Source organism: Mus musculus, chromosome 14, assembly GCF_000001635.26.
Source record: "Mus musculus strain C57BL/6J chromosome 14, GRCm38.p6 C57BL/6J".
In the NCBI taxonomy this organism is placed as follows: domain Eukaryota; kingdom Metazoa; phylum Chordata; class Mammalia; order Rodentia; family Muridae; genus Mus; species Mus musculus.
In genome coordinates, this window is record NC_000080.6 from 58,061,613 (window position 1) to 58,133,701 (window position 72,089).

Here is a 72,089-nt window from a genome sequence, read left to right on the forward strand (position 1 = left end):
GATATTTGATCGTATTGTCCCAGTTTGTAGTGCTGTTTGGCGAGGCTTAGGTGGCATGGCCTTGCTGGAGGAGTTATGTCACTGGGAGTGGGCTTTGAGAGTTTAAACCTAGGGACAAACTTTCAGTTCTTTCTGCTTGCCATCCCTGGTTGAGATGTGAGATGCAAGCTCTTGGCTTCCTGCTCTCATTGCTATGCCTCCTGCCTGATTCTGTGCTTTCTTTCCACGATGGACTCTGAGCCCTCTGGAGCCTTGAGAATAAATTCCTTTTTCTATAACTCCTTGGTTAGTAGTTGTCTTGGTCTTGGCATTTTGTTACAGGAAGAGAAAGCTAACAAATTCAACTTCCATAACCTGCATAGTGTCACTGGCTGAGGGGCAGGCCTCCAATTTATAAATTGTTGGAGGGGTATTCTGTATGCAAATGGTAAAAAAAAGGCTTTACAAAGAGAATGAGTTTTTCTGAGGAAGGAGAAATTCCTCTGTGGATGGCAGGATGGACCTCTGTCTCCAGTTGCCAATCTGCATGCTGACCCTATGGATGCCAGGTTTACCCAGCCAGGACTTAAGCAAATCTCTCTCACTTGTCCTTCCCTTGTCCTCTACCCCTGTTACCCCAGTAGAAGCCCTGGTACAGTCACCCTGAATATTCACAGGGACTTACAATGGGAGTGCCTCTGCCATTGTTATTGTCAGAGGCCATAATGAGGGCAGGACCCTTCTCCTTTATTTTGTTTCCTTCAGGCTGGCACATGGCTCTCCATAAATGATGAGTTGAATAAAATCATTGTTTGTGATCACTGCAAACAGCTCTGCAGGATATGAAACTGTCTTTCTGCTAGGAAGGGGGAGAGTTATTAAGATAAAGGATAACACTTAGCTCCAGAAAAATCATCATCACCTAGAAGAGAGGGGGCAAAACTATCAATAAATTCAGGACCCCGACGTCAGCATTTTGATGTCTCTCCTGGGTTTGTATCCTGAGCTGCATCCCACACTTCAGTGAGATGTCTATGGTTCTGCTTGTGCTGCATTTAAATTACTTCTCCATTTCCTTTCCTGTCATTATTTCGTCATCATAAATATCATTCCCTCTTTTTCTATCGAAAGTAGTTTACTGTTTTGATAAAATCAATATTTGCTTATGATAAGCTGTTTTTCACAAAGCTTTTTTTTTTTTTAAATTGGAACTATACATTTATTTTATATTTATCTTTTTTTTTTAATCCTGGAAACAACCCATTGTACAGGAGGGGGAAGTAGTTTGGGGACTGTTTCCATTTATTTAAACTTTTTGCACAGCTGGGGGAGGAGCGCAGGCTCTGAACAGATCTCCACCCCAGCTCTGCCTGCCACAGGAGCTGGCTCAGTCTGCTTGGTAGGAGGCTTTCTGAGAAATACAATCCAGCTTGCTAACCTCTTTTTACTTATGTCCCCCCATTATCTTTCTCTCCCTCCTTTTCCTCATCCTCTTTTCCTCTCTCTCTCTCTCTCTCTCTCTCTCTCTCTCTCTCTCTCTCTCTCTCTTTCTCTCTTTAGACAAATTTTCACCATGAAGCCCAGGCTGGTCTCAAACTCTGTCTTGTCCCTGCCTCCCAAATGTTGGAATGACAGGTGTGCACCAGCAAGACTGGCTACAAGATCTTTGCTTTCTTGGTGAGAAAAAAAATCTATGGACTATGGAAACCCATTCCATTCCATCTTGTTTTACAGAAAAAAAAAAAAAAAGAAAAAAAAAAAGAAAAAAAAGAAAAAAGAAAAAACAAAAAATAGGAGCAAAGATTTCACTGGAGCTCCAATGCTTTGCTGTCATGTTTTTCTTGAACTCAGCCTGGCAACCTGTGCCTTTTTGTCCCTCCTCAGTCGATCCCAACTGACTCTGTAGTCCTGTATATGTCTTTACATTTGATTCAGATGGCAATAATTTTTGTTGAGAAAAAGGTCACAGATTTGGGGGGCTTTAGTTTGTCCACTGGCTACTGTAGTATTTGAAATCCACATAGGAAAGCATTTGAAATAAGCAGAAAAGTGACCCAGGTCCTTTAATCTAAGAGCAAGGTGTAAGGTGAAATGTATGAGCAAACACATACCAGCATGTGGCTGAGTTATCATTAGGAAATAGTCATGGATTAATAATGGACATCGCCTCTTGGATTGCCTAACTTGTGAGGTGAGAAATGTCTCAAAATGTACACTCCTCTTCCCATGTGGACAGACTCAGAAGCACCAAGAATGTCTCGTCTCTTTGTGATGTAGTCAACATATTGAAGCAAACAATATCACACTAGTGTAAATAAAACGGGTGGCCCATTTAAATCCTGCATGAGCAGACTTCAGCTCTGTGGAGAACAGTGGAGAAGGAAGGGTCATCACTGTTGGCATTCTAAAACCTATTCCACTTCCTTAGCCTTCAAGTGGTTTCTGTGCACTGCAAATAGCAATATCCCCGGGTTACCTATGTATAGTATAATGGGCATGGCCACATATTCTTATTTGTCTTTGAGACCATGCTATTCAATAACTCCTAACTGAATGCCTATAAAGGATTGATATACACCTCTTGGGTCTGGCTAGCTCATGAAGAGACTCTCTCTCTCGACCTTCTCCTCCTCCTCCTCCTCCTCCTCCTCCTCCTTCCATTGTAGTCAAGCTCTCTAGATCTTTTTTCATGGCTACACCACATATATTTTTTGCTGACTGCTGTAATAAAGACCAAGTGGGCCAAATATCAACTACCTTTCTCTAGCCAAAAGGGATTTGTTTAGCATTCTTAGTGGGGTGTGGTGCATGCGTGAAATCCATACCTCCCAGTAATCAGGATGCAGAGGCAGATTTCCAGATGACTCTGAGCTGCATAGGAAGACCCTGTGTCAAAAAACCCCAACTCAACCTAGACAACAAACAAAAAACTGTTGTAAAGTCTCTTCTTTGAAAGGGCACCTTGGTAAAGCTGTGTAAGAGTTCTGCAACACTGAGAAGCTGGGGTAGTTGTTGAATTGGGTTTCCATGATAGCATAATTCATAGAATTAATGTGTTCTTTTTTGTTGCAATATATAGCCTAGGAAAATTTGAAATGCTAATGCTGATTACTTATTTTCTCTAAGCAGCCATTCAGTACAAAATGGTGCCAGAGGTATTGTAAATTTATCTTTATCAAAATCTAAGGTGGGGATCCCCACCCTGACTTTAAATCTCACTGTGGGTCCACATCCATGCATTTCTGTAAGCCAAGTGCACGTGCGCTGTATTAACTCGCCTGATGAGAAAATTTCTGTTCGTTTTTATGTCTTTAAATTAGAGGGTGTGTAGAGCTATACCAGGCCCTGGGAGAACTTGGGAGGGCCCCCTCCCACCTCTCTGCTGCACACATGCTTAAATGACTTGGTGTCAGGGATTCTCTGCGATTTAGGTGCCTCAGTTTACCCCAGCCACAGGCAGAGCATGGAACAAATTAATAGAGAACAAAGTACAAGACTTTAAACACCATAACCATAATAACACTGTGAAACGCATAGTAAGCTGACTATGGAGAACAAGAATACACAGGACATTTGGAAAAGCCAGAAGAAAGATTCTTTTTGTCATTCTGCGGATGGAACTGTGGATGGGACATTTTGAGGGCACTGTGCATGCTAGGCAAGCAATCTATCATAAAGTTGTACCTCCTAGTCTCAAGATTAGTATACAGAAAGGCCAGGGGTGACACTGGTTTGTGGCTATGCATATGTTCACAGGCCAGGGATCAGAAAGCCAAGACCTACACAGAAATCTCCTGCTAGCCTACCTCTCTCACCCAGGTCCCGCCTCCTCAAAGTTTCATGGCCTCCCATGGAAGCAGCACTTCCTTCCTTCTGGTAAGCAAGTCCCTGTTTATGAGGACATTTCACATCTAGACAGAAGTGTTGTTAAGCTTTTGGACCTCATTAACAGCGCTAATATAACACACAGAGTTGGAGACAAATGAAGCAGATACCAATAAGATATTCCAGTGGAGCCTGAGTGGAGATTAAGCTTAAGTTGGGGAAAACTGAGAATGGAGGAAACAAGGATGAAGACTTTTCTTTGAGGTTAACTACTGGAAGGATGTACTGGGAAGGGCAAAACTGCTAGTCTAACCAGCTCCAGACTCCACGGTCGTTATTGAACACTGCTTAGCATTTGCTGGGGTTGAGAAGTGATGTAACTGCATCATGCAGACGGTGGGCTGCCTTTTTTATGTTTTAAACATTATTAATATGCCTCAGCTAGAAATCATTTAATATAAGACCTAAATCTTGCCGTCCTTTCCTCTCCAGTACTTTTCAGTGTTTTTACCCCTGCAGAAAAGCAGGGCCTTAGTTTTGTTTCTGTTGCTGTGATTAAATACTCTGACAAAAGCAACTTAGCAGAGAAAGGGTTTATTTAGTTCACAATTCCAGGTCACAGTCCATCATAGCAAAGAAGCCAGGGCAGCAGGAACATAAAGCAACTACACACACATGCACACACACACACACACACACACACACACACACACACACACACACACAAAGAAAGAGAGAGAGAGAGAGAGAGAGAGAGAGAGAGAGAGAGAGAGAGTATCTAGTGTAGAGAGGATGCAAACACGTCCATGCTCAGTTGATAGTCTCTCTTTTGTGCAGTTTGGGACCCAAACACGGGGAACAGTGTCTCCCTCTTTTAGTCTGGGCTTTCCCACAAGAATTAACCTAATCAGGACAACCCCACATGCTAATTGAATGTAGATAATCCTTCATCAAGACTCCTTCACAGGTGATTCTGGATTGTGTCAAATTGATAATGACAACCATGGCAGGTATGGAGGAGGGATGCGCTAAGCATTACTATGGTTAGGTTGGTCTGTTAATCAGTGGCATTTTGAAGGCAGGAGATGTTGGAGTTGGGTATCTCTCCTCCCACTTAGACAGGCTGGGGGTAAAAACAGTTTCCTTGGGATCAGGAAAATGGAGCTCTGAGTGTATTCCAAAACGGTACTCTCTCTTCCAAAGCAAGTAGGAGGGATTCTTTTTCAGGTCTTCACAGTGGGAACCTGAGAAAACTTCTGGAAATAAACTTGGGGAAGGGGGGAGGGTCATCTGAGTTACAGGAAAGGGGGGAGGGTCCTCTGAGAGTGTGCCCCTGGGATTTTTTTTAAACTCTCACACTTACGCACACCGAACCTTCAGAAATTATAACTTGAAGTAACGGTACTCACTGGGCTCCAGGTGTGGCTGCTGCCGCTCTCCTCTGCTTTGGAAGCAGTGACTTGATGTCTGCCTGGCTCTCCAGCAATTTGCCTCATGACCTCAATTCTCTAAGTATTCAAGATGAGTTCTTGATTTTTCAGTCTGTTCAGCTTTTTTTCTTTGTGGACAGGAGTGATGATGTCCAGGCTCACATATCAGACTAGACATCAGACCATTATTGTTGTTATTATTATTTTAATCACTATCAGCAGCATCACCATCATCATCATCATCACTATCATCATCATCGCCATTTCTATTATAATTTAGGTTTTTGAAAAAGGGTCTCTTGGGGCTGGAGAGATGGCTCAGTGGTTAAGAACACGCTCTTCTGAACGTCCTGAGTTCAAATCCCAGCAACCACATGGTGGCTCACAACTATCTGTAATGAGATCTGATGCCCTCTTCTGGTGCATCTGAGGACAGCTACAGTATACTTACATATAATAATAAATAAAGCTTTAAAAAGAGAAAAAGAAAAAGAAAAAGAAAAAGGAAAAGAAAAAGAAAAAGAAAAAGGGTCTCCTCTAGCCAGCTGGTCTTGAACTGGCTATGTTTGGCCTTGAACTCCTGACCCCCTGCCTCCACTTCCCCAGTGCTGGGATTCCAGTCATGTGCCACCATGTCCAGCAGAGGCTGTGTGTTCCCTAATCAATTACAGGCTGCTCATAGACAGGAAAATTAGTCTTCAACTTGATATACAAAGTTTATTTTATTTTACCTTTCATTCTTTTGAATTTTGTTTCCTCCTCTGCAGCTACTTGTGTGTGTGTGTGTGTGTGTGTGTGTGTGTGTGTGTGTGTGGTTGCATTTTTCAACATTCTTTTTTTCAGGCATTTGAACTCTGGATTGCAATTAGAAAGGCTTTTACCATTCAGAGTGTAAAGGAAGGTCTCCATTGTTTCCTTTAGCACTTGTGACAATTTAAATTTACACTTGAGCGCCACTTGAGCTCTGACCTCATTTCAAGTGTGAAGGAAAACTCACGTCTTCCCCCTTCCCTTCCCTCAGAACTCACTAGTTTATTTTCCTTATTAGTTATCTTATATTAAATTCAACTATGTACTCAGATTAAAAAATGTGTAGACTATTGTTGTCCTATCTGGTTATTTATATTATAATTCTGTTTTATCTACTGGAATTTAAAGATATTTGAAATTATTGTAGGGTACTTATAGTTATAGTCAGTTAATCTCTCAATTTTTCTTGGTAAAAAATGTGTAAAGTGAATTTTCTTTTAGATTATCTTTAGCATCAATGTAGCTAATAAGAGAATTTGATACTACTCTTACCGTAATCATGCTAAGCTTTTAAATTACTCTAGGAAGGATTATATATTTTCAAAATTGAGATTGTTTCTATTTAGAAATATTATTTATATCTTTTAATTTGTTCAAAAATGTTTTGTGTCTATAGGGAGATTTAAAAACCTTTCTTCATATGCTTCTTGTGCTCTTTTATTTTTTTGTCCTTTCCCTACCTGGGGTCTATAGAATGTATCTAACTGTGTTACATACTCAGAACCACAGGCTGTTAAGTACATGTGCTAATTATTTACTCATGAATATTTATTTGGTAAAAACACACTTGCCAGATTACTTTTGGTTGTTTTTGAGGTAGGTTTTGCTGTATAGGACAGGGTGGCTTTGAACTTTCAATGCCCAGCCTCAGCTTCCTGAGGGCTGGAGTATAGGTATGTGCCATCAAATGTTCTGCAAGAGTGTGTCTCTTATAATACATGGCATTGTTGTGCCATGTAGCTCTGAGGTGTACGAACTTGACTTCACCATTTGTTAGCAATGGGGTGATGGGTGTGTTACTTAGTCTTCACAAACCACAATCTTCTCATTGGAAAAATGCAACAAAATAGCATTCACATCATGAAATCAGTTTTGAGAGTAACCACGAAGTCAGTTTTGAGAATAAAATGGCTAAAGCACAAAAGTATTTGGAATGTCTGCAGCTCTGGAAGCAAGCCAGGCCTCCCTGCAATGGTTCCATGCCTACCAAGTTGAAACTTTTCCATGAGGTCAGCCTGGGAACCCAAACCATTCCCCTTTCACCCAGTGCCATTAGTAGCTTGAAGGGTATGGGTGGGGTTGGGAGAATGGAGGGAATAGAAAATGGAGGGCTGTGACCTGGTTACACAGCCATTGTTACTGGAAGGGAATGGAAGGATTCTGTGCTGATTGGTTGTGTGTGTGTGTGTGTGTGTGTGTGTGCGCGCGCGCCCGCGCGCGCGCTCGAGTGTACATATGTACAAAGGACACACCAATTAATGGACAAAAGAAGGGCAGGTGAAGAGAACTAATGGCTGCTTCAAATGTGTGGAAGACTTATGGTCATGTTTATATATGTGTATCTAAGCCAGGGTGCACAGCAACTCATGGGGACCCACGAAGTGGGGGGAACATTGTTTACCACAGTGAGCATAGGTAGAATGTTGGATGCCATGATGCAGATCTGTGGATGCTTGGGGCATTTATTCCTTGTTATAGGCTCCCTGACATCCCATTGTTTATCCCAGACTGGGTCCATGCACTAACGTGATAGCAGAAAAGACAAATGATATCCTGATAGAAAACACAGGTAAAGGGGGAAAATGAGAAACGAGAGGATTAAGGCATTGGAGGAGAGACAGCATTAGAGAATTTGGGGATTGGGATCCACTAGAATCTACTGAATACCCCAATGTGCAGAAATGCACTAAGGGCTATACAAAGAGGAAGGATATGGCGAGGGCAGCTGGCTTGAGCGTCTATTGTCTATGCCTGCTTCATGTGCATTTTTTTTTTTCTCTTAAAGTCAGTCATCCAGGCAGGTGTAATGAAGCCAGTTAGTTAGTTGTACCATGTGTGTCTAGAAAGCAAAGCCACCATCTTGTTGTAAGTCATTGAAGAGTATTGGTAAAAACATCCTACAAGCTGAATGTGGGGAGTCTGTAGTTATGGTATAGCTCTGAAGTAATCCTGAAACCTTTTGCCATGGGAGCCCGTTGACTGCTTGGAAAGAAACGTTATAAGGTCAGGGAAACAGCAAGGTCATCGTTTCTATCACTGTGTAGGGAAAGGACCAAATGTAAGTAGCAAAGAAACCTGATGGGCAAGCAAAGAGGCAGGGAGTCAGGAAAGCAGCTTGCAGGCAGAGTTAGGGATGCAGATGAAAGGAGCTAAACTAACTGTAGTGGGAATGAGATGCGAAGGGCTGCTTGCAGTTTCTACCAACAAAAGTGCTGGGTCAGCTACTTTACTCTCTCCTACTGCTGCATCACTTTTAAAGGGACAGGATGCTTCAAGACTCAAAGGCGGAAATGATCTCTGCTCATAGGCTAAGAGGCTAAATTCAGACCGAAAAGACTTGGTTGGAGACAGTTGGTGGAAAAACTGCCTTGGAGGAAATGTCTGCGCCCTGTTCTCCATCCTTTTACAAAGTGCCTTCCTGTCTGCATTTCATTCTCTCGATCGCTTCTACCATTAAAAAAAAAAAAAAAAAAAAATCAACCTGGCACTTTGTACCCAAAGGGTACAAAGGCAGCGCCCCTGCTTAATCCACGGCCCTTGGCGACTTGGGGTGATTAATGCGAGCTACTCTAATGGTTTATGAGAAGTGTCACTTCCTCCCAGTTTCTTGTATCTGCCACTAGGCAGTTAGCGTTACAGCCTGCTCTCTAACACCGTGGATGAGACTGCTGTAAATACCACACAGCAGGGTTCTTCTGCAGTGGAAACTTGTAAGCCAGACTCAAGAAGCCAGTGCCCGGACTCCCGATGACCCCAGACTGCGGCAAAGAGGTGTGGGAGTGGACAGAGGGGAGGGTCACCTGGCCCCACTCTTTTCCCTTGGGGCCTTGCGGGAGCACGCTTTCTAATCCCGGGGGCAGGGGAAGGTCGCTCCAGGGATGGGCACCTCCAACGCCAGCGAAATCTGCAAATTCATTGCTTCCTCCGTCTTTGGGGCGAAACCCTCTGGTCGGAGTAGGGCCAGCCCCAGGGCTTCGCCGCCATAGGCTGACTTCTCCCCCAGAAAAAAGCCTTTTATTTGCTTCTCTACTGCAGGGCTCTGGTCTTTGGACTTTGCTTCCCTCTCGCACGCCGTCGGGAGCTGCGCTCAAGTCTTAGCAACTTTCACCATCTTGACCCGAGAGTCTAAGACAATGTGAACAAAGAGGAGCGTGGGGGGGGGGGGGCGGGGGGGGGCGACGACCAGGCCTTCGGGCGGGCTGCGGAGACAGTGCTTGTGTTGGGGACGCCGCGCTCAGCGGATCGGGGTGCTGGCTGGTGGCTGGGCGCGTACAGCGCCACCGGCGGCCCCTGCCCCTGGCTGCCCTGGGCAGTGCGTTTCTTTGTCCCTGCATGGGGCTGGGCTCAAAGGCTGCTGGCCTCGAGCAAAAGCCCTGGCCCGGGACCAGAGCTCCGGCTTCCAAGTCACCCGCGGCAGCGAGCGAGCCCTGAGCAGCGAACAGCGCCCGTGCCCAGCCGGCGGCTCCTGTCTGGCTCTTAGGCTATGCAGAGAGCTTCGGGCCATGGAGCAACCCTGGAACTCGAGCCTTTCACTTCCAGGCAAAGTAGAGCTCAAGGTGGCAAAGCCCGTCCTGAGTAGCTTTGTTTGGGGGCGAGAGAGAACTCATTGGAACCTTCTCCCTGAAGACGCACACTCAGATCTGGGGCGTGAGTCGAACTCAAGGACAGGGGCTGTTTTCAGGCGCCCTGGGTGCCCTTTGCTCCTAGCCGCGGGAACCTGGGGGGAGGCAGGACCCGAACAACTCAAAGATGCGAACCAGAATTCCCTTAACAAACCCGAGTGTGGGCCCACCAGTGTGTGTGTTTTGTGTGTGTGTGTGTGTGTGTGTGTGTGTGTGTGTGTGTGTGTGTGTGAGGGAGAGAGAGAGAGAGAGAGTGAGAGAGAGGGAGAGAGAGAGAGAAGAATCTGACTCACACCCAACTGTCTTACCTGCAATATTGTTTGCGCGTCTGTAAGTCTGGCTGTAGAATGAAAGAGAAACTGCCCTGTCCAACCAAGCTCCCTACACCAACCCTTCCCTCCCAGTCTATTTTATAATGCGACGCAAGGTTACAGAGTCCGCGCGAAAACTGCTTTCTCAGTTCCCCTCTGACCCTGCGTCTCTAGCAAGCTAGATTTCTTGTGGCCGAATGTCTTCGGGCTGCTGCTTCCCGTCTCTGGCACCGCGTCTCCGGCGTCTCTAAAGCCGGGTTTCCTAGGTCGTCCTCCCGGAGAAGTCCCGCGCTCTGCCCGCCTGTGCCCGGCCTGCGGCAGAGCGGCTCGAGCGTCAGGGCGGGCGCTAGGACCGGGCGGAGCGGGGCGGCCGCCGCGCTACCTTAAACCCGGCCCAATGCCGCCGCCTGCGCCACTCTGCGCGCCGGCGGGGGCTGCGCAGGAGGAGCGCTCCGCGGCCACGGCGCTGCGCGGCCCGCGCGGCGACACCTGTTCGCGGCAGCCCGGGCAGCACGCGAGCTCCGGGACGCGGTCCTCGCCCGCCGCTTGCCGCTCGCCTCACTGCAAGCCGCTGGACCTCCGCAGAGCCTCTGCAGCGTTCTGGATACTAGCTTTGGACGCCGAAAGTTTTTTCCCCCTTCTTTTTGTTATATTATCTTTATTTTTTGGAGGAGGGACTGGGAGGAGAGATTTGTCGCCGCCGCCAACGTGAGATTTTTTTTTTCCCCTTGAAGGATTCATGCTGATGTCTGCAGAGTCGGTTAGAGAGTAAAAACAGCGCATGCCTTTCTGGAGTCAGGATCCGTAAATTCTGACGTAGCCCGAGCATCTTAAAAATCCCTGTAATATCGCCCAGGCACTTACGTTGCTATGGTCATTCTGATCTCTAAGCAAATGGAGAAACTACGGATTTTTTTCCCTTATTACGGTCGGATGGGATGAAGACCTTTCTGCCTGCTGAGAGTCGAGGCTCCATATGTAGCGATGCATAGCTGTGTTGATCAATGTCAGTGTGTGAGTATAAAGTGGTGGCTTCTTAGACTATCAGTGGTTTGACCTTGAACCTGTGCCAGAGAAACAGCCGATTACTTTTATTTATGCATCGGATGGATTGAAGAAAAGAACCCTTTTTCCCTCTCTGTCTGCAACTGCGGCAAGGGAGGGGAGTTGGATATACCTCGCCTAGTGTCTCCTGGTTGATACCATCATTATTGTTTATTCTTGTGCTTAAAAGCCGAGTCCTCTGATGGCTCCCTTAGGTGAAGTTGGGAGCTATTTCGGTGTGCAGGACGCGGTACCGTTCGGGAACGTACCGGTGTTGCCGGTGGACAGTCCGGTGTTGCTAAGTGACCACCTGGGTCAGTCCGAAGCAGGGGGGCTGCCCCGGGGCCCCGCAGTCACGGACTTGGATCATTTAAAGGGGATTCTCAGGCGGAGGCAGCTGTACTGCAGGACTGGATTTCATTTAGAGATCTTCCCCAACGGTACTATCCAGGGAACCAGGAAAGACCACAGCCGCTTCGGTAGGTATGCCTTTAACCCCTCACTGTCCACGCGCTGACACGGTCAGATTATTAACTACCAGAAAGGTGGTGGTTAGGCGGGGATGCTCGAAGGGCTATATTCTCATATTCATAACCCCTGCCCCCCACATCTTTGAGTATCTTGCCAGCCCAGGGAGGGGAAAAAGCCTCCGGAATTGCAGATCTGCGTCTGGCATTGGTGCAACTTCACCCTCAGAAGGCCCTTCTTTTCTTTTTCTTCTTCTTTATTTTTCTTAAAGGAGGGTGTGTGAGTGTGAGTATGAATATAACCCAAAGCCCAAGTTTTTTCATTTGATATGTGAGACGATAAGGTTTAAGAAGTTTCTTTTTAAACGGACCCATTTCCATTAGTTTAAAGCTTTAACCACTAAGAACTTTAAACTGCATCCAGTTTCCTGTAGGTAGCTGGTATCTTGCTCAAATTAAGTTTTTTTTTCTCCCTTCCCTTTTCCTCTAATAAGCATTCTGCCTGAATTGTAAATTAAGCGTGTCGTTTATTCCCGGTGGCTGGTCTGAAATCTCTCAGGCAAAGATTGCTGGGTGATCTGGGGGAAGCACTGAAGTCGTGTTTTAGATCCGAAACATCCGGGGCAGAAGCCCCTGGGGAAACTGACCCGAGTGGGGGCGGAAATCCCACTAGGGGTGCCGGCTCTTCCATCCGTTGGTTCCCAACCTCCGCTTTTTAATTTCCACAGCGTGTAGCCTTGTGTGGGTTTCCTGAGTGGCTTTCTGGTGTGAGTGTTTGCGTGCGCTTGCAAAAGCTGCAGGCTCATTTTAAAGGGCATTCCGAAGATTTCACGTTCCGAGCAGGGTACTTGTGACTCAGCACCGAAGGCTGCAGACTCAGGTGGGGACTCTGCCCACTTTCGTGCCTCCACACACGTGCCTGGCGGGGCACCTTCAGTGGTGCAGTGCTAAGTCAGCGAACACAGTTCTGCCTGGCGTTGGGGCGGGGGCGGGGTGTGTGGAATCTAGGTTTTTCCCCTTATTTAAAAAAAAGAAAAAATAAATCCACAGTTTGGGCAACCAGACTGTTGGAAGGAGTTAACTCCTGAGTGAACCCACCTGACAACACTTAGACTAGGTCGTAAAACCAAGTCCTGTGGTGATTTTTCTTCCTCATGCCTTAATGCCAGATGTTGAACGAAATCTAAACTAGGTGTTTAGCTTCATGGTCTGTGGATGTTGCCGGGAGGTGAGGAGGGTCCAGGCCTGGATGAAGATAGTCTAGATTCTTGAGGCCCAGGGTTTCCCCCTTGGCTCACTACTGAGGCTGGGCTCAAAAGTGAACCCAGTCAATTTTCCCCACTTGACTTGTGTCCCCCTCGCTGCTTAAAAACAGAAAGTGTAGCTCATTGCTGCGATTATTCCTTCGAATGCTAACCTGATTAACCTAACTATCTTCCCACCACCCCGTAAGTAAACGCCGCTGCTGCCTGCCTGTCGCTAGGGAAGACTAAACTTTACTGGAGTGCTTGTCTAGTTGGCCACCTTAAGGACTGCTACGGAGCCGGGTTTCTGGAGCAAGCCAAGCAGCGGGAGGCCGGTGGCGGCGGGGATCGAGTGTCCTAGGGTTCAGGGCAGCCAGCTTGATGCCCGGGCAGCCCGCTTGATGCCCGGGGCAGCTGGAGCCCGGTCCTCCCGCGCTCCGGGCCGGCAGGTGCGGGCTCAGCCCCCGGCCCCGCGTCGCTCTCGTTCCGCGCGGTCCTAAGAGCGCTCGGGTTCTAACTCCCTTTCCACGGTGCTCCTGTGCGCCCCTCCGTACTGCGGGGACCGCTGGGGTTCAGGGGAGGGAGGACAGGGACCGACACCTTTCTGGTCGCGTGTCGGGTGTCCGACTTTTCTTTTTTGCCCCTGTCCAGTCCCCTTGCTTTCTCTTTGTGTGTGAGTGCGGGTCTGGTGGCGCTGACAGCCGCCGCCCGAGGAAGCGCGGTGGTGGTGTGCGGTGTGGGAACCGCTGGAGGTGCGCACCGCAGCCGGAGAGTTGGTGGCGGGGACGAGGACAGACTGGAGGTTGGAACTGAGCTTTGCGGTCTCACGCAGGGTCACCCCCTTCTTTCTGAAGCGCGCAGCAGGGTTTGGGAGAGTCCTAGGGCTCCGCTGGGTCTGGGAGGTGGGTCGGGGGCCCCTGGCCAGGCGAGGCCACAGTAGCAGGGGTGGGGGTGGGGGTGACAAAGGGCCTCGCAGGCGGTGCAGGGGGTGGCATGCTATTGTTAACCACTAGCCTAGGGAAGGCATCCGGATCTAGTCTCACAGGAGCAGAAGGCCGGCTGCACTCGGAGCGCAGGGCTGCAGGGGCGCTGCGGCCAGCCAAAGCCACCTTTATTGTGTGCATTTCCCGGTCCCAACCCGGGGTGCTTCAGAACTGGGCCCAGGTCACTGGATAGCCCTCACACTTCGGACCCCTCCACGTACCTTCGCCCCCACCTCCCAGCTTTTCTTTCTTTCTTTTTAAAAATGCAGTAGTCACCTTTAAGATAGGACGTTTGCCACGCGCACTTGATACATCAGATACTGAGTATCTGTGCTAGGATGCAAGGGCGGGGAGCGCGCGCGTTCAGGGGTCAGCGAAGAAGGACTGCAGGTACCGCCCGCCGCAGAACCCAGACTATCAAACAAAAAGCCCCAACCTCCTCACCCCGCCCCGATCCTAGAGGTTGGAGAATGTGTCGCCAAGGAAGTGACATCTCTACTTTCTGGTTCCGCACAGTGTGTGTGTGTGTGTGTGTGGGGGGGGGGGGTGTTGGTAGGAGGGAAGCGGAAGCCCCGGCCCATGCTGGGGACCCCCCAGTGCAAGTATAGCAGGTCGGCCCGGTGTCTGCCGCGGGGGGAAGGGCGCGCCTGGTTCTTGGCGGTGCCACTCACCCTCGTTCGGATGGAGCTGAGTGGGCGGCTGTGCGCAGTGGGGGTGGGGAAGGAGGGTTATTTAAGTCTTTCATCCGGTTGCAGTGAGAAGCGGGCCCCCGGGGTGACAGCAGTGCCGCGGTCTCCCGCTGCTGCTTCTGCGGCAGGTCCCAATATTAGCAACCTCTGCAGCGCCGTGCGTGTGCCGGGAGCCTCCGCGCCCTGCCTCCTCAGCCCCGCCCGCAGGGAGTTACGGCGGCGCTAGGACCTGGCGGCCCGGAGCCAGGCGGGGCGGAGGGGCTGCGGGGCGCACCTGGCGCCCGCGCCACTGCCGCTTCACCTTCCACCCCCTCCCCGCAGCCATGGCCTCCGCGCCTCCTTGGCTCCTCCCGGGGGACTTCGACTTCTCCCTGGGTTTTAGAGTAGCTGTAGGTGGGGTGGGTTTACACCTCGATTAAAATAGAAGGTGCGTTTTCTACCTGAAAAGGAAAGGCAGAAGGAAACGTGCTGGGCCAATGCTTTCTGCCGCCCCTGAGCCGCCGCAGGTGACTGCCGCTGCTGGCAAGCTCGGCGGGGCAAGGCTGCGGCCCGGGCCGGGGATGTGGGGGTGCGGGAATCTCAGCGCTGTTGGGGCTGCAGCCGGGCCGGGGAGTTGAAGGTGGGACCTTGAGGAGCCCTTTGTTTTTCCTTGGGGGTGATGGGAGCTGGGAGGAAGGGACCATGGGGTCCTGTCTCTGAGTGATGATCTGGGAAGCAAGTGTGAGTTTTTCACTTGGAAGGGCTTTCTGGCCTTGATAGCTGTTAAGACAATGAACAAAAATAAAGTAGGCAGTGCAGAGTAATGAAAAAAAGTGAACGCTGGGCCTGTGGAAGCTGAAGCAGGCCTACCTGCTGGCCTCAGGGGTGGTGACTCAAGAGGCATTAGAACCCTAGATTGACACTACTGCTGGTAAGCCATTTGAGGGGCAGGACCTGGCCTGTTAAAGGAGTAGGGTTTCAGATGCTGGTGGTACTAGGTGGGAGAAAGATACTGGCGTGATTAAAATAATAATAATAAAACAAAGTTAAACCTTATTTTCAGGGTTTTGCAGAAAAAGACAAAATTCAACTCTTTGTGCCTTGGCTTTTCAGTACTGTACAGAGAAAAGCCTTCATAATTCAGAGCGGCCTTTGAACTTACTGCAGAAAGCTTGGATATCCATTCAACTGCTACTTCCTAAGGGAACCTAGTTTTGTTCAAGCTGGTTCAGGTATTCCTAGACCCCCTGGAGCCCCAGGTGGCTAGTGTGCATAATCAGGAAGCTGTGGAAGAGAGGGGCTCAATCACCCCTTCCACCCTCTTTTGAAACAGGGTCTTAAGTAGCACAGGCTAGCCCCGAACTACTAGTCCACCTTTCCACAGCCCCCAGATGCTGGGATTACAGGCCAATATCACCATGTTCAGTTTCACCTTTGTCTTTTGACAGCCTCATGCGGTATTTCTCTGTAGAATCTGGACCGTTTCTTTTCTTCGCCCCATTTCTTCTCACTTCCTCCTAAGTCTCTTCACTTTCCTGTTTCTTCTTCAACATAGTCACCGGAGTAACCCTGATGCCCAGGCTAGCCTGGAACTGTTGAGCTAAGCTCCTTCTGCCTTAGTTTGTGGAGTTGCTGGACCACTGGCTACTCCACTGTGCTGTTGCATATTAATCTTTGATAACTGCATATATTTATACAATGAATTTTGATCATATCTACCTCTTATTTCCCTCTTCCGACTTGCCCCGGAAGCTTTCCACAGGTCCCATAACTTCATGGTGGGGGCTGTGGCTGCTGCCTCCTTTTTCTCTTTCTGAGTCTAGTTAGTCACACACACACTCTTGGAGATGGGGCTATCTAATGAAACCTGGGCAACCTATCAGCAGCCACACCCTCAAAGAAAAATGGCTCTTGCTCCATTAGCACTGTCAACTGGCCAAGTCCCCACAGGTGTGGGAGGTTACAAAGCCTTTCTCTCATCCATGCTGGGGCATTGACTGGCTTGATCCTGTGCAAGTCTTGGGCATGTAACCTTAGTTGTTACTAGTTCTTGAGTGTGACAGCCATGTTTTGTCTCACAGTGCACCTCGTAGTCTTCTGCTCTGATATTTTTTTCTACCCTCTTTTTCCAGGTGTTCTCTGAACTTTGGAGAAGGTGGCGGTGATATAGATGTCCCTCCCCTTTAGGGATGAGCATCCATAGTCACTTATTCTAAGCAATTTAATTAGGAGTCTCCCAGTTTCAGTTAACAGTTTCCCATTGCAAAAAAGAAGCCTTGGTTAGAAACCAAAGTGAGAGGAAGTACAGACATGACTATTTAAAAGGCAACTTGACAACAGGATAGTTTAGCAAAATCACCACAGCAGATTCTACCCCAGGGCCTGTGAAAGTGCCAGTCACAGGCTTTTGACTAGGTTTACAGTATCAGGTGTGAATTCTCTCCTGTGAATCATGCCTTAAGTCCAAGCAGAGAGAAGTTGGTTATTCCTATAATGGTTATACCACTATTGTGCTCGTGGGATCATCTTACCTGGCAGGTCTGTAGTAGTGTAGCATAGAGGGCGATACCATTGATAATTCTTCTCCAGTGGTCTGTATGACCCCTTTTATCATCATGAAAACTAGCCAGTAGAATAGAAGTTTCCTGGTTGGTTTGAGGTTGAATTCTCTATGTCCTGTAGCCAAATTGTAAGATTCTATGATCTCGTTATGGTGGTCAACGAAGCCGACAATACTGGCTTTGTATGTTTTTGTTGTTTGATCTGAAGAGGGCACGGGTTAGAGCTTCTGTCTGTCAGCTCTCCTATTTCCTATGGCTGGCTTTAGAGGTGAGGCACAGCATAAGTGGATTCTAGGAGGGTGGACTAACATGTGGTTAATGACACAGGGGTTAATGAGACTGGGAGGAGGGAGACCTAATCTGGGACTGTTCCAGAAGAAGTGTGTGACCATTTGCCTTATCAGCCTCTACGAGACCCTGAGTGGTCCTTATAGAAATGGTTCTTTATGGAGGAAGTGAAAGGATCTGCAACCCAATTACTATTCCTTACTGTGGCCTTTCTGAGCCTATGCCATCTAGGTTGTGTGTGCTAGGAGAGAGAGGCCAAAATGTTGGTTTTAGGCTAACCCATTATTCTCCTTTTCCTCTTTCCTTCTTTTTATTCTTCTTTTTCTTCTCTCCTTGATCTTGAAACATCCCATCTCTATAGAAGAGTCTCGCAGGTTGTCATTGATCTAGTATTGTCCATATTGGTTACTCAGCTTCACACAGGTCAACAGATTAGTGTAAGGAGTGCTCTGACCTCACGGCAGTTGGAGGCACTTGCTTGGCACCAGCTGAGGACTTGACCTGCTGGAGCACAGAACTGTAGATTTCACTGTGGACAAGGTGGTACCAGGAATGATAACGATTCCAGTCTGGATGGGGTGGGGTCTGGTTACCCTGTTGCCAGGTCTCCCTGACCTTACCACACTGGTGTTTTCTGGGTGTGGGAGAAAGACCATGACTCACACATTTTGGTGTTCTGCTTGCCCTTGAGTTATGGGGGTGACCTCATAAAAATTTGGATTTTTTTTCCTACTCTAAAGGAACTTCAGGGATATGGATAATGGTTTGAGGTGACAAAATATTTCCCCCTGGGGTCACTGGGTCCTGCTTCTTGCTGGGACACCGCCCCAGACCCATTTCAGATTTTTTTTTTAAATGATACTCCCCTGGCTTGCTCGTCTGTACCTGAACAAACCACTGAACTTGTGCCCTCTTGTTCCCTGCACATCTGCCTCCCACTGTGTGAGCTACACTGGCACCATAGCTCTGTCCATTGTTCTTCCCATTACAGCAGCCCCTTCCCCTGTTAGCTTTGTGTCTGAAAATGTTAAGTGGAATATTGCAGAAATAATTCAAAAGTTTAAACACCTTTTACTACACTATCTGATACTGGTTCTATTTTTTATTAGTTATTATTAACCCCCTACGGGGGCTAGTTTTAAATTTTGTCATGAGTGTATATGTACAGGATAAAACAGTATAAATAGGGTTTGGGGTGCTTTGGCCTCAGGCATGCAAGGAATGTCTCTCCACAGATAGTGAATGACTACCACTGAGCAGGAGGCAGGGCCTCCACTACATATCTCTTTCATATTTTTATATTTAATAGGCAGCATGATGGTTGGTTAATATAGTCCCTCAGTAATAGGTCACTGTCTAAAGAAGTGAAAGCATATGTAGTTTAACCATTTTATCAATAACTAGGAAAAGTGATAAAATATTAATATTTTCATCCCCATATTTTATAACAATAGTCTCAGAAGTTAAGTGTATAAAAATAGCAAGAAATTACAGATACAACCCCCCAAAAGTTAGAGCCAACTGCAGCAGTGTACATAATATCCAAGGAAACAGGCCTTACAGTCTGATTGACTTGAGGAAATCTCAATTGTCCTTTTGTACTATGGGGCTGAAGACATTGCAGTGCCCAGGACTGTCCTAAAGACTGAAGAAGACAGGACTTCTCATGCTTAAGTATTCTGGCTGTTACGTGACACTTACTGTAGTCATTACTACTATTCTTGCTATTCTTCAGACCAGCCAGTGAGGTAGTTTTTGTGAAATCATATTCTCTGTTGGATCTGGCTGAGCTGTTGATGGGATATTAGTTCTGAGTTGCCCTGTGTGTAGAGGAGACAGATCATCGTGTGGCCTCTCAAAGGACAGGAATGGCTTTTAGTTTTATGCCTTTCCTCATTGACCTGGTAAATTAAATTGCACAGACCTCAGAGTGGGTGAAATGTTTCCTGTATTTCATTTTATAGTGAAAGCATGAAGTAAGTCCTTATGCTAATCTCAGGATTTGTATGACCTTGGTTAGGGTGTACTTTTGTGGGGCAGGGGGGTAGCAAGAAGAGAGTCTTGTATAAGTAGTCCTTAATAACAATAAACTGTTCCAATTTTGATTATTTTGAGCCATAAGGATTAGAAATGATATGATGAAATAAAATGACTGCATCATAATTAAAGTATATCTTCTGTTCAATAAAGCTCTAGGAGATGTTGCCTCTTCAGTCTTCCCATTTGCCTTGTGAAGGAGAGAAGGCTAGTCACACTCTTGACTTGTGTCTGGTGGGTGGATGGTCTGTAAAAGGTATAGGTTAGGACTTGATGTGTAAGGGGTGACATTGCTGTTATCACAATCTCATGTTCTGTTAGAATAAGTTTCTGCATGTGAGCAGTGTAACATAAGGATCTTGTAACATCTTGTGCATCTATAAGAACGAATGATACTATGTGTACAAGAGTGAGTGATTACCTTTCAACTGAGTCTCCTTCTAACTAAACTTTTTACTTGATTACATTTATGGAGTCAGAGTTTTCATTTGACAGCAGACCAGTCTAATCCATGAGAGTTGGAAAATTAATTGTTTTTTTTTGTCCATCTAAATGCTTTTTTCATTAGTCACAGGAGACTTACTTTAGCACACACATAATATATATTATATATCATATGTAATATGTATACATTAATATATTACATTACATAGCTCATTACATAGCTCATATATACATTGGTTTCACCAGACTTAACATTTAGAATATTTATATAATTATTCTAAAAATGTAAACATATATTAACATATGTATTAATTATATGTTAAATATAAATATATATGTATATAATTTATACTGTTACCATAGCCATTTTTCCTCCTTTTTCTATACTCTTAGAAGTAAGTAGACTTTCTCAATGACTGAAGATATTTTCAAAATAAATGGTATAAAATATTTGCTATGCACGGACACAAGAGCTACACAAAGTGTAGTACTTTAATTTATAACCAGAGTGGGATCATGGCCAAGCACAGAGATGATTAGCAGCATCTGTGTATCCTGTGGGGTGATTATCTTAAAGCAACAGTAGACTCAGGGAGACTGGAGCTGCTGTTGTGTGGCCATAACATTCTGGATTGATGCCCAGCTTAGGTGTTGCTATTTTTAGTAAGGTAAGAAAGGCAAAAGAAGGAAGTGAAAGGGAGCATTATATTGATTTGCTTTGGGGATAGAGTATTCTGTACCTATTTTAATCAGAGCATCTTTCTTTCTTTCTTTCTTTCTTTCTTTCTTTCTTTCTTTCTTTCTTTCTTTCTTTCTCTCTCTCTCTCCCTCCCTGTCTGTCTGTCTGTCTGTCTTTCTTTCTTTCTTTCTTTCTTTCTCTCTTTCTTCTGTGAACCAGCATTTTTCCCTCCATAATATTAGGGTGTTTTAATTGTTTAACTGTTCCTTGAAGTTTAGACAAGAACCGAAAAAGAATCACTACCCTGTTTAAGCAGAGACATTTGAGGTGTGTGTTTGGTACTTTATAATTTTCAAATGTAGCTTGTAAGGTTATTCAGTTGAGGGCTAGATCATTTTCCACATAAGCTGGGGAAGGCTTTAATTAGCACCTCACACTATTATTTTTAGACACATAAAATTATTCTCTGAATAGAATTTTTAAAAATTATTTGTGCATATGTACATATACATGTACATGCTCACATACACACTTATATATACAATATATAGATTGTGAATGTGTTTATTTCTCACAGGCCCAGAGAACAGTAACTACATACTCAAAGTATCCATATATAAATACTTAATTTTACATATATAAAATGGAAATATGTCATTTCCCGTTCAAGTATTCTCTTAGCTCATTAGGATATATGCATTGGTTTCACCAGGCTTGTCCTTTAGAATGTTTATATAGTTATTCTAAGAAATTTAAACTGTGTTAGTTACTATGTAAAATACGTCCCACGATAATAATTTAGTGTCTGACTATGATAAGATAGAGTTTAGTGGAACCTCAGTGTTTTAAGGCAGAAGTCGTGCGTGAGGTGCTCCAGGTCGGAAGCTGGGCCGTTTCCTGACTGAAGCCCCTGGGAATGCTGCGGCTCTAGGGAGACACTGGGCTCTAACTCTTCTGTCTGCTGTTTATCTTACAGGCATTCTGGAATTTATCAGTATAGCAGTGGGCCTGGTCAGCATTCGCGGTGTGGACAGTGGACTCTACCTCGGCATGAACGAGAAGGGGGAGCTGTATGGATCAGTAAGTAGCCACAGCCACTTCCATAACTCCCATGCCCCGCCTTGGATTTGAGCTGCTGTTTTGCTAGGTTGAATGAGAGTCAGAAGGGAAACTGAGTCTGGAAGGCCAATGAGAGTTTTAGCTTCCTGCAGCTTGCTGTTTCATTACAAAATTCTGTATCTTCACTAGATCAAATTTGCCAGGAAAATGCTTTATTTATGTGCCAGGCCATCTTCATTATCAAGTAAATAAAAATTCACAAGTGTGAAAAAATCCGTCTTCTTGTATTGAATGGGAGTTATTTTTGAAATGAATTGAAATGATCCCCAAGCTTTGCCAAGCATTGTAATTAAAACTAGAAATAGGCCGTGCAGTGAGAGTCTAAACCATTTCTCTGAACAACACAAGATTTTCATTATGCAGGAGAGATGGAGGTGGAAATTATTGTCAGAGAGTCTTGTGTGTGAATAAGGGTCCAGCAGCACTGTAATTACTTGCCAGCATTGTGAGTTGCCATTTCTCCATTCTCACTTTCTATCTGTATGAGCTTGGTAGGTCCTTATGGTGATGTAGGATTTGTTGCAACCTGCCTGTGGTTGGGAATTGGGCCTGATCCTGGGGAGAGGCTGTGAGTGACACCAAGTCCCTGGTTCTGCTCTGCTAAACGGTTGTTGATTTAATTTTGTGCATCTCCCTAGTTCTCATAACTAGGAGCATATCACATGCATGCATGGAACACAGTAGGGGTTCAGTATTTTTGCTGAACATATGAGTGTGGTGACTGGGTCATTAGTTACTGTTCGGAACACTGCTCATCAGTAAAGTTTGAACAAAAAACCTTTAAGGTTTACATTATTGTGCACATTAAGGTGTACTTATTGGTGGTCAGGTGATCATTTAATCCAAGTTACTTAAACTATAAAAACTTGGATTAGTGCTTACAAAAGTTGGAATTTAGAGGATGCTCAGACGAGGAAACATTCTGAAGTTCTCAGCTAATAGTTTGAAAGACAGTGTGGTCCTAGACAGACCTCTTTATTAGCCACACCCTAGTTTTGTTTTTAGATTTTTTTAAAGAAACTTTTTGGTATAAATGTTTTGTCTGCATGTGTGCATGCGTGCCATGTGCGTGCAGTGACTTCAGAGGCCAGAAGAGGGCATCAGCATTCCCCTGGAGCTGGAGTCACAGATGGTTGTGAACCCCCTTGTGGGTTCTGAGAACAGAACCAGCATGAGCCATCTCTCCAGCCCCATATCCTGTTTTAAAAATATGTACACACACATAGTGCAAACTCTTACCCCAACATTCAAATGGCAAAATTATATCCTATATAACTTGAATATATTACACATTTAAAAGTTTTTAAAATTAATTTTTCAGTATACAGAAGAATGCACTATTATTATATTTTTATACATGTGTTACACTTTGCTTGTATTCCCCCCTTCCTTACTCCTCCTTGTTTCTCCTTTTCCTTCCCATTCCCTCTCTTTCCTCATGGAGTTCTTCTGCTTTCATGTCATGCACATGCATGTGTAAAATAAATACTGTTGCATGCGATATTTTCTGTGTCTCTATCCTTTTAGACTTCTTCCATTTCTCTCTCTCTCTCTCTCTCTCTCTCTCTCTCTCTCTCCCTCTCTCTCTCTCTCTCTCTCTCTCTCACACACACACACACACACACACATGCACATGTACAAAATATATACATACTTACTCTATGTCCTGTGACCTTTGTCTAAGTTTGGCTTATTTAGTTTAACATGATTTCCAAGCCCATCTATATTCCTATAAGTTTGTTTAGATATAAATTCTTCTTTATAGCTAAATAAAACTCCACTAGGAACATGTGCCACGTTTGCTTTGTCCATGCACGTGTTGATGAAGCTGGTTTCATATTTTGGATGCTGAGAACGTACACTATTCTCAGTGTCATAGAATGTAATTTTTCTACTTTGGAAGAATTTTCCACTATAGGTTACTTGGTTTAGATATTTGAATACTTTTTAGAAGTGCTTCTTGAAAAAGAGAATAAATGTTTGTTAGGTATAGAATTTAATTTAGCTTTATAAATCCAGGTCTTGGCATATGTAAAACTACTTATTTTCTAAATGAGTTTGCTGGTACTTTTTAAGCTCAAAGATAGATATGTAAGAGGTAGATATAAAGTATTCTAAAACAAAAATTTATAGAACAGTGTTGTCTATTTGACATGGTCTTATCTTTTTCCATTTTGGATATGTAAGTGGATTTAATTAATTCAATCCCAGTTGAATTCAATACAAGGCTTTTTTTTTTTTTTTTTTTTTTTTTTTTTTTTTTTTTTTTTGTAGGTAGAACAGAAATACTGCCCTTTAGTGAATTGAATGGTCAATAGGATTTTTATTTTTTATTGTTATTTACTTTTTAGAGACATGGTCTCATTCTGTAGCTCATGGTAGCCTTGGACTCATGACAATCCTTCTACATCATCTTCCCTAGCACTGAGATTATAGGCATGTAGTACAACCCCTGGCAGGGACCGTGTTATCACAACGGTCCCCAAGCTTTCCTAAGTATACATTCCTACCTGAAAAAGGTGGTTTTTCTAAGGAGTATCATATCAGGATATGAATGTTAAGTTGTCTTAGGTTATATGTAGAAAATATAGTTCATATATATGCTAACATAAAATATGCGTAAGAGTCCGTGTTTCCGCAGATGTTGACTGCATCCGTGTTTCCACAGATGTAGTGACTGCATGAACTCACGCCTAGGCTGTTTCATTTGCTCCCTGCTCTAAGGGTTGCCTTGGATGCCCCTCTGGAATGTTCTCCCCAGCTGACCAACGACTAGACTGTCAAATGTCGTGGCCAGCATGGTTCACACTCTGAGGCTTGCTGGCTGACAAGGAGAGCACACCTAACTCCATGTCCAGCAGTGTCATCTGCAGGATTTTGCTCTGGCTTGATTTTTTCCTCTCAAGTGGATGCTTTCACTGGCTCCTGGCACTTTGGGAAGTGGAGCCTAAACTGTTTCAGCTGTCAGTCCTCTAGGGCCTTTGGGCACAAACAACATGGGATAAGAAGCAGATTTGTAGGATGCACGGTAGCACATGCCTATAATCCCGACACTGAGAAGGGTGAGGCAGGAGGATTGCTGCAAGCTGGAGGTCAATCTGGGCCACATAGACAGGTCATGTTGCTTGAGTTGTGAGCTCTCAGATGTTCCTGCCAGATACCTTGGGTCCAGCATCATGGACTGTAATCCTTCAGAGCCATAAGCCCAATTAAATACTTTCTTTTATTTAAAACAAACAAACGAACAAACAAACCCGCCAAACATATAACCAAAACCAAACCAAATCAAACCAATCCCAAGCACTAGCTGGGTGCAATGGCACAGGCCTTTAATTTGAGTACTAGGGTTATAAGTTTGAGACAACCTGGTCTACTCTTCCAGGCTAGCCAGTGCTACACAGTGAGACCCTGTGTCAAAAACAACAAGAACCCCAACCCAAAACTAAACAAATAAAATAGTAGACTCTGCCCATCTTCCCCATGGCCACAGTCAGTTGACAGTCCCAGTTATAAACTCTAGTGAGGGAGAGCAAGGGACGTGCAGCATCTGTTTCCTGGATCAAGTGTCTTTGGGATGGAGATCCCTGTTAGGACAGAGTGCTATCAGAGGCACACGTGTACGTTGTGATCTCTCTGTGGAAGCATGGTTTCAGATATTCCCCTGCCCCAGAGCCTCCAAGCACCAATGCCTTCTCCACAGTGATGTCAGAATTGCCTTCTGCACCTTCATCCTAGGGTCACTTCGCTGAGTTCTCTTCAGCACTTGCCTGGAAGCACGCGCTGCCCTCCCTTTCTGTACTCCAGCCAGCACTTCTCACTGAGCTCGTTGCCTGGGTCTGCATCGCTGCTGTTATGTTTTGCATTTGTTTCTGCATGTCATTTGAATCTATTTATTCGCTGTTCCCCAAATGTCATGAAGTCTGACTTGTGTATACGGGCAAGGTAGTGCCTGTCTGAAATACCTTTGTCTTGCCTTCTCTATTTGATGAAATAGCACTCTTTAATTAAGGTGCAATGGAAGTATTACTTGTTCTGCAGAGCCTCCCTCAATCCCAGCTGGGGTTCTGCTTATTCTGGTTAGCATGTTTTATTTGTCCTGGGAGCTGCTTTTTTACAACTCCATTGTTATGCAGGCAACAGTATAATTTGTAGGACAGTTCAGCGCGTTTCCCACAGTGGATCCAAAGGGCGTGGCCACCCTGCAGTTTACTTCCTACTGTTACCTAATGTGTAGCAGTGACCCTTGAGGTGGGAGGAGCTCAGTAAATGCTTCTCTGGGTGAAATGAATAGCATGGTGATTGATTTCCATCTCTTCTACAAGCTGTGCAGATCAAGACCTTGATGCATCTCCGCCTGTATGGTGAGAGTGTACTCAGGATTCTAGTTGTCGGAGGAACCTCTCCTCTCCCTCATTCCCATGCCTAATTGGGCCTTGCCCAGGTTGTCCCTGGGGTGTAGAGCCCAAAGGGGATTACAGCTGTGGCTGGAGCAGAGATAGCGGCAGAGGCAGGGCCAAGCTCCCATTCTGCCTCTGCTCCTGCAGGCACCTGCTCTCCTTTGCCTCTTCTAAGATGAAGCACAGGAGGCTGACACCTCGGCTGAGGTCTGCACTCTAGATGGACCTCCAGAACCCAGAGGCTGTATTTCCCAGGCCTTCTCTGATATCTTGCCTCTGATCTCTTTCCCCAACCTGACACAAAATGGTTGTGCAAGATCTTTTCTCCTCCACTGGGCAGAGCTGGGAGGAGAGCTCCCGGGGCAGCAGGCTTTCCCCTTTGCTGTGTACCTTATGTGGGAGATTTGGAGAGTAGGGTGGAGAACTCTGCTCCCTTTGGGCCCTTTCATGGTTTCCATTATGTTTTGTGGTTATCCTGACCCCTGTGGCCATAGGAAGTGACCAAAATAGCTTATTCAGAGTGCCATGAGATTGCAGGAAGAAGAGAAACAGGTGACGATGTTGTTACTAAGCACCCTTACCTGTATGAGGTGACACACAGGTCAGTTACTAAAATGAAGATTTGTTAGAAAGCTTCAGAAAGATGGGTATCATCATGAAAGAAATAGTTTTGGGGAAACAGGAGTCACTTTTGTTAAACAGATTACTGTGACATGTAGTGATGTACTTTTGTATTTGGAAGTTAACTGCTCGTTCTCTCTCTCTCTCTCTCTCTCTCTCTCTCTCTCTCTCTCTCTCTCTCTCTCTCTTTCTCTCTCCCCCACCCCCGCCCTGGTTTTGAGTACATCCTAGGGCTAGATTAAAGGAGACAGAAGTGAATGGGTGAAGCTTCTTAGACAAATAGAGAAGATGCTATTGTGACAACATAGAAGCCAGAAAAACTGTGTTGCTAATGAGTCACACTTTAATTAAAAGGAGAATTTGAATAATTCTTACTCTGGATATGGTCTGGATATTGTACTCAAGTCCCAATTTCTGTGTGCCCTTTTCATTCATGTCTTTCATAGACATCCATATCGACTTGGTGTCTGACCCTCTGATACAGTGCACGACTATGGGGCGGCTCTCAAAACTCTGGCAGGAGAAACATCTTTGTGAATAGTTGGGTGTGATGTAAGATTTGCTGTAACTGAAGAATGCTTAAATGTCTTGGAGCCACAGAGGAGTGTTTAAAGAAGTACTTGGGAAATGTGTATTGTAGCATTTAAAGTGGATTTTGAGGGATAGCTAGAAGTCTCAACAAAGCGTGGAAAGACAGGTTAGGGCGTATAACACTTAAGCTTTCTAAAGATCCGAAAATCTTGTCTGGTTGAAATTTAGAGAGAACATTAGATTACATGCATGTGCACGCATGTGTCTCACATGACTCCACATGACTCGACAAGTGCTAGTTTGCATTTGTCACCTTTATTCATTTCAAAGAGACTAGAGCTATGGCGCAGATTGTTACTGTTAGAGGTTTAATCTAAGTTATCCGATTATTATCAAGGCGCTTTAAAACATCAAGAATAACTGATTATAACAAGCAACTATTAAAAAGAATGCTTTGAAAAAAATGAGTCTGCTTCAAGAAGGCTGGTAGCATCTGATCCTGCTGTTTAGAAAAAGGTAGCACTCACTAAATTAACCTGGAGTGTGTCGTGTGCAGCTGTGAGCCAGGGGACAGCACCAGACTGAGAAATGGTGGCAATTCTGGTTTATATCTGGCCTCACATTTCATTCTTATTGGTCTTTTACTAGATAAAGATTTTGAAGCCAGAGTCTCTCTATAAGTATTCTGTTTCCCAGAGGCTCAGCCACACACAGTGTGTGCAGTTGGCATGTGGTGAATGTTCACTGACCCAATTTCTCAGCCTGCTTCAGCCTCATACACAGAGCCCAGTGTGCTGGGGCGTCAGGCTGTGGGGCTGTGCACTTATAATATCCAGTCTTTCCATGGCTGCCATCTCGTTCAAGTACCAAATAAAAACAATACAGAACCTACATGATTGGCTCTGAGGTGCAGAGCTCAGCAGGTGCCGGAAGGACTCATGCCAGCGTCTTGAGGCCTCCTTCAGCATCCTCACTCAGGTGCTCGGTCAGATAGGTGATTGGTACTGTGTTGGTTGTATTTCCAGGGATACAGTTGGACCCTGGATTCTTTGAATCTATATAATCTGTAGCCAAGGTACAATGGGTTCCAATTGTTGTTCCAATGAGCATAAATGTCCTTTTAATTGAATACAGTCGTGGGACAGGGGGCTTGTTGATTTTGAGTAGAGACATATGGGCCAGATGATTTTTGCATGATGTCTCCATGTTGTAGGGTCAATGTAGGTAACCCCACAGCCACATTTTCCCCCCAGAACCAAGGAATAGATCAATTGCTTTAAAAAGGAACAACGAGAAGAAAACACACACACATAAAAAAAAAAAACCAAAAAAACCCCACGAAGCCCATTGTTATGTGTCGGGGATTTGTTTCCAGGGCATCCACAGAGAGTGGTATCTGTAGATGCTTAGTTCTGCTTATGTAACGTAGTGTGGTGCTTGCAGCGAGCCTGTGCACACGCTCCTGTAGGCTTTCAGTCATTTTCAGATAGCTTATTTTACTTGATACAATGTATACAACTACAATTGTCCATAATATTTAGTACAGCACAAAATTCTATGGAGATGATATTTGTGTTGTGGTTAGTGAAGAATGACAAGAAAAAAATATTTGTACAGATACAGGCTTAACAAAATCGATCTGTGGTTGCTTGACCATAGGTGTGGACTCAGGAGTACTGAGGAATGACTCTATCTCAGATCCCGAGAAACCCATCTTGACTTTATTTTTACTATGTGCACATACAACCATGAAACTAGGGTACGATTCCCTTACACTACACTTCTTTGACAGTGGAAATCCAAGGCATCTTTATGTTAATTCTTATGTTAATAAGAACAACAGGCCACAAATTGATGTGGTGGTGTAGTATCTGGATGATGTCACTTCAGCGGTGTCTTCTCACTATGATGATGTAGGTCCTTGTCAGCCCTGGTTCAGCTTTGCTTACGGTCAGCTGGCCTGCTCGTTCACTTGAGGTTCTGGAGGTGGAGTTATCTTGATCCTCCCCATTTGAGTTATTGTGAGACCCAGTGACCTTCTCTAGGGTTCACTTGTTAGAAATCTATATAGTGGACCAAGGACTAAGTAGGTCTTTCTCTTTTCCTATTTATCCTGTCATGGGAAGCAGCACCGTTTAGTACTGAAGGTCATTTCGGACCCAAATACATTTTCTATCCCTTTCATGGGGGATTGGTTACAGGACCCTCCTTGGATGCCAGAATCTTTGGATGTTCAGGCCTTTTATATAAAATGGCATAGTGTTTGCACAGGAACTTTAAGCCATTTCTAGATGATCTGTAACAAATACTACAATGTAAACACTGTGGGGATAGTTGTACTGTTATTGTTTTAGGAAAATGTCTGTACATGGTCAGTACACAGAAGGTTTTTTCCCCTGCATGTTTTTGTCCTGCGGTTGGTTGAACATACAGAAGCAGGACCCACCGGCATGGAAGGAGGACTGTCTGTGTCCGTGAGTGCTGTGAGGTTAGCACAGGATCCTGAGATGTTTGTTCCCTTTATCTTTTGCTCCTTCATTTTCACTGAATTCCTTCTAGAGCTTGCTTCTTGAGGTCTTCCCGTTCCTACGTGGCTGCAGATATGAAAGGCTGGCCAGAGGAAAGGGGCGTGGCATGCTGGACTGTCTCTCTACCTTGACCCTTGCTCTACGGGGCAGCTTGTGAACAAGCAGGACAGCATTGTGCATTCGTGGAGCGGTATAGCTTAGCAAATGGCAGGGTGCCGCTCATTGAATTTACCAATTCGTTTTTCTGGTGGCTCACTTCAGATTCCTTTGATGGGAGATGTTTAGACATGTCCCATTCAGAACCTTGAAAAAATACAGTTCACAGGAAGGAAATGGAGAGGTGCATTTGTTGAATGATCAACAAATATCAGACATGCTCTGGGAATGGGTGGTTTTTCAGCCGATGGTTTGAGTGATAAAGCCTTATCTTATGGTTCATAAACACGTGGTCAGTTTTCAGGAAATTTAGTAATAATTCTGATTAAGGGCATTTCTTTGGAAGATCATCTTAGTTCTCAGTGTTCTTATGTCAAAGACAAGGAGTAAGATTTTAATGAATTGCTAACTTAAGACCAGAGAGCAAGTGACAGGTAGAGTAAGTCAGGGAATCTCATTTCACACATATATACGTGCTAGGAGTTCATGGGGATGTACCTCAGTTGGTATGATTATTGCTAGATATGTATAATAAAGGCTAGATATGTACAAGATTCAACCCTAGCACTCCAAATAGGAGGTGTGGTAGTACCTGCCTGTAATCCCAGCATATAGAAGGAGGCTAAACAGAGTTAATGGTTGGCTTGGGTTAAGTGATACACCCTGTAAAAAATATGGCCATTTTGTGTGTGTGTGTGTGTGAATAAATACTATTGTATTTAGAGTTAGCCACATGGCAGAGAGTGTAGTAGCTCTTCCACAGATGGGATTTTGAAGGAATGTTTTTCTACTATCTGTCGTGACTCATGTGTTTCTTTTGTGGCAAGACTCCTGGTCTTTAGGTACTAGGAAATCATCTTTGGCTCTTGTGTACTAGGGTTTAGTTCTAGTTAGGTTGACACCATTGAGCAGGGTAGAGTAGCCACTTTGACTGAGGCTCACTCAGGACATGACCTGGAGGTTTCTCATGTGTTGTGAGGGTTTTGGTTTGTTTGTTAATTCCTGTCTGTGGTGCTGGAGGTGGAATGCAGGCTTCACCCACACTGGGTACATGCTCTGCCACCAAGTCACATCCCAGAGGGGAGAGATTTAATCTCAAGCTGCTTCTGAAAGGCTGGATCCAGGGAATATAGTAGGGAAAGGTTTGTCTTCCTCAGGTCAGGAGCCCTCCCAGGGGCAGGAGCCCTTCCCTACCTGCCCTGCCTCCTGCCTCCACCTACCTTCTATTTCACTGCCGTTTCCTGTTCTATATTGATCCTGTCCTCAGAGTTCCTCTGCTCCATCTCCTGTCAGGTGCTGGTTAGGGAAGGCTCGAGAGAATGGTTTTGGGAAGTGGTTTTGATAAACCTGTCACTGCCTAAACCCAAGGTCTGGGAAGTCAATTGCTTGGTTAATTTAGTGTCCCAAGTTACTCCTGATATTTAAAACAAAGGCTTAAATGTAGTTGGCACCTAATAAGTATTACGTGAATGTATTTCCAGTGAGATTCCAAATCTCTTTCCCTTTTTCTTTTTCTTTATAGAAGTTTTATTTGTAATTTTCTATACTTAGGAACAACTAAGGTATACTTTAGCAGATAAATGTATAAATAAGCTTTGGTATGACCTAAGAATATTCTGGTACATCTAGATAATGCAATATTATTCAGCAATGAAAATAGATAAACTTTTAAGCTGTGAAAAGATATGCAGGAAACTTAGACTGAATAAATTCTTTCTCTTTCCCATCCCTTCCCTCTCCCTACCTGTCTGCACTTCCTCCCTTTCTTCCTAGAATTTAATTTCTGAGTAACCATTTGGAACTAAAAGAGTTGATGTTTTGGGGTTCCTGACTATTTATTTGAATGCAAGATTTTTTTTCTAGGTAGAGAGTGCTAGGGAACTTTATAGTGATTGCATTTGTAAGTGAGTTTTGATTAAAAGAATGCATTTGACGACAACCCCTAGGATCCAAAATGAACTGGTTTCTGAGTAGTTCCTGTACACAGTTGAAACACACAGTAGGTCTACATCCTGGCTGTTTCATTCCTGTGTTTTGCTGTCTAACTCCTGTTTCCCCCAGTCTTGGTGTATACAGGGGAAGTACAGTTTGTGTGTGAGTTGGGGTGCATGGCCAGATGACAGTGGTAGAGACACAAGCCTATGTCCATGTTCTCTTGCTTCTCCCACCCCCGTGTTCCTTCTATATCCAGACACTGCTTGTCAGTGCCATCTCAGTACTGCTCTTCGTCAGAAACAAACTACCCTTCAGGTGGAGCCTGCTTATATCGCTCTTGAATCACAGAACATCCTTCTTAGTTTTAGATGCAGTGGGATAGCGTGGTTCTAAATAAGGGCTCAGTCTTAACTCTCTTGCACAGTTAATCATCAGTACCCATTTCCCACTGTGTTTGCAGTTCACCTGTTCCTTCTCCTATTCACGGACTCACTAACTAACTCACTTGCTCACTCGCTCTTTTGCCCGCTCTTCCATTCACACACTTCTGTTTCCTTACACACCTTCACTCTTACGTGAAGCTCGGCCACACTCATCTGGATCCACTTTCTCACGCTCACTTCTGGTTTTCTTTCAAATCTCAGTGAACATTGATCACCCATCACAGCTGATTTGAGCCAGGCACTTCAGTGGAATTTGCATAATTGCTAAATTTTGCTTATAACCCTCAAATCTATATTTGTCTCATTTTCATGCTTATTTACAGACATGTGCTGAGAAGAGGGGAAAGCAGTGGCTCTTCTCCACACTTATTCCCAGCTGAGGTCAAAGGTCAAGCCTGGCTTTCTTGTCTGGGCCTCTCCCCAGGGCATCTGTTTAGTGTTGTGAATTTTTTATTCTGTGCCATTTGTTGATAATTTTGCCTCATAAAATGTCCTTAGCAAGTGCTGAGGGGCTGCCTAGTGCTAATAAAAGCTCCAAAGGGTGCGTATGATATGTTCTGTGAAGCAAACTTGTTTTTAGAGATGCTTCCTTGATGTTTGATTTTGGTGTGGGTCAGATGGTCATGAATCTGCAATATATGTTAAGTAAGTGCCTTTAAACAGAAGCACACATAGAATGTATTGACAGATTAACAAAAATGCTGTTGCTGGAAGCTTGTGGGAACCTCACCCTGTGTTTTCCCCAGAAGCACCAGTTCAAGGCTGCAGTAGACCTTACTGATGTAAACTCCGATGGGTAGTGAGCATTGGACAGATGTACAATTGTGGCCATGTCTGCACTTCATTGTGTGGGTCATAGGAAGAACCTATAGCTTTGTTCAGGACTCAGACACGGAAAGCAAGAGTTACATGGGTGGCAAGAAGGCTCAGCTGGTAAAGGCACTTGTAGCCAAGCCTTGCAGACTGAATTTGATCCCTGGAGCCCCATGGTAGAAGGAGAGAACCGATTCCCATGAGTTGTCCTCTGACCGCCACATCTATGCGGTGGCACATGTGTGCCCTCAGGCTCACAAAATAACTAAACAAAACTGCAATAAAAACAAAAAGAATCATGAATCGGTATAATAAATGTTCTCATACAATTAAAGAGCAAAGCTCTTGAGATTTTGCAGGAGAAGCTTGAGGCAGAGGAGTGTGAGGAGACAGGCAGGTGTTCCTGGCAGAGGCTGCAGTGCTTGGAATCACTGGCTGCTGGCTGGGCCCTTTCTGCTTACCTCAGCTGATGCCAGAGGCATCCATGTTGACATTTGGAGGGTCTACCTGCCAGCATCATAGCTACTTGAAGGAGGTTACCTCTCTATGACCTTGGGGTCCATCTAGGAGATGCCTTAAAGCCTCAGGAAAAACTGGCTCCACTAGAGTCAAGTCAGAGCCATTGCCCTGGGGTGGCCTCTGAAGTGCTGGGCTATGTGTCCCTGCTGTGCCTCTTTTGTCAGCTTGTTGGCCTGGTGTGCCTCAGAGGCACTGAGACACTAACTGAGAAAAAAGAGCCTGCCTTCTGGACACCCCTGCTGCAGAGGACTTCCCCAGCTTCGCAAGGCTATGGCTTTAAGTGGGAGGGACAACTCAAAGCTGTCATCTTTTTTCTTTCTATAAATGCTTAAAATCCAGACAGCAGTTGACTTTCTCTTAATCTGTTTTCTAAAAATTACTCATTAAAATATCCATTGACATTTGTGTCTCCTTTAGAAGAAATTCTGGAAACCCAATTCAAAGAACAGACTGGCCAAGGTCACTGGAAGGCTATCTCTTTCCTGGTGGTGCATAATGTGATTGGTTTACACAGTGACTGTAGCCTGCCTGGCTGCCTAGTGGCACTGGCCACTGGAAGGAAGCTCCGTTTCTTTCCATACTCTCCTTCTCCTCTCCCACTCTCTTCCTTGCTTCCTGTGCCCTCAGTTCTTTCATTTTCCACACAAGTTACAGTGTTTCAGATCCTGTTCCCACTATTGTTTCCTTTCCCCACACAAGTTACAATGTTTCAGGTACTGTGTTCTGGTTATGTTAAGTTGCGTTGTATCCCCTTTTCTTTCTACCTTTCAAACTGGTTTCCATTTGCTGTGCTTTATGGGAGGTTCTGGTCTGTGTTTTCATTATGAGCATTTAGAACATGGACAGTAAGCATGGAGGAGTGGAAGCCTTAGGCTTGGAGTCTTAGTCCTGCTCTTCACCAGTTTTGCAAATATAGGTCGTGTTCTGTCATTCATTCATTCATTCATTCATTCACTCACTCACATACTCTGATAGTTTCATGCAAGCATATAACATATTTGATCATATTTACCCCAGCATCCTCTCTCAATCCCCTTTCACTCTGCTAAACCCTTTCTTCTTCCTAACAAATCTCCTTCTTATTCCCATATTTAATGTGACCCCCTGAATTTAATAGGGTTACCTGTATGAGCATGAATGGGGGTTATTTACTGGAGCATAACTGTTGGTCAGTGTTCTTAACTTCCTGAGCTGAGGCTATAGCAAGGGCTGATGACAGTCGCTATAGCAATGCTATGACCATGGGAGGAGACAGTGCCTGTGATGTGACCAGCTTAGCACTGGCCACGCTACTGCTCAGCTTACCCTTGTTCCCTAGTGTTCCTCAAGAACCCATGTGACAGAGCTGTGTCTGTGCCCTCTGTGGCATCTTACTGCACGAGAGACATGATACCTTGTGTTTCTCGCAAGTTGAATTCTAAGGTAAGACTCATGACTTAATAAAATTATTCTTAATATCAGCCATAACACCAGTGTTTAAAGATCTTTAAAAAAAAAAAGCAATGTTTAAAGAGTAATGTTAAATAGTTTATTAATGTGTGTGTATGTACACACACAAACACATACACCAGGGTTTGGCATCTGGTGTCTTCTTTTATTTCCATCTTAGGTTTTTAGACAGGATCTCTTATTGAGTTTGGATCTCACTGATACAGCAAGCCTCAGGGCTTTCCAGGGCGTGGCTTACAGGCATGTGTCAGGCCTGGCTCTTCCCTGGGTGCTGGGGAGTCACTCAGGTCCTCATGCTTGCATGGCTAGTATGCTTATCAACTGAATCATTTCCTCTGCCAATAGTTTATTCTCAGATGTAGGTAGTATTATTTTACCTACTTAAATGAATTCCTTTCATTAGGTATTTCATTTACTTTGTTATTTTCTTTGCCATGATTATTACTATTTACACATTGGTGAATTCACTGGGTTCTCACAGTACCCAGAATAATTACCAAAATCAAATACTTTCTAAAATTTATTTTAAAATGATTTATTTATTTACTTGAGACTGGTTGGCTTCAATTGCATGACAATCTTCTTGACTCTCAAGTGCTGGAATGGTAGGTATGAACTACCTTGCTCAGCACAGTACATTTTTAAAAAGCCTCTGCAGAATCTTAGCAGTGGGAGTGGGGGTACCTCTGACTCTTTTGCCTGCTCTTGGGACCCTCTTCTTCCTATTGGGTTGCCCCACCCATCCTTGATATGAGAGTTTGTGCCTAGTCTTACTACAGCTTGTTATGCCATGTTCAATTGATTTCCCTGGAGACATGCTCTTTACTGAATGGGTAAGGAAGAGAAGTGGATGGGGGGAGGGGAGGTGGTGGTGAACTAGGAAAGATGGAGAGAGGGGAAACTGCAATTGGGAATGTATTGTATGAGAGAGGAAGAAAGAAAGAGGAGGAAGAGGAGAAGGAGGAGGAAGAGGAGAAAGAAGAAGAAAGTAGGCTGAGCAAGCCATGAGGAACAAGCCAGTGAGCAGCATTCCTTTATGGCCTCTGCATCAGTTCCTGTCTCTGGGTTCCAGTCTTGCCTGACTCCAGTGCTGAACTGTAATATGAAAGTGTAAGAGAATAATTTCCTCACCCCCACAGTATGTGTTTGGGGTCTTAGAATAATAGGGTGACTAGTTAGTCATGATAGCCCCAGTTAGGTCTGGAAGTAAGTTCAATTATACAGTAGAAGGCAGAGGGGTCCCATGAGAATTTGACACAGTCCTGCAAGTGTGGAGAAAAGGACGGTCATTCATATGCTGCAAAATGAGGCTGGGTAGAAGGAGTTGGTTCTAGAGGAGTCTGGACTAAGTGTCTGTGGAAACCAGGAGTTGGGCATCCTAGGAGCAGGAAGAGTGCCAAGGACAGACTCCCTTCCCTTCCAGTCTGAAGAGGACTGTTTGTGGGTATGGGTGGGATGGGGTGCCAGATGCAGCCAAGCTCCAGTTAGAGGTGTTTCAAAAATCCAGGAGTACCATGGAGCTACCACGGAATGGCCAGGGTCCCTGGCATCATCAGCTCTCATTGATGGTGTCCTTTCTTTGCCTTGTGCCCACACCACGTGTCTACATATTGCTAACCATTTATTCTCTCCTGGGTTTAAGTTCTCTTAGGCAAGTGTTCACTGGTCAGGGAAACAGTTCCCTAGGACCTCTGTTCTTTGAAGCCAGTGTAGGGAAGAAGACAGACAATGGAAGGGGAGTCTGAGGGAGAACCTCAGAACAAAGTGGCTGCCCCCTTCTCTGCCTTTGGCTCATCTCTGGAAGTATCAGCCCTGTCCTCCAGACAGCTTGCAGCCTGTACTTCCGGGCTGCTGCCCCTCCCCTCAAACAGGCACTGAGGCAGCCACCACATTCTATTTGGTTTCTTTGTCTATTTTCCAGCCCCTTGGAAGTTTCTCTTCGTTTCCTATTCAATATGTCCCCGCAGAGTTACCATGAATAGCATTCTGATGTTCCTAAGACTCAATCATAGAGTCTTGGGTCTCTCAGGGCTGGGTGCAGTGCAGTGGGTATGGAACTTAACATCTACCATTCTGAGAAGCACTGGTTTCTATCCCTAATACTGGGGTTGGGGGTCCTGATAGAAAAAGGACTTTTGAAATCTCTTTGTACAATGTCCCTGTTTTACAGAGAAATAAATCATAGCCTTGTTGGTCAGCTTCAGGAGTGTATGTTTCTGGGAAGTGCATGCCTCTCCTGGGGAAATTCTGTGTATTTTTTTAGGTCTTCAGAATTTATCTTTGGGCTTACATTGTCATCGGCTCCACTGATCTTTCAAGCCATTTTCTTTATTTCTGCTAACCGTATGCTGGATTCAAACTGCTTTGTTTATCTTGGAAAGCCTCATCATTTTTCATGTTTGGATTCCACCTCCCAGCAAACTATCTGATGATTATCACAGACACTAAGTAGTCGGTGGATTCATCTGTCTTTGTCTGGTGTCCTCCTTGAATCCCTCTTTCCCTCACTTACCTCTCAGCTGCTTAGCTTTGTTTTTCTTCATTGTCCCTCAGCCTGGCCCTCCAAGGGCATCTTGTCCTCAGTTCCCACCAAAGAACATTTCATTGATGTATTTATAGCATTTACATATCTTTTGTGTGTATTTTAAATGGTCATTGGATGATACATTGGACAATACATTGGATTGACTCATAACAAGTGTAGTCTGCATTGAAAAATGTGTTTTATGATTTGTTTTCCATCTTAGATCTTAAAGGAAATTGGATCAACTTTTTCTATGGGTGTGTTTGTAGGAGAATTGGATTCACATCAGCTGTGCATTAGCACTTGTCCAAATGCCTCTGAAAGCAAAAGGCAAACTTTGTAAATTCATATTCTGTTCTGTGTGGAGCAAGGATTTCTCTGTGGGAATACCTCTTTGAAAATATGCAGGAAGTTTATGAGTTGTGTGATTGGCTAAAACAAAGATTTACTTCTGTAAGCAGCTCCTGAGGAAGGCCCCCCAAACAGTCTTGCTCGTCCTACTTGGCAGAGCAGATCTGTCCTTGGCAGCTTAGTTATTACCACATGGCGAGCAAGCGCGACACATGGAAGATGTGCGTATGTGTGTGTGTTTGTGTGTGTATGCGCATTCAGTCTCTCTGCATACATGTTTCTGTGTGTGCTTTTATCCAGGTTCAGACGAGGTCCTTGATCGCTTCCTAAATCCTGAAGTAACTTGATTCTGAGGAGGTGATTTTTGTTTTAGTTTCTTAAAATTATACTTTTAATTTTTTTCATAAAATATATTTTGATGATATTCTTTCCCTTCCCCCAGATCCTTCAGACATCCTTACCTCTTTCTCTCTTAACTCCTCCTAGAAAAACAAAGGAAGCAAAGCAAAACAAAGCTCTCCAAGATAAAACAAACAAGCCCACCAAACCGTAGCAAAGGAAAAAGAGAATAAAAACCTCAAAAATCATGGAGTCTGTTTTGTGTTGAAAAACTACTCATGGACACGGAGCCTGTCCTGGGGTGTGGGGCCTGCCCTGGGGTGTGGTTTCTATACCCAGTGTCAACTCCATTGGAGGAAAGGGTTGCCCTCTTCCAGCAGGTACCAGTGGCAGAGAGTTTCTTGGTTAGGGTGGGACTTTGTGCCTGATTCTCTGGAAAGTTTTAATCTGGAAAGGACAAACTTTTGTTTCCTTTTTCTGTCTTTTTTTCTTTTAGGTATGGGAAGAATGCAGAGGTTATAGTCATTATTAATTCCATATATATTTTATAGAATTAAAAATACATGAAGATATTTAAAGTTATATTTAAATTTATTACTTAATTAAACATTAACTAGTTAAATGTGTTGAGATGAGAATCTCACTGTATTGTCTAAGCAGACCTAGAATCACTGGGCATAAGCTATACCTTCACCTTGGTTTCTCAAGTAACTGTCATAGATGTAAAACCACCAGATCAAAATTTATTCTGGGCTTAAATTTATGTGTTAATCAATGCGTAAGAATATAAAAAGTGTACATATTTAGAGGGTATGTGAATACATTGTGTACTAATTTATTTCATTTTCATGTTATTGATGTTAAACCAGGGCTTTGTGCATGCTAATAAGTATGCATCCCCCAGACCGGTGTGTGATATTTAAATCAGGTTGAACACATTTATCTCAAACATGTACCATTTCTTCTGGTGAAGTACCAAGATCTTTCCCCTTTGCTTTTTGAAGTATACAGTGTACTCTTACTACCTCCTGACCGCATGCAGCTTTCCTCTTGCATATCTGTGACTTTTACTGATTGGTCAGCAATCTCCCCACTCCTCCCCTTCCCCATATATTCCTGATATATTTTGATAAGGCAAAAAGAAAACTTGCCTGTTCATATTGACCTGGATGCAACCAACTCCATTGTTCCCATAATTCCAGAGGTAATGAAGATGGTCAAGACTATGAAATGCAGGCAGATCTGTGCAGAATGGTGGGGAATTTACAGAGGTTTTGAGAAACAGGATTTAAGGTGAGGTATGCTGTGGGCACATGAGGGTTGGATCTGAATCAGAGCATCTGACAATATCAGAGAAGGTGCCCTCCCACTCTGTTTCTATCTAGTTGGGGACTTCTCCCAGGAGAGAGCAGTTAAAAGACCTGGCTTCTTATTAATGGTCCTTTAGTCATTATATTTAATCGCCCTGGTCCTGGCAACAGCTCCCATTAAGGCTTTACTGCTGTATTATTAATGAGAAAGAGTCATTGTGGTTAAGGGAGGTTTAAATACCTCGACTGTAACAAACATTAGATATGAGAATGAATGACTACAGCAGAGTCATTAGCTCCGGAAACGTTCAGGAGCTTTGCAATTAAGTCATTGTCATGCAGTCTCCCTGCTCCAGCGGTTTCTAGCCTAGCAGCCGGCTGTTTAAGTGACCCAGGAGTGGAATGGAGTAATTTACATAGTGTGGTTAAGGCCCTGCCATACATTCATGTGGAAATCATGTTTTAAAATAGCATAAGTCTCTATATTTGCAACAAGAACCATCGTTCAGTTTTAAATGTTGTAACATCTTTAATTTCTTTTTTTCATTTTTAAAAAGGGCATAGACTCAAATTGAGCATAATAATGCCTGTGTGAGTTACCTATTTCCACGCTGTCTTAACATTTTAAGTTAGTGTCTAGATGAGTCTGTGTCCTAAAGTGTGCTTGGGCGTCCTCTGGGCTATACTGAAATTTCACGATATTATCTCATACTCTGCTTTTGACAGGAATGGTAAAGGTTTTGAAGTTTTAATTTCAGTTTTCCCCATTGCTCAGAATTTGATGACATGAAATGAAAAGAGGTTTCCATAGCTGCTAACATTCACCAGATTTTGTTCCAAAGCATGGACTTTAGTAGACTTTTGAATTAAATCCACATTCTCCACCCAAGTCTAGTGATAAAATCCAATAGTTCAAAGATAGGTATGCCATAAACAGCTATAGTTAAATAATCTAAAAAAATTTAAAACATGGAAATACAATAAAACAAGAATTGATCACTTTATAGTGGAATACTCTATAAACTGTCTGCATTGGAAACATGTGGTGAGTTCTAAAACATCTGTGTTCTATAATTCTAAAAAGTGTAGAGTTTGAAGGCTCACACTCCCCTTCTGCACACATGTAAAATGACAGGTCAAGACATTTTCCCCTAGTTTTCCAATTTGCATTTATCTATTTTTAATTAAAGATACTTTTTTGGAATAAAAATACATAACTTAAAACATTTGTCTCAGCTAAGTAGTTATGAAGACATGACCTGTCAATCTTGTCATGACCTGTCAATCTTGTCATGACCTGTCAATCTTGTCAGTCTGCCTAAGCCAGCGATCGCACATCGGCCTGATCCCCAGGGGAAGGGAGAGATCATCTGTGATATGTACGTGGTGTAGGGAAGCTGTTTGATTCTTCCATGAAAGTCTTAATTTTGATTGAAAGCTGCTTCTCAGAGTGCTTTAGCAGGTGCACGGTTGGTTTAACAGTTCAGTGTCTGTGGAACCTCCCTTACTTACCTGAAGTTGCTGAATCCTCTGCTGTATGACCACTGAGCTGGCCACCAGGAAAATGTCTGAGGGGTTAGACTGTTTTAAAAGTTGAATAAACACCGTGTTTTCTGGGTTCCCCAGGAAGTTATATGTAATATGAACAGTGCTAAATGCCTGGGAGAGAGAAAGCCATACAATTGAACTGTGCAAATATTAGTTCTACTTCTTTGCTTTCCATATTTTTAAAGGAATTTTTCATAGTTTTAAAATGTGTGATGAGAATCTTCTGGCCATGTAGAAATTTGTTCATGCTGCTCTCTGCTTCATTTTGCTCTCCTCCTCTTTCACCTGCAAAACTAACAGTATGTGTGTTTAACATTATACATTATGGGAGAGACAGAAGGAAATGCAGGGGACTCCGTTCTTGAACACAGCTGCAGCAGCTAGCTCTTACCTCAGGTGACAGCCCTAGTGGTTGGTGGCCCTTGGGAAATGGCACCCCATGAACAAAGTTCTAGGAACTCCAAGATCATCAGTGTGAGATGAGAAGCAGAAACAGCCAGGTCCCAAGGGAGGGTGGCTTCAAGTGGGGCTTCTGGAAATGTCCTGCACCCTTGCCTTCGCCATCGCAAGGCAGGAGGCCATGGTCCTGATGACGATGCATCAGCTCATCTTCGGGCTTACTGCCTACACAGGGAACTGGAAATGACACGTGCCCCATTTAATTCCACTTGCTTCATTTCTGAGAGGTTCTGAAGTTCACAGAACATCAAGGACCCCATTGCCACTGAGGGCTTCCTAGAACTTAGCCCTATTCTCTGATGGTATCTTTGTTATCATACTCTCTCAGGGTCCTTACTATAGGCAGAGCATTCACAATAAGTGTTGGGCTAGAAGTTTCTGGAGTATGTGTAGAGTTGCAGAGTTGAACATTTCTAATGAAATAACCGGAAACACTCTGACATAGGAGACTTCATGAAGGACGACACCGTGTCCCTAAAATTCAGACACTAGACGCATTTTGGATTTTCTGTTTAGAGTTACCTTACCAGGCCTGACCTTTTAAAGATAAGGCTGTTGAGACTTGGGGAGGGACATAAATGGTTGTCAGAGTCTCCTCAGTGAGTAAGTGAAGGGTAAAGTTGAGGAGACTCTCCCAGAGTGTGACCCAGCTCTCCCAGGCTCTTCCAGTTGATGTTCCTGTGACCTGTCTCTGATGTAAGAAAGGCCTCCATGCAGATGTGTCCCTAGGGACAGATCGAGCAGGAACTGCTCCTAAAACCTAAAATGTGGCTCCCAACAAGGAGAAATCATTCTGTATTTTCTAAAAAAGACTTACTTTGCAGTATTTGTTGGTCCATTTCCAGTGGAGAGATAAAACCCCTAATCTGAATCCATACTTCCCGCCTCCCCGCCCCATTTTTCCTACCCCTGAAGTCTTAGCATCTAATTCTATTTTTCATTCCATTTCGTCAATGAAAAAAATTGTTTAGAACATTCCCTGAATTTGCTTTTAGCCAGGAATTAACTTGCTTGGGAGGGGACGGCTGTACAGATGGAAGTAAACCATGAAATACCGATTGCTTGCTTGAAAGCACTCCTCTGTCGTTTGTCTCAAGGACTCTGATGAAGGAAGATGTGTGGGGGATAGTCAGGCTCAGGCCGGCTTCTCAGCGCAGAGGTGGCTGCACTTGTCCTGAAGCCCCTTCTAGATTTACAGGCGACGGGAGTGGAACACTGCTCTTTGCTGTGCATCCCAGGCCCCTGCAAGGCTGAGCTTCCTCAAGTTGCATCAGTAGGAGCAGCCCATGTGTGTGGGAGGTGCTATGGATGAGGCTTACTTCCTCCCAGCCACTTTGTCCCTGTGAACCCGCTATGAACAGGCTGACCCTTTTCTTTTACTTTCCCTTGTTTCAACATATAGAATACAATTTTGTCTGATGAAGTGATACTTGGTTAAAAATCTCCGGGGTGGGTGGGGGAGGTAGGGGAGGAAGGGGACGGGTGGGGGGTGCTTAGCAGTAGAATACTTGCCTGGAATGTACAAGGCGGGGATTTGATTCCAAACACCACAAAACCCAAATAACCAAGCCAAAATAACTCCAAAAACCTCGCTGATGCTTTTCGGCCACTTGGAAGAATACTTATGAGGAAGCCGGTAAGAGCTATCGGAGGATGTCTTAGGCCTTTGGGTTAAGAAAGAGACCAGGCACCAGTAAGATGGCTCAGTGGGCCACTTGCTACCAAGACTGGCCACCTGAGTTGAGTCTCCAGGCCCTTGAACACACATGGTGGAAGGTGAGAATGCAGGTTGTTTTCTTATCTGTGACACACGGACCACAGTGTGAGCTCCCTGCCCCCAAGAAATGTAAATGAAGAACCACAAAGAGAGGAGGCACAGCAGGCCTTATGCGGAACTGTTGGCTGATTCTGTAAAATTCTGTCCTTTTCCATTCTGCCCTCTTGACTTTCTAACAATGGGAGAAGAAGATGGGTCTCTCCATTTGGTTTTTCCAAACTTAGTCTATTAAGTCATATGCTTAATATATGGATATAAAAGGGCATCAGTATTTTGGTGATATGTAAAATGTGCTGTATGCCCTCAAGTTCTGAATGACAGGGACAGAAGAATATTAAATGACGCTATCTGTTTTCTTCGATGACGGTTGTCCCTCAGAACCTGTAGGGAATCAGTTCTAGGATACCCTTGACATACCCAAATATGCTCACGCTCAGGTCTTCTACGTAAAACGCCATAGCATTGCGCACATACTACACATTCCTTCCTGCAGATCATCTTTGCATAATGCTCTAGGAACATCTATAGTAATACGTTTGGTCCTCATGTAAATGATACTCCAAATAACTTCAGTCTGCCGTTAGTTGGATGTGTGTCCACAGAGCCTGTGGGTCTGATTTGTTTATTTATTTTTTTACTTATTCTTGCCAAGCGGACAAGAGCGAAGCCATAATTTTAAAAGTCACCTTTGCCTGTTTTTAATGCTGGAAACAAAAACCACTGCTCATCTCGTGCCTCTGCTCAGCATTGACCTTGGCCTCCTGTCTGGCCTTGTTTGTGTTTCAGAGCTGGTTCTGAAGACATTCTTGTGATGACAGTTTTGACCAAGAGGATATTCACAGTATACTTTGAGGGCATGAGGCGATTGTAGCTACACTCTTTCATGAATGCTTCTTCTTTGGCCTCTTGGTGATTTTCTTCTTGCCTATATCTGTCAATTTGGTGAGCTTGACAGTCAGGTCCAACTACCAGAGCATGACTATCAGGAGAGTCTGAGGTGTCACCATCATTGTTCGCCACAGTAGTGTTGCGTCTGGAACAGAGTCTAGCCAGCATCATGTTCCCTGATTTCATGAACTTTCCCATCTGGACAGCAACCGGCATGTGCCCAGCAGAAAGGATTCAAGAGCTCTCTTAGTGTTTCGTTTTAAAATAGCTATCTAGAAAGATATTGATTTTAAAGGTTTCAACTGAGCAGTAATAAAACCAGAGGTAGAAAGTTGTCTTTCTTCCCTTCACCAGGAGTAGCCTCAGTCGCACACCTCTGCCCAGAGTGTATTTGTGGAGTGGCACGTACTGGGTATGTCATTTCTCGCCGTGGCAGTGTGATCTCCACACTGTGAGGGTGGAAGGGACTGCACTTTTCATGGAGCTCAGGGAGAGGAAGGGAGGACATTTAAGAAGACAGAGATTTTCTTGCAGTGGGAATGTATAATTGAGACTCATTTTCCCCTTGCCATCTCTGAAATAAGGGGGTGCTTCTATTTAATTCAGGAATCAGTCAGTGGGCTAGAAGATTTGTTTTTATTTTACTGTGTTTGGAAATACTCCCTCAGTCAAGACAGAAAGCATTATGGCTCTCTCTTCTGACTCACAGGATGAACGTGTGCAGATCCAACTCTCTGTGGACTGAAAACCCTCAGCACACACATTTACTGTTGTCATTATTCCCTAAACCAGGGCTTTAAACCTTTCCCACTCATGAATGCTTGTGTGTGTGTGTATGTGTGTGCACATTACGTACACAAATCAAACACTTGCTAATAATACATCACAAAGAAAATTTAAAATAGTTCTCTCGCCTTTATGTAAAGATGAAATCAGTTGGCATGCTAGTGAAGTGGGTATGCTCATTTACGTTTACACCGACTTAAACCTTGGTGGAATATTTGATGCACACATCTAGACCACTTTCAGTGCTTTCCAGAGGTGATCAAGATTCTGATTTTATAAGCATCAGTGCTAAGGACATTGCTTAACATAAATACAGTACAAAATGTCAGAAGAATGTTTAGATCATTTTAGAAATTTTTGGAAATTCTATTCTAATCTCAACCCAAAATATATTTTTTAATAAAACATATGTCAACAACTCAGGTTTTATGAAACTCAAATAAATAATTTTTAAAATTGAACGTTCTAACATAATACGTTCTGAAGGTGTTCTAATTTGAAAAACTTACATGTTAAAGTGGAAAACATTAAAGTTTTTGTTTCTCATAATTAAATGGTTTTGTTTTTACAAGAGTAGAAAAGGTTTTTATGCATGGTGAAACCATTACAGTTCATTGGATTTAAGAGTCTCCAGTCTGAGGCAAGGCGCTTTAGGCGATGCTGGTTGGCCCTGTGTGGCTGACAGCATGATGTGTTGTTCAGAGCAAGGCTGTAGTGAGGTCCTGTGACATGGTGTGGGAACATGTTACCAGAAGCACCTCATGTTCACTTTGAATTTGAGTTTGAATTAGTTTTGGTTGTTGCCCATTTGGAGACCTTTACAGTTATTAATTCTCTTTGTGACCTGCACATTCAGTTGCATGATCCCATATGGGACCACATGGCACGGTTTAGGAAGCTATGTCCTCAATGCCACTACACAGTTACTCATGTTGTATTTATCTGTATTAGGTATCATTAGTTATCTAGAGATAGTTTAGAGCCTGTGGGAGGATGTGATAGGTTCTATGTAAGCACACTACTTTTATGTAAGGGGACTTGAACATCCACAGATTTTGTGGGATGTCTGGAAGCCAATCCTTTGGGTATACCAAGGTGCAATGGACATCTTAAAACGTGCACTGAGAGTGGTCTGCTTTAGAATTCTCCCAGGAATTGGATTTTGCTTGTTTGTTCGTTTGTTTGATTGATTTCCAAGACAGGGTTTCTCTGTGTATCCCTGGTTGTCCTTGAACTTACTCTGTAAAGCAGGCTGGATTTGAACTCAGAGATCCTTTGGCCTATGCTCACCGAGTGCTAGCATTATAGGTGTGCCCTGCCACTACTGGGTCTCCCAGGGATTTAAGAAAATCTCTATTTTGTAAAATTTGAGGTCAAAATTTTAAAGGGAAGAGGTTAAAGACATGCCTCAGGCAAGTGGCTGCATCCTGAAGCTGGAGTTGAAGGCTTTAGAATGTAATCCATGCCACGGAATGCTCCAAGGCGTCACTCGTTGTTAACACTACAGATGTCATTGATGTTGCAAGCACGGTATAAAAATCTGTTAACAATGAGATGCTTCTTAGAGCGTCCACTTGGGCAAATGCCTCCCAGAGGGGGTCACCATCCAAATGCGCTGGCAAAAATGAGAATGGTGGGTGGACTAGTTGTCCTTTGGGTATAGTGACTAGCATGTGGAAGACACTCAGTAAAAAGTATTTAGACCTTGCCAGCAAATTGTTTTTTAATGTTAAATTTTGTATTCATCAAGGTGGTGCCTTTTTCTTGATTTTATCCTTGACATTTCCACTTTGTCTAGCTAGAGCACAGAAAAACTAATGAATATTACCAAAAAAATTCAATATTTTTTTCTTATCCCTCAAATTGTTTAGAATCTTTTGTGTTTTAACTATCTTAAATAAGAAATTCAAATGTCATTAACTTGATAGAATTAAACAGTTTTTGCAAAGTACATTAAAGTAGTTAAAGATGGATTTTTGTTTTCCTTCTCGGTGGTGGGTAAATCTATAAAATTTGTTTGATAGTGAAAGTGCAGAAGCCAGTGTGAATCCTCATAGCTTCCATTCTGACAGTACACATAACTATATACAGGGCCAATGAATCATAAAGTTTTTGGTTATTGTTAATTTCCATGTGTGACTTTTTTTGCTTGTAACTTTTTAAAAAAATAATAAAGTTTAAAGTAAAAAAAAAAAAAAGATTTTATTAGGTGTATATGGCTCAAACATCCTTGATTTGGAATTCTGAACTGTGAAGTGTCCCCATATTTAAACATTTTTTTTTCAGCAGTAACATGATGTCACAAGTGGAAAACTCCATATTATGGGCATTTTAATGAAAACATATGATGCAAGATTACCTTCGGGCTATTTGTAGATGATATATTTGAAGCATAAGTGAATTTTGTGTTTAGATATGGGTCCCATATCCTACATATCTTACTATGCAAATGCAAATGTTCCAAAATGTGAAAAAAGTAGTTGAAGACTATTCTGGTTCAAAGATTTTTGAATAATGGGGATTCAACTTGTGTGTAATAATGGAGAATATTGCTTTTTAATGAGGCAGCTACATTTTGCAATGTATTTATTTGCTTTCCGTTTATTTTTTTACAGGAAAAACTAACACAGGAATGTGTGTTCAGAGAACAGTTTGAAGAGAACTGGTACAACACCTACTCTTCCAACCTCTATAAACATGTGGACACCGGAAGGAGATACTATGTTGCATTAAATAAGGACGGGACTCCAAGAGAAGGGACCAGGACTAAACGGCACCAGAAATTTACACATTTTTTACCTAGACCAGTGGACCCTGACAAAGTACCTGAACTATATAAGGATATTCTAAGCCAAAGCTGACAAAGACAGTGTCTTCACTTGAGCCCTTAAAACATAACCACTATAAATGCTTTCATGCGGTGGGTTCTTATTGATTAGCAGTGCCGTCACCTCAGCTCCACTGTTGCCAAACTTTGTCGCATGCATATGAATGATGGAAGCTTGGATGAGGACTTGCCAATTTGCTCTGCACTTACTGGCTGGTCCTCCTGGAGGGCTGCCTAGGGCCACTTGCTTGATTTATTACAAAAGCAGGGGAGAGAGGCTGCGGGAGAGGGTGCGAGTGCATGAGTGAGTGGAGGGGACTGCAGCGCGCCACGAGGACAATGGCCTGATGCATGCTGGGAAATAGACACGCTTTTACATTTTTGATCAGTTGAACTTCATTCTATATCAGCACAGCTGCCATACTTCAACTCATCAGGATTTTTGGCTGGTGGCCTGCTCAAGGGAACACTGCCTTTCCACAGGCGTGGAGAGAGCAGTCTCACTTAAAAAGACTATCAGTTCATTCACACTGGTATCATAGCCCAGTGAATTTAAAGCAAAGACCTCTTAGTTTAAAAGAAAAAAAAAAAAAGAAAGAAAAAAAAGAAAAGAAAAAGAAAAAAACAAGGAAAAAAAGAAAAAAAAGAAAAAAGGTTAAATTTATTTATAGAAATTCCAAAGGCAACATTTTATTTATTTTATATATTTATTTATTATATAGAGTTTATTTTTAATGAAATATGTACAGGCCAGATAGGCATTTTGGAAGCTTTAGGCTCTGTAGGCATTAAATGGCAAAGTCTGCTATGAACCTGTGGTAACTTCATGCAAGTAGGTATACGAGAAATTCTAATGGCCCTAATGTACTAAAGGCGACAATCTATTTTGTGCCCATATTATTGTAAACTTCTGCACATCGCTCATGACACTGAGGAGTCACTCTTCAGACTGCTTGTTTCATAGCTTATCCCAGAGGATTAAAGATAAACTGGGTTTCAACCCTTCATTTCGTGTCTGTAATTTTCCTCTCTCGTAATTCAGTCTCTCAGTGTAACTGGGCGGTTGGAACATATGAGGGTTGGTGTATGTCTTACTTGTTTTAATCTATTGCAGAGTGTACCAAAGCTAAGCAATGACTATGCGTTTTAAATTTCAGCCCACTTCTGTGACAACAGGGCTAACATCAAACATGGCACTGATTAAAAATTCCCAAGGGAGAGGAAAATCCATTTACATAGCTCCTCCTCCTCTTCCTCCGCCTCTTCCTCCTCTTCCTCTTCGACTTCCTCGGCCTCCTCTTCTTTTCTTTCTTTTCTTTTCTTTTCTTTTCTTTTCTTTTCTTTTCTTTTCTTTTCTTTTCTTTTCTTTTCTTTTCTTTTCTTTTCTTTTCTTTCTTTTCTTTTCTTTTCTCTTCTCTTCTCTTCTCTTCTTTTCTTTTCTTTTCTTTTCTTTTCTTTTCTTTCCTTTTCTTTTCTTTTCTGAGGCAAAAATTAGATGACCGGGATCATTCTTGTAAACATTTTATTTGTGTCTTGGCTATCAAATATGAAATTCTACATGGACCCTAGGGCTCACTATAACATTTTTAATGGAGCTGGCATTTGGTGTGAACTGTCATAATCACATGGGGTTAGTAACCTCCAAGTTAAACTGGCAACATGGAACTAATGTCTTCATCAGTAACGACCTTGGAGGGGTTACTGTAGCCATTGCCTGTGCTTCATCTCCGAATCGGACTTCAGCAGTTCTCAGAGAAGTGGGTACTAAATAGAACACTGTTTACAAAACCTTTTATAACATTATATGCTGAAAAGCCCAAGAATACATACTTATTTGATAGCCAAAATCCTCCTGTTGGGTAAGGGAGACTATTTCTCTCTCACTATATACCAAGGTGAAAAGAGCCAAGTTCTTGAAGCAATAAAGAAATCTATAACACATTCTCACTCTCTAGCTCGTTGATGTGGGGAAATTGAAAGTGACAGCTAAAAAAATATGTTTGAATTTGTGCAGCTAATTTTAAGATGCAATATTCTGGCTTCACTTTGCTTGGATGCACATTCTCGATGGGAAGCGAAAGCGTGTCACTGGCAAGGGATAGCTGTTGTGGTCTAGAAATGCCTGTCTTCCTGTCCTGAGCAAATCCATGTAGCCATCTTATGGTCCAAGCTGGAGCGGGTGACGATCTTCCGTGCTGATGAGCATTAGGGAGGAACTTGTATTTGGAACTGAGAGATGTCACAGAGAGAGGAGCCAGACGCTCTGTGGATCAGGCAATAGGATAAAGATCAGGATGCATTCTGCATGTGTGTTCTGTGGATCCCCCACCCGCTTTCTAAACAGGAGCCGGCGTGAATTTTGAGCAGTGTTTTTGTTTGTTATTTAACACTTTGCTGCTAAAATGTACACATACTCAGATTTCCATTTATCCAAAAGCACTTATTTTATTTTATTTTGCTGCAAAAGATTCAACATTTGGCCATAGGAAAGAATTAGGTTGGTAGGATGTCATAGCTGTAATATCTGAAGAAATTGATTTTAGGAGACAGCCAATAATAATCATAAAGTAGCAGGTGTTCCAGAAAATCAGCCCAGAAGAATAAAAAAGAACTGTGCAGAAACTAAAAATTTCATATATTCCCAGAAAATGCTACTTTAATGTCTCTTTTTGGACTTTGTTTTGGTACTTTTTTTTTTTTTTTTTCCTTTCTGAAAAGCAAAATGTTGTCTGCTTTTGGTAACCAGTACAATAAACTGTAATGGTCTGTAAATAAATAAATATTGATGTATGCTATTTATGTAAATAGGCATTCTGGGAGGGAAGATGGCTCAGGGTTTCTGTGTATCACCCTGGGAAGTGGATGGATTCTTTCCAGCTCTCCGGTTTGCATCAGGTTCAGTTCCTGCTTTAAGAGGCACAAAGCCTGTTGGATGGCAGCCCCATGCCACTGTGGGCTGGGTGATTCCAGCTCAGAAGCAGATGCTCAGATAGCCAAACCACTCTCTCGTTGGTGCCAACACTGGCATCCTGGTCAAAGTCTTAGCCAGGGTGGACTGAACCACCTTCCCATCTGTCATGCAAATGTCCCCAAGCAGTGTTGAAGGACATGCCAGGTCAGTGTTGGAACCTGCCCTGCCAGGTCCTGTTTTGTAGATTAAAAAAAAAATGGCTTCAGTCGGTGGTGTTTTCCCTATTTCATCTCATTAACACTGAAATATTGTGTCACTTACTTGATAATCTGTAATTGAATGTAAATACATACAGGATTATGTACGTTGTGTAAATACATAATTACAGACTTTGGAAAACTGGGAGTTTTTTACTCGCTGTCCATTTTGGAGGTGCTTCAGATTCTTTGCCTGTGTGAACCAGCGGAATGTAAAACGCAGCCTCTGCCTTTATAGCTAACCCATGCAGTGAAAATGGATTGAAGTGCTGGGGGAGCACAGAGGGCGTGGAGGAACAACTTATTTCCTCCTCCTCCTCCTCCTCCTCCTCCTCCTCCTCCTCCTCCTCCTCCTCCTCCTCCTCCTCCTCCTCCACCTCCTCCTCCTTCTCCTCCTCCTCCTCCTCCTGTGAGCGTTCGATGAAACAGTCAGGAATCTTCTGGGATGAAGATTGATGAACTTGGAGAGAGCACAGGCAGCGTGTTTGCACAGGTTTTTTTGTTTTTTTTCTTTTTTTCTTTTTGTGGACGGACGAATGGGCAATGGTGACTGTCCAAGCTCAGAGTCTGCTTGCTGCATCAGTTGACCTTGAAATGTGCCAAATTTAGATGCACAGTCTGTGGTCACGTGCACGCAAGAGCAATGAAGTGATGGTGGTGGGGGCAAAGTGCCAGCTGAATTCAAAGGATGTGTGAGCCACCAAGGCCCCCTCCAGTGTGTGTGTGCCTGTGTGGTCTACACATCTGCAGAGTGGAATGGGGGAAAATTATGACTACACACTGTCCTTCTTTAGGGCACAACCCAAAATCCAGTGATTCAGGCTTGTAGAAAATGGACCCTGATCACGGAAGTTTGGTTAGAAATGTCTGAACAGAATCCCAGAACCAAGATTTACACCCCTTCCCCCACTTAGCAAACAAAACAACAAACCTTCTAGTATGCTTCTGTGCTTGCCCTTAGGACTTTAGAAAAGTGTTTGATAATGCAACCTAATCCCATTAGAATAGGAGCTTCAGAAATTGAAAAAAAAAAAGATCTGCACTATTTTTCCTTGGGAAGAGCGTGCCAGTAAGTGCCTGAAGAGATACCATCCACACTCATGGCTCTCAGGTCTCCAGACAGCAGTGCTACCACACTCTCAGATCAGACAAATGTTGGAGAGGCTTCTTGGCTGTTCTGGTTAATAGTAAGGATATTCTAAGTCCCTTTGCTCTCCTTCAGCGTCTCAGCTTGTATTATGAAAAGAATTCTTAAAATTTAATTACAATCAGGAGTAACTTATATCTGAATATATGAATAGGGAAATCTGAAAAGCCAATGGCAAAAAGAGGTTGGAGTTGGCCTTTGCCCCCTGTATTCCCCTGACATCTTATAAAATAAGTTTGTGATTTTGGTTGGTTCCCATTGCTGTGTGTGGACTTAGGCAGAAGATAAATGGGCAGTAGCGGCTGAGGCACTGAAACAAAAGGTTGTATAAAGAGAGGAGCTAGAACCCAGGGGCTGCTTGTCTTCCCACACAGGGAAGGACAAGCTTTATTGATAATGCTCCTGTTTTAACTTGCAGACACCTATTTTTTGAACATTTATGTAGGTCTTTTCATAACCATTTTTCTGGGATGTTGCAAAACATTGTGTAGGCTCCACCTGGCCACTGCCTCTGGCTTCTAGCCCAGACATATGCACAGGGCTGAGGATGAGAGCCTTGTGTGAGCTCTACTGCTTACTACTAGGGGCTTTTCCTAGTTTGTGAGGCTGGTAGCACTGCTCTTTCAGAGGCAAGCAATATTCCAAATGTTCCTGGACTGTAGAGCTGACAAACTTTCTCCGTCCATTTTTTTCCCTTCCAATTTTCCCCCTACTCCCATCTCTCCATCCTGTGGAGGGGGTACCACTGATAAAGAGAAAAATCACTGATGGCACCACAGAGACTAAATCAGAAGACACCACAGTAGAGTGTGGTGTGAATCCTGGGATGAGCAAGATTCAGGACCATGAACTGTACAGTGCACATGATACAGACTAAGGCTCCTGAGATGGTAAGGTCAAAGATGAAATGTGAGGGTTGAGTGGGAGGTACTGTATTTTCATTTGTGTCTTGTGTCACAGAGGTCTGTTAGGATTATGGGCTGGCTGCATCTTTTTCTGATATCACAGTGGCTTAGCTGGAGAATCTCACTGGGTTTCATCTACCTTGTAGAAGGACTACGCTATCCTCAAGATGAAGAGAGCCCTGGCCTTGGCATTTGACCACCCCTGCCTCTGGGACTTACCTGGTTTCTATCCAGACAAAGGTAGTTCCTCCAACCATACTGATGACTACTCTCTTAAAATTTCCCATTGCATCAGCTTAATAGCATAGGAAGAATACAGCAATAGACATTCTTAAAAGAAGAGGTGAAAATACAAAGCAATCTTTCAGCCACTCAGTTCTTTCTTTAAGTATGCATTGGATAATAGTTGCATGACATAAGGAGCACTGGGGATGAAATAGTTAAAAACAAGCTGGGTGTCACAGCTGGGTTGTACCTGTGATTCCAGTGTCCTTGAGGTGGAAACAGGAAGATTTTAGTGAGTTAGAGTCCAGCCTGGGCTAAGCAGTGAATTCCAGGTAGTATTGGCTATATCATGAGACCTTGTCTCAAAAAAAAAAAAAAAAAAAAAAACCTCAAACTAAAAACCAAATCCACAACATATCTATTCAAAAAAACAAAACAACAAGCAGATACAAAGCCAGAGCCTCAAGGGACAGTGAGATCGCTCAGTGGGTAAAGAACCTCACTACCAAGCCTGACATCCTGAGTTTGATCCCTGGAATCCACATGATGGAAGGATAGAACCAACTTCCACCAGTTGTCATCTATCTTCCAGAAGTATGCTGTTGCACATGTATGATCACACATATCCACATATACGCAGACACACAAACAGATAAATGTAATTAAGGAAACCCCCAAGGGCTAAAAAAACTGGCTAGTGGTTAAGAGCACTTGCTTCTCTTGAGAGGACACAAGTTAGGTTCCCGTGCCATTGCTGGGTGGTTCACAACTATCTGTAACTATAGGTTCAGGAGATATTACATGTCTTTGGCCTCTGCAGGCAATTGCACACGTGCTGCATATGCATGTGCACATGTGTGCATGTGTACATGTGTGTATACAGGTGCACACGCGCGCACACACACACACACACACACACACACACACACACACACATGCACATGCGCGTGACAGACAGTCACAGAGAGCCAGAGCCAGATACAGAGACATGCATATAAATAAAAATGAAAATTAATCTGAATCCACCCCCCCCCTCAACAATAAAGGAGCCAAGCATAGCATTCTGAACAGATCCATAGATGCTCAGGTGGATTCTGCTTCATGATCAGACACGTGGTGCCCACTTAGGCCATTACTAGATTGGGATGTCCACATACTCAGGCTCAATAACATCAGTTCCTTTCTGAAGCTCACTCTCCTTCGACGATGTATTTCATTTATATTGACACAAGGCAACCCAGGAGCAGCCCCGTCTAAGCCCTGCTGCTTCAGTCGTGACGTTTGAAGAGGCTGCCCTCAAATGGAATGATCCAGGATGCTGGGAAGATGGATGGGTTCCTTCATAGAGACGAGTTCCTTTAGAAATTAGCAGACCATCCTGTTCCCTACTCTTCCCTCCTTGGGAGTCCCAAAGGGAGAAGGCAATGGACTTCCAGAAACTTCTGATGTATAGATTTGTGATGCTCTCTGAGGATGTCAGAGACCCACAACTTGTGGAACTTAAATGACAAAGCTTGAGCAGGCCTCAGCTCACCAGATCATAAATGGGTAGACATATGACTCTAATACTGGAGACATAAAATTGCACAGCTTGGTTTTAGGAACAAAACCACTCATTGTCTGTCTTCCCCAGAGTTTCAAACCTGTGGTTAATCAGCTTCTTGAATTTTCTTCTGCAGTTAAAGGTATACCATGATTCTTACACCCTTGGGGCTCTCTTCCCTATATCCCACCTTGAAAGGGCAACCATGTTTAGGTGTCTATTACAGAGTAAGCAGAATGGGCCTAGAATGGACGTAATGGGGTGGATGGTTTCTGCAATTCTCCCAGGAGAGTTTTATGATCTTGAATTTGGCTGAAGAAATGAAAGTTAACTGAATTAGAGCCATGGTCAAGGAAGGGCATATTGACAAGCAAAGAACCTTCTGGGTCTTTCATGACGGACTTGGTTCTGTGAGTGTGACATGCAGGTGGGTAACACTTGTGAAACCACACACCATGCCAGCATCTGAAGTGTCATCCAAAGATGGACGAGGGCTACGGTGACCCTTTGGGAAGTGGATACACAATTAGAAGGCAGACCACTGCTGGTGATTCGCTTCAAAGACAGAACTTCAGATTTTGTGTAATATGCCTAAGCAAATCCTTCCTGTTTCTTTCTCTTATTTCCCACACAAGCAGGCTGAATTCTACTGTTCTCATCTTCTTCTTATTGCAGATATAAAGTACTTATTTTCACCATGATCGATTTGTTGAGTAGGAAAATTTTATCTGCCCAGTTACCTGTTGAAATACATGGATAAAGGTACCTGTAGGTACAGTCTAATATCAAATTCAAGTGGGTAAGTGACTTGAAATGACCAACACATTTTTTTTTTCATTGTGTCCTAAGAAGCTGGCCTCAACAAGCCATATTATATATTATATAATATATTATAATATTATATATATTATTATATATAATAAATAATTTTAATAACAATATATACATATTCAAAAATAAGAATCTCAGTTTATCAGAAAATTAAAACATAAAATATGGGGTGACTCAGAGGCTCAGTGGATAAGGGTGCTTGCCCCAAAAGCCTGGTGACCTGAGTTTGAACTCTGGTGTCATAGTTATTTCTTTATTGCTATGATAAAACACCATAACCAAGGTGACTTATAAAATAAAGTGTTTAATTGGGAGGTTAGAGTCCATGAGGGCAGAGCAAAGGCTCTGGAAGTAGAGCAGCTGAGAGATCACATCATGATCTACACATAGGAGGCAGAGAGCACAGCACACCGAGGATGGCAGAAGTCGTTTGAAACCTCAAATATCATCCCCAGTGACACACCTCCTCCATCAGAACCACACCTCCTCCATCAGGACCACACCTCCTAATCCTTCCCAAACAGTTCCACCAACTGGGGACCAAGCATTCAATTATGAACCTCAAACTACCATACCTTGTAAAGGTAGAAGGAGAGAACTAACTATGCAGAGTTTTCTTCTGACCTTTACATATGCACATACGTACAGTGGCACACTGACTCCCTCCATCTCTCCCTCTCTCTCTCTGTCCCCTATGTCCCTCATGCACATTAATAATAAATAAATAAATAAATAAATAAATAAAGAAAGAAAGAAAGAAAGAAATAGCAAACAGCATTTATTGAAGCTTGGATAATAAAAATATTTTTTTGTAGTTGTGGATTACATTTGAGACACTCACCAATAATTAACTCTTAATTTTTAGCTTATTATCCAACATGTATATTATATTTAATGTATAACTTATATTTAAATAAAAATTAAGGAAAGGAAATTTTTTGCTAAAATTTATTATTTTGTTGAGCAAGAAACACACACACACACACACACACACACACACACACACACAAATACCATCTCTCACAATACTCTCACATACATATACACACAAACACACCACACCATACTTAGATATACACGCATATACGCACACATGCACACATACACACTTATTTTACACTCTAGAATTATGAAAGTAGAGAAAGTTATCAAATTATTTTCAGTGCAATGTAAACACACACGCATGCACTTGACTTGTGCCAACATTTGAAGGAAGTGGCATGAACTAACGGTCATGATGTTTCTCCTCTCTTTCATGCAAAATACAACTTCTCTCCTGGGCAAAGGCCTGGCCAGGAATGTGGTATAAAGTCCAGCAATCCCATTAAAGCAACTATTCTGAATGGTGGTCTTGGCCATTGGGGAGTTTATTGGGTTGCCGTTCATTGTGTGCTATTGTTTCTAGAGGAACACCTTCTTGGTTCGACTTCTGAGTTGTAATACTTCTCTGAGAAAGGAAACATAAGATGAAATCAACATGGTACCCTTTACCTTTTTGGAATTTGTAATGATTAGCTCCATATTTTTAGTTCAGAACAGCAGTTAAGTTTCAGAATTCCTGTGCGACTGTTTTTATCCCAGAAACATGTGACAGCTTGTCATGAGGCTGTCTTATTCGGGAACCACACCCAATGGCTCTAAGCATACTCAAAGGACTATATTGGGAAACATGTGACAAATGTCTGGCAACTTATAAATATGTTTGATTAGTTACTGCTGTCTAGAAAGGGACTAGGCACTGATTAGTGTATGAATATTAGAAAAGTATCTGAGGATTGAGACAGAACTGCTATCCAGGAATAGTTCCCGTTCCTCCCAGACAGGCTGGAAAACTTCAAAAGCTCGGAGCACCAGGTGGAGAGAGGTCACGCCTCAGCTGTGGGGAGTCATCAGCCCGAGACTAAGCTCGGCTGCAGTCTCACCTAAGATATTTTTGAAGCAATACTAAAAAAGATCAATCTATTTTGAAGTCACTTATATTCATCTTCAAACAAAGCTCAATAATATTTATAGAGAACACACAGCACCCAGGAGGCACACAAAAACACGCAGTCTGGCAACCAGTAAAAAGCCACCAGCCATTCAAAGAGATAAAGTACTAACTACAAGGAAGAACAGACACAAACATTAGTGGTCAATCCAGCCTGACTTACAACTACAAAGACATACATTAAAATAAGCAGAAAAAAAAAAAGCATAAAACAGGTACAACTGTATTTCACATTTCCAAAATATCAGAGATAGAAAAAGTACAGAAAAAGACGCAAATTAAATTAAATTGTGTGCGTGTACGTGTATATAAAAAGATGTAAATTAGATTGTGTGTGTGTATGTGTATGCATGTGCATGCATGTGTGTGTGATATGCATGTTCTACTAGAAGGGATTACTGGCAATTTAGATAAAATATAAGAAAGCAGAATATTCTCAAAATTCTAACAATAGATGATGTAAAATGAAAGACATAGAGAAAAGGAATTTCTATAGAACTGAACAGGATTCAACAAGTGGAATCAACTTCAACTGGATCGATGTATAAGTAATTTGGGCCCCCAGGAAAGGAAAGGAAAGAATAGAGGGAGGGAGCTGGAGGGGTGAGGGGAAGAGGGAGGAGAACTGAGAAGGAGAGGGAGGGGGAAGGAGAGATTGAACAAGTCAGAAAGCACTTTCCAGAGTATTTAGATGGAGAGGGACCTTAGAAAACTGCAGCAGGAAGATCGTGTATGAAGCCCGGCTAGGCCACATGGCGAGATTGTCTCAAAATACATTTTGGAATTTGATAAAAAAATATAAACGTTCTAAAACACCCAAGGAACCTCAAGTATATGGAACATGAAAGATTTCAACAAAGCCTAAAATAATCAAAAGGTTTGCAACCAATTAAGAGAAAAATATTAAAAGCAGCCAGCCAGTGTAAGAATGACAACAGAGTCACCTGGAACAATGCAGGGAGGAGGGTGGCAGAGGAGGGACCAAGGATTAGGGTCATCCGTCCAGCAAAGCTGGATCTACAAAACAAGTGTGAAGACTATTTTTTAACTCCCCAAATCTGAATTTATCACCATTTGACTTAACTTTGCATGAAATGTTGCAACTGGTAATTATTAATTGGTAATATTCATTGGTAATTATTATTTGTTTTGTTTTGTTTTTCGAGACAGGGTTTCTCTGTGTAGCCCTGGCTGTCCTGGAACTCACTCTGTAGACCAGGCTGGCCTTGAACTCAGATATCCACCTGCCTCTGCCTCCCAAGTGCTGGGATTAAAGGCATGTGCCACCACTGCCCGGCTCCACTGGTAAATATTAATATTAAAATATCATAAATCTTAAAAATCCCTCAGGTTTTAGAAAAATCATACCACATGGAAATACTGATATGGTGAAAAGAGTAAAAGGCACGAGGAATGTTAGCTACATGAGTAAATAAAACGTTTATAAGATATTTTCCTAGATAACTTATTAAACTTATCATTTAAACAAAAATAATAAGAATATGTAACTTATTGTATATTCAAAACTAAATGTATAGCCACAAGGGCACAGAACAAGGAGGGGAGAATTGGTCACACATGTTATTGTAAGGTTCTCATAGGACAAGTGGAGTCGTATAACACAGGGACTTTGAGAGGTGTGGTGTCACCCCAAACCAGGGACTAAAACAGAAAAACAGTCATAGTCCGACCATATACTTATTTCTATCCATACAAATAATCATTCCAAATACAAATAGTGGAGAGTGTCATATTGGATCTACAAATCTGCAGCCACATGCTGTCAACAAGAAGCAACAGTCCACACAAACACAGTTTCGCAGTCAAAAGATGAGAAACATGTTAGCATCATCAAAAGAGAGCAGCTGCGGCTATAGTAACACAAAACATGGCTGATACATCAGTGAAAGATTTTACCAGGGATAAAGAAGGTGACTCATAATGATAAATGATAAGTGGTTTCATTTAGCATACTCACCAATCTAAAATGTACACCTAATAAGTCCAGCTTTCGCCTATGTGAGTTGAGTGTGATTAAAACCTCAAGAACAAAATAAGTAGATCTTAAGATTCTGTCACCTTTCAGTAACTGCTAGAACATGTAGCGTAACAAACCACTAAGAATATAGAAAGCTTGCACATCACTGTTAGAGACGTCACCCACCCTAACATTTCTATGGCATTCCATCAAGCAAAGGCAAAAGATTTGCCAACATATTGTGAACCATAGCACATCTTGCAATAGAAGTAAAGGGATTCAGGTCCTGACAATAGAATTCAACTATCAGAAAGGTAGGTGGGTAATTCCTGTATACTGATTAGGAAAATAAGAAAGAAGACAGAGGTTACAAATACAAAATAAAGCCAGGCTGATGAGTTGATGCAGGAAGGAAGGAACTAAGGGCAGTTGGTGCCAGGGTATCATTCAGCACGTTCAACAAATTAGATAAATGGAGAATTCTTCAAAACCCACAAACTACCAAATACCAAAGCTCATCGGAAAAGAAATATGTAACATTAATAGCTGTATTTTATTACAGAGTTAAATTTTAATTAAAACAACACCCCCAAGGGTTTGGCGAGATGGCTCCATGGTTAAGATTGGCATTGGCTGATCTTTCAGAGGACTCAGGTTCAATTCCCAGCACCCACATGGTAACTTACAACTGTCTGTAAGTCCAGTTCCAGGGAATCCAGCTTCCTCATACTGACATACATGCAGGTAAAACACTAATGTACATAAAAATAAATAAATCATTAAAAAAAAGAGCTGCCCTCCCCCGACTCCCATCTGCTGTGTTGTAGCCTCAAACCAGACCAATGACTCATTGCAATGAAGATTGGCAAGTAAAGCTGTTTGGGCGAAAGGATCACTGTGTGACCCACTGTGACGCACTGGCTTCCATAGCGAAGTGTTTGTTTATTTCATTTTATTTATTGATTTTTATTTTTTGTTTTCTTTTGAGGGGGAGGTTTCAAGGGTGGAGGGCAGGTATTAAGGTAGACAAATGGAATTGGGGTACATGATGTGAAATTCACAAATAATAAACAGAAAGAAGAATTGCCCCAAACTCCTTTAAGTTTAGAAGGCAACAGTGGTAATGGTTGCTAACATTTAAGGAAAAGAAATGATTGGCTGGGGAGATGCTCAGTGATTCACAGAACTGTCTGCTCTCTCAGATGATCCATTCCCAGCACGCATACAACAGCTGTAACGCCATCCAGTTCCAGATCTGACACCATTTTCTGGTTTCCTTGGGTGTCAGGCATGCACATGGTTTATAGACATACATCCAGGCATAACAATTAAAAAAAACCTATTCACATAAAATAAAATACAAGTAAAACATAAAAATAAATGTTATTTTAAGATAAACTCGGGAAGTTGAAGAGATTTTTTTAAAAAAAATTATGTGAAACACTGTAAAATCAGAAATCTATGTTCCACCATAGCTCACACTCGAAGATACATAGATTCTGTATGTGATTTTAGCAAGTTAAATCCAACAGTATTTATAAAGGAGAAAATATATTCAAATGAAGTTTATCTTAAGAATGAACCATTGACTTAATGAAAAGCCAATAATATTTGCTTTGTAAGCAAAGCAAAAGTATGTGTATACTGTAGTATCATCATTATGAAATGCAAGAAAAAGCATTTGATACAATTCAACTAATTTCTGATGAAACACCCATAAATTAGGAACAGAAAGAAACTTCTGTAATTTGATAAAGGGCTTACGTGAGCAGCCTGTGGCAATGTCACACTGAGGAAATGCTGAGTACTCAGACCAAACCTCAGGAATAAGACAAAGTAGCCACTCTCAAGCTTCGCTTGACTGGAGACTCCCCACATCCAGTCTGCTGGGGAAGGGACACCAATAAAGGCAACTTTGCAGAAAGTGTGAAGGAGAGCTATCCTAGTGTATGACTACAGAAAGTGTGCTCAACCTACAGAGAAACTATAATAACAAAAACCAATGAGTTCATGAAGGCTGCAGGGTGCAAAGGCAATGTGCAAAAATGTTGAGTTAAGACGTACTTTTACATCTTAATGCAAATTGACATAAGAATATCATTTAGGAAGAGGAAAAATAGGATTACTTAGGGACGAAAGTGACTAAAGATTCAAGACCAATATGCTGCACATATGTCAGTCTTAGAGGTAGCTATAATATTAACTTCCCACAAACCAAGATCCAAGGCAATCCCAAACATTTTCAGCCTATTCCACTTCATCCCATCTCCTCCCATCTACTCATCTTCCACCCGCCACACCCCACCCTATCTCACCCCATCCCACCCTACCCCACCCTACCCCATCCCATCCTACCCCACCACACCCATCCCACCCACCCCACCACACCCCATCCCACCCACTCCATCCCACCCCATCCCACCCACCCCACCACATCCCATCCCATCCCATCCCACCCCACTTTATCCCATCCCACACCATCCCATCCCACTCTATTCCACCCCACACCATTCCATCTCATCTCATCTCATCCCATCTCATCCCCTCCTATCCCATCTCATCCCATCTCATCCCATCTCATCCCATCTCATCCCCTCCTATCCCATCTCATCCCATCTCATCCCATCCTATCCCATCTCATCCCATCTCATCCCCTCCTCTTCCACTCATCCTACCTCATCTCCTTTTCTACCCATTCTACCCCACTCTTTCTTTCCCAAACCCATCTCATCTTCTTTCCTCCCCTCCCTTCCCCTCTCTCCCATCCAACTTACCTTATCCTATCCCCTCCCACCCAACCCTTCCCGACCCTTCCTCTACATCCCTATTTCAATTTGTAGAGCTTAAAAAGACTGATTCTGAGCCAGCAAGAAGACTCAGTAGGCAAAGGCTTGCCCAATAGCTTGAGTTTGATCCCAGCACTGGCATGGTGAATGAGAGAACTGACTCTAGAAAGTTGTCCTCTGACATCCATAGAAATGTCGATATATGAGTGCATCCCTCCCCCAAAGTAAAAATAAATAAATAAATAAATAAATAAATAAATAAAATTCTGATTCTTGAATTCATATGGAAATGCAGGAGATCTAGAAAAGCTTAAAACAACAACAAAAGTCAAGCAAAGAAAAACCAACCCCAAACACGTAGATGTGGATTCTGATAAAGGCTTATGTGCAGAGTGTGTGCAAACCTCTCTGAACTCAAGGAAACAAACAACTTGGTTAAAACCTGGTGTCTTAGTTAGGGTTTTATTCCTGTGAAGAGACATCATGACCAAGGCAACTTGTATAAAGATAAATATTTAATTAGGACTTGTTTATGGTTTTAGAAGTTTAGTCCATTATCATCATAGCAGGAAGCATTGCAGCACCCAGGCAGACATGGTGCTGGAGAAGCTGAGAGTTCTACATCTCTATCTGAAGATAGCAGACCAGAACTATCTTTAGCAGGCAACCAGGAGTAAGGTCTCTTCCCCAGTCAGCCAGGAGGAGGCTCTCTTCCATCCTGGGCAGAGCCTGAGCATTAATTAGGCTCTCACCTACAGACACTTCCTCCAACAAGGCCACACCTACTCCAACAAGACTATACCACCTAATAGTGCCACTTTTCATGGGCTAAGCATATTTAAACCACCACACCTGGGAAGGAAGTTTGACCAGATGCTTCTCTAAAGAACATTCAAGGGTCCTGAGGCATTGAAAATGTGCCCAGTCTCACTAGGGGATGTAATTAAGCCACAGTCAGAAAACCAGCTACAACTTAAAACCTTGACTGTATGAAGTGTGAGGGACAAGACACTGATACACAGCTGTTGGGAATATAGAATATATAACTCTGTCAACATCTGGCAGAGTCTTAAGACTCCCAACTGATTTAGCCACACTTCTACATATGTACCTAATGTCATCCAAAGCCCATGACATACAAAGATGTGGCTTTATTTGTAATAGGCAGAAAATGTAAGAACCAAGGGTATACTTCATGTGAAAAAAAATAAAGAACCTTGGTATACTTGGACAGTGTGACACTGCTGGACAAAGACGATGCTTTAGAGTCTAAAGTTTAGACAACTGTGGTCAAGAAAGAAGCCAGATTAAAAGAAAAGTGGACACTGTTTTGGAAGCCAATACAGACTTCTCAAAAGATCAGTAGTTTCCTCGGGGCAAGAAGAATAGACATGAGAAAGGACTACCCAATGGGAGAGGGAAGCTGGCTGCTGATGTATATGTTTGAATCTTGATTTATCAGGCGAATAATATATCATGTCCATCAAGTTACATACCCATGTGCAGTTTATTGATCTCCAGCTCTTGCCCTGCAAACAAATCAGAAAATATGATATAAAATGATTAAAACAAAAAGAAAGCAGAAGCCGGCCAAAATCGCTTATCTGAAGTCATCAGGTGGATGAGACAATGGGTGCTTATAAGATCCAGTATATCAGGGAATCCAATAGAAATGAGTCAGTTTTCTAACAACTGCAACCTAATATTTTCTGTCAAGGAATTTCCCTAAAGTTTGGTGAGTAGAAGTGGAAGGGTGGAGTCAGAGGAATGGACCCAGTACTAAGATGTGCACCTCGGAGAGCCATGAAGATGAAGATGAGTGGGGCCAAGGGAGAGGCTTTTTCAACAGTCTCTCTCCCAGATTCCAGTCCAGTCTTCCTTTTGGAAAACTGTTAACATTATGGTTTAAATGTCAACGTGCCCCATTGGCTCGGGTTTGAACACTCGCGCCATAATTTTGGACAGCCGTGGAAACTCTCAGAGGTGGATTCTCACTGGTGGAAGTCAGTCGGTAGGGGTGGGCTTTGCAGCCTGGCCTCACTTCCTGTCCCCAAGGTTGCTTCCTGTTCTACTAAGAAGGGAGTAGGTGTGGGATCTCACCCAGCTTCACGCTTCGTGACTTCCCATTCACACTGTACCGTATCTTTCAGACACACCAGAGGTGGGCATCTGATCTCATTACGGGTGGTTGTGAGCCACCACGTGGTTGCTGGGATTTGAACTCAGGACCTCCGGAAGAGGAATCCGTGCTCTTAACCGCTGAGCCATCTCTCCAGCCCTGTACCGTATCTTTTAAAAAGGTGAAGCCAAGTAAGCCCTTTCTCCACGGAGTTGCTTCTTGTTTGCTATTTGGTCCTGACAACAAGAAAACTAACACGGTGCTTTCACGGGATAAAGTGGCTTGGCGTACAGGAAGGGCTAACGGATGTGTGGAAGCAGGAGAAAAATCAAACGAGAAAAGAAACCACCCATGAAACACCAAGTAGGGCATCTCTCTGAAGTGCTTTGTAATAGTTCCATATTTTTAGTTCAGGACAGCAGTTACGTTTCAAAATGCCCAGCTAGCTGTTTTTATCTCAGAAACACGTGACAGTCAGGAGGCTAAATCGGGAACCACACCCCATGGTTCTGAGCATACTCAAGGAACTATATTAAGGGCCATGTAACAAGTGTAGGAACAAATTATAAACCGTTCAATCAGTTACTTAGGCATTAAGCATTTGAAGCAAATGCAAGAATTCAGACACTTGCTGTGTAGGTGACGAGGGATAGGTGACACGGCGACTGGGACTGTGACTTCAGGACTGGAGGTCTTTGTAGTTAAGATATGATTTAAAGTACAAAACACTCTTCAAACAAGTTATGTGCAAAAGTGAGGAGGTCCGATCAAAGCCTCAGGTTTGCTTCTACAACTAGGAGTATAGATCTTATTTGAAAGGTGGTGAATGGATTGTGTTGTTTGGTGCCATGCAGTGTGCAGTGTTGTACTTAATAGCAACTGGAGACCTCAGCCTTTATTAATTACCTGTACAGATGTGTTGGAGCTACTTAAAAATATCTGAGCCCATTAAGATAAGAATCATTTGTGTTGGTGTTAATCTGGGTAGAGAATATCCATTTGCCTTTTAGATGCTGACTGGTGAAAGATCCATGGGGTACCAGCGTTTAAGAATAGTCCTTGTAATAAAATGCCATCTATGCCCATTTGCTAAGCATCCTTTCTCTACCAGGTGCTTTAGCACATCATTTAAAGAGCAGGTATGTTGAGGACCCTGTGCTCAGTCCAATGGCTGGCTGCAAGCATCTGCCTCTGTTAGGCTCTGGCAGAGCCTCTCAGGAGACAGCTATATCATGCTCCTGACAGCAACCAAAGAGTACACATGGAGCGACACATAGCTCCAGCCACATATGTAGCAGAGGATGGCCTTGTCTGGCATCAATGGGAGGAGAGGCCCTTGGTCCTGTGAAGGTTCAATGCCCCAGTGTAGGGGAATGCCAGGGTTGGGAGGTGGGTGGGTGGATGGGGGAAACACCCTCATAGATGTAGGGGGAGGGGGTATGGGTAAGAGGGTTTCCAGGTGGGAAACCAGGAAAGGGGTTAACATTTGAAATGTAAATAAAGAAAATATCCAATAAAAGAAAAGAAAAAAAAAAAGAAAGAAAAAAAAAGCATCAGGTGTGTAATCAGGTTACCTAGATTTGAATCTCAGCTCCTCTGTTTCTTCTAATTTTGAGGCTGGGGATGAAATTACCTCCCTCAATATCTTATCTTGCTATCTTCTTTCCTTAGTTCTGTAGGGGTTGCTTTTCAGATCAGGTGAATGAAGATTTTGCAGTTTGAAGAGCACCTGGCCTGTCATTACCACACATCAGATGGTCGTTATCCTTATACACCTGACATCCGAGTCCTCGAAGTGTCTTGAGAGGGAGGAGTGTGATTTCCTCTGTTCTGTAGAAAATAAACTAGCGTGTTCATACAACATCTGGCTTGGCCTCGGTTCCCAGAGCTGGCCCTAGCTTTTCTCTTTTATGAGGTATCACAATATCAGAGGCATGCTACCCACTAAGCTGCCTCCACAGGGAAAGCACAGGGAAAGTCCCATCTAGCAATTTACCTGGATCAAAATGGGTTTCTGGGTGCCACTCCTGATTGCTCTGGTAGTCAAATATAGAAAACAGGGTGCCATTTGTAAGTTGCATCCTCTCTCAGGGTGGACACAGTATTGTTAGCCTGCATCCCATTCCAGATAGGAGATGCAGTGACCTAGTCTTCTTTACTTTTTTTTTTCCTCCTCTGGAACATCTCTGTCATGACAACAGAGTCACCAGCTATGCTGACCAGGATGGCTGGCCTTGAATTCACAGAAATCTTGCTGGCTCTGTCTGCCCAGTGTTGGGATTAAAGGCTTGCAGTACTATAACCAGTTCTTTTAATAGAAAAAAAAAAGAATTCAGAAAAGAGGAATGACTCAATTTAGTTTAATTTACACTGGAACGAGAGACAGTTCCTTTGGAAGCCCAACTATTCAATCTACATTGGTTTTGTCCCAGTAACATGCCCTCCTCTTCCTTCTGGTCACAATTCTAAATATTCTCTATCCCTATTTCTTATCCCTTCCTCTATACAGAGAAGGTATGCTCAGGTAGATAGTTCAGGACTCCCAAGGACACTCCCACCTGTTAAAATTTGTCACTGGGCTCCCCAAGGGAAGACCACAGGCTGTCTATGAATGGACAGCCTTTCCCTTATCCATCTTAGGTAGCCAGGCCATGGAGCACAGACTGCCTTTGAGACTCTTCTTCGCCCATGCAGTTAAGCCCAGGGTCACAAGGACTACAAAGACAATATAAATAGTAGAAGGAGGATCCTTAAGTGAGCATCTAAGGGAATCCCACATGTGGGAGAGCATCCAGCACAGCTGCTCTGGTCTCAGAAGAGAGAGAAATAAACAGTGATATAGACATAGTGAGTTCTGAAATAGGGAGCAGAATGTGATTGTCAGGGGCTCAGGGTAGAGTGATGGAAAAGATGTTGTGGAAGGATCTAAAATTCAGTTATAATGAAGAATGAGTTCAAGAGCTCTCTAGAAGGTGACTGTAGTTGCTGATATATCGCATACTTGAAAATTCCAGATGAGAAGGTAAAGGGTTCTTGTCACAGAACAGCCAAGGCCATGTATATGTTAAGGAGCTTGATTTAACTGTTCTACAGTGTATACATAGTTCAAAATAACATGTTTTATAGCGCATATGTATAATATTTATTTGCCAATTAAAAATAAATAAAGGGGCAGGGAAAATGGCTAAGTTGTTAAAAATGCCTGCTGCACAAGTAGGAAGACCTGAGATTAAATCCCCAGCACCAATGTAAAAACTGGACTCTAGACATGAGTGTCTGTATCCCTAGTTCTCTTTCTGGAAGATGGGAGGCACAGAAGAAAGATGTGTGTGTGTGTGTGTGTGTGTGTGTGAGAGAGAGAGAGAGAGAGAGAGAGAGAGAGAGAGAGAGAGAGACAGACAGAGACAGACAGAGAGAGACAGAGATATCTTTGAACGAAGTAGAAGACAAAGTCTAATACCAAAGGTTGTCTGCCAACCTCCACATGTGTACTGTGGTTTGCTCACACCCACATTCACATACACAAATGCTTTCTTACACACACACACACACACACACACACACACACACAGAGAGAGAGAGAGAGAAACACAGACACACACCATTCTCATATAAACAAATAAATGAGTAAATACATGTGCCCTATAAATATTAAGACTGTACTATTGTGTTCCTTTTATTCCATCTTAGTCCTTTTCTTGTTTGAGAAGGAAGAGTAGGATCTGCAGCCTAGATCCCATGACCTCCCATCACACCACTTAATGAAGTCCAAGTCCACACATAATCACATGTAGCCTCGCAGCTTTATGTGGACTTGTGCTGGTGAGTTTTTGTCAACTTGACACAAGCTCAGATCATCTTGGGAGAGCAAATCTCAGCCAAGCAAATGCCTCCATGGGGTGCGAGTGTCCTGCAGGCAGGTCTTCAAAGCTGGTTTTTTTTTTTTTTTTTTTGTTACTAATGATTGATGTGGGAGGGCCAAGCATTCTTTCAGTCTCTGCTTTAGTTCCTGCCTTGAGCTTCCGCCCCAGCTTCCCTTGATAACAGACTGTGATGCAGAGTGTAAACCAACAAGCTCTTTTCTCCCAAGCTGGTTTTGGTCAGTGTTTTATCAAGTATCAGTAGGTTCTTTTCACTTTATTATTCATATGCTTCTGGTGTTGGGGATTAAATTTAGGACCTTGCATATTCTAGGAAAGTGCTTTACTACTGAATTACATCCCAGCATATTTTGCCCACTTTAAATGAGTAACAAAATCTAAAGGCAGAGTCAAAATGTAGACCCTGAGCAGGGTTGTAGGTCAGACTCCCTGGGCAGTAAAATTTTGCTTTACAGAAAATGACTTTAGGGGATTGTTTTGTAGCTCAGTTGGAGTTTTCATGCTGAGCTTGTACCAAGTTCTTGGTTTGATCTCTATCACAGTATATACTGAGCGAGCACCTGCAGTGCCAGTACCAGAGATCTGGAGGAAGGAGGAACCTCAGGGGTTCAAGTTTATCCTTAGCTACACAGGGAGTTTCAAGTCAGCCTAAGAAATCTGTCTTCAGTAAACAAAACCAAACCCAACAACAGCAACAGCAACAGCAACAGCAGCAGCAGCAGCAACAACAGCAACAACAACAACAACAACAACAACAATGACCTATTTTCATTGATAAAACTGAATGTTTCCTTAGAGCTGGCTAGAGATTCTTTGCTGGCATTCTGTTCTTCTGCCTTCCCTTCTTTTTGAGACTTGGTGGCCATGTCTACATTTCGGAAATGACCTTTTCAATTACTTTAGAGATTATTCAGAGAGTAAAGCACCAAGTACTGAAACACAAGGCCTGGAAGGGCATTCGGATGCAGGATTTCATCACTACGTCTTCCTACTCTTAATGAAGGGCCAGATCAGATCACATGACTTCTCACCAAACCGAGATGTCCATGTTAACATGTAATCACAATAATTAAAACAAAACCAAAAACTTTCCAACTTAAAGAACCAAAGCCAACAGTGGCGTCCTCTTTCCTTCTGGAATGAGATGCTCCAGTTGCTGTCATGCTGCCCCTCTGACTTGTCTCCTTGGAATTAAGGGAAGATGGGAATGAGTGTCAAGTGGTCTGGAGGCGAGGCCTTCTTATTCCAATCCTGCTGGGTGGAAGTACCCAGCTTTGCAGATGATCAACCGGCACAGGGCATACAGGAAGACGTATCCATGGGTCTTAGTGTCCTTTCTGTTACTGTGCTAAACCGTCACTACCAAAGACAACTTGGGGAGGAAAAGGTTTAATTGCCATATAGGTGTTCACCATCCGGGAAGACAAGGCAGGGGCTCGAGGCACAGACTGCAATCGAGGCTATAGAGAAAAGCTGCTTATTGAGTTTGCTCTTTTATGTACACAGCAGGATTTGCCTGTGATGGGACAATGCACATTGGCCTTAGCCCTTCCTCATCACTCATTAATAATGAAAAAATGACCCCACAGGCTTACCTGTGGGTCAGTCTGATGGAGGCAATTTAGCTTATGTTAAGTAGACAAAAAGCCAGCCAGCATGGCAACCAGCGAGAACAGAGTCAAGAGCCTCTTTCTTTTGTCACTTGCCTCTGTGGTGTGTGTGCCAGACTTTGTCTAGGGACTTGTTGAAGAGCTTGAGTGGTTTTTCTTTTTTTGTTTTTGTTTTTGTTTCTGCTTGCCCAGTGGGAAGGCATTCTGAATTACCCCTCTTTCCCATCCCCTCCTCTTCCTCTGCAGAAGATCCACCTATAAAATTTTAATTATCGCTATCCTTGCCAAGCACTTTCTGGGAGCTGTGTGACTTACAGTCACTACCGGATAGCTTGAGCTAGAGGTTGCGTTGACACTTGGAGCTATACCAATATATCAATGCCAGTCTCTGAAGGTGCTCACCTTGTGGGAGTGTCAGCTGGATGGTGGCAGGTTTCTAGAGAAACCCAGGGAGTCTGGGTCACCCCATCCCTCCAGCTCCCCCCTGCCCCCGTCACTGTATTGTACTGATTTGTCCCCAGATTAATTTTTGAACTATGTCTTTTTCTCTCTTACCCCTGCCACACCACACTGCTGAGCCCCCTTCTTGTTAGCACTGGGCCCCCATTCATCCTTCCTGGAGCCACCAGGGCAGCAAGAGACTGCAGGGGGCCTGCTGCGTTTGTATTTGGAATGTTCTAGACTTTAGTAGAACTGTGTATTCTGTATTTTAAGTAGTGCCCCCCCGCAGCGTCTGAGGTAACAGAAAATTGATCACAGTGGGTAGATAAAGGCAATCGACTCGCCCCCCCCCCCAGATTGACATATCTGAATTACCCATAAGCTCTAGATTCAGGCTCAGATCCAGTCTGGTTTTCTTTACAATGACTTAGGAATCAGCTTTTCTCATTTTGGATTTTTTTTTTTAATTCCTAATTGTGCACCTTTGGTTAAGCTTCAGCAGGCCTGTTTTGGATACTTGGCTTTAGGGACTTATAATTTATATTTGATTTATTTTTTGTGGTACTGGGGGATAGAGCCAGGGCCTTACATGCTACATAAGTGCTCTGTCCCCAGCTTGTACCCCACCTCACTTCTTTCTCTTTCTTTTGAGACAGAATCTCACTAAGTTGCCCAACCTGGCTTGGAACTCAGTCTGGTGCTCAGACAGACCTTGAATTTAAGACCTTCTTGCCTTGGCATCCAGAGTAGTTGGGGTCACAGGCCTGCGTCAGCAGCCTTTGCCTGTCTTTGGAAATGCTCTGGTCCCCTGGCCTTGCAGAGAAAATTCTAATATGACTGACTTATCATCAGTCACAGCCTGTGTATCTTCTTCAGCCAGCATTGTCTGTCTTCCTGTATCCCCTGAAGTACCAGTGGGTCCCCAAACATTCTCTGATGTTTCTTCCATTTATAAGTGAGACCATGTCATACTTGTCTTTCTGTGTCACTTTGTTTAGCATTATGACCTTCAGGATCATGCATGTGGCCACAGGTAGTATGACTCCTTTTTAAGAAAAGGCCATCTAGTGCTTCATTGAACTGACCCCCCCTCTATATCCATATATATATATATATATATATATACATATATATATGCATATCCATTAAGTGTTGAGCACATTTCATAGAGGAATGGAAATAATAGAAATATTAGTGTACAGTAAGCTGGGAGTAGTAAGGTATAGATACAGTCATAAACTGGCTAGCATCTCCCATGTAGTGGCCCTTCCAACCTCCAATTCTATGAGCTAATCTATACCAATGTTTCTATCAGATCTTTGTTGCTTTAAGATGATCAGTACAGGGCTGGAGAGATGGCTCAGTGGATATAGTACCCACAGCACAAATGTGAGGACCTGAGTCGAGATGTTTAGCTGCCACATAGAAAGCCATGTTTGGTCGAACTTCACTGGTAGGGTGGAGACAGGTTTCTACATGTGCACTCATGTACATGAGCACATAGTGCCTACATGTATATGCCACATACCACAA

The 72,089-nt window shown here is 43.3% G+C and overlaps 1 protein-coding gene across 4 annotated transcripts; it reads left to right on the plus strand.

Moving 5' to 3' along the window:
- The first annotated feature begins 9,058 nt into the window (after positions 1-9,058).
- On the plus strand, positions 9,059-51,242 carry Fgf9 (fibroblast growth factor 9). Of its 4 annotated transcripts, none has more exons than XM_030247647.1 (3): positions 9,059-9,911; positions 21,589-21,692; positions 47,721-51,242. In XM_030247647.1, exons 1-3 carry the CDS (start codon positions 9,767-9,769, stop codon positions 47,964-47,966), a joined length of 495 nt encoding a protein of 164 aa, XP_030103507.1. In that variant the 5' UTR covers positions 9,059-9,766; the 3' UTR covers positions 47,967-51,242. The 4 variants fall into 4 exon arrangements, with proteins under 4 accessions (XP_030103507.1, XP_030103508.1, NP_038546.2 ...); XM_030247648.1 differs by having other exon boundaries at positions 9,429-9,820; NM_013518.4 differs by lacking the exon at positions 9,059-9,911 and adding an exon at positions 11,074-11,720 and having other exon boundaries at positions 47,721-51,108.
- Positions 51,243-72,089: the final 20,847 nt, after the last annotated feature.

Coding starts and splice junctions, on each gene's coding strand:
- Fgf9 (NM_013518.4), top strand. CDS start 11,444: ATGGCTCCCTTAGGTGAAGTTGGGAGCTATTTCGGTGTGCAGGACGCG. Junction 11,721..21,588: donor GAAAGACCACAGCCGCTTCG/GTAGGTATGCCT, acceptor TTTATCTTACAG/GCATTCTGGAATTTATCAGT. Junction 21,693..47,720: donor AGGGGGAGCTGTATGGATCA/GTAAGTAGCCAC, acceptor ATTTTTTTACAG/GAAAAACTAACACAGGAATG.